Source organism: Medicago sativa, chromosome 3, assembly GCF_051527215.1.
Source record: "Medicago sativa cultivar Bolivia chromosome 3, Bolivia_mono, whole genome shotgun sequence".
In the NCBI taxonomy this organism is placed as follows: Eukaryota; Viridiplantae; Streptophyta; class Magnoliopsida; order Fabales; family Fabaceae; genus Medicago; species Medicago sativa.
In genome coordinates this window covers 45,353,110-45,425,198 of record NC_140751.1, presented here as the reverse complement: position 1 = coordinate 45,425,198, position 72,089 = coordinate 45,353,110, and the positions used below count along the sequence as shown (strand labels likewise).

The 72,089-nt window shown below is 37.0% G+C and overlaps 1 protein-coding gene and 2 pseudogenes across 1 annotated transcript; all 3 read left to right on the top strand.

Moving 5' to 3' along the window:
- The first annotated feature begins 31,405 nt into the window (after positions 1-31,405).
- Positions 31,406-34,716, top strand: LOC146937691 (uncharacterized). Its single transcript, XM_085749498.1, has 4 exons — positions 31,406-31,581; positions 31,726-31,786; positions 31,891-32,002; positions 32,093-34,716. Exons 1-4 carry the CDS (start codon positions 31,406-31,408, stop codon positions 34,714-34,716), a joined length of 2,973 nt encoding a protein of 990 aa, XP_085605624.1.
- A 5,649-nt stretch (positions 34,717-40,365) lies between these two features.
- LOC146937689 (coniferyl alcohol acyltransferase-like) lies at positions 40,366-70,227 on the top strand (annotated as a pseudogene).
- LOC146937690 (uncharacterized) lies at positions 57,935-58,977 on the top strand (annotated as a pseudogene).
- Positions 70,228-72,089: the final 1,862 nt, after the last annotated feature.

The following is a 72,089-nucleotide window of genomic DNA, read 5'->3' as shown; positions in this document are numbered from 1 at the left end:
CCCCTGGGGCATTTTGGTCTTTTCATGTGTCAAGACTCTGTTTAAACTCTTAAATTTGTCTCTGAGTCTTTTAACTTTGCTTGTATGAGTTTTGCTTTAATCCCTTGTTAAAAATCCATTTTAAAATTTGCATCTGAGTCATCTTCAGTCGTTTTAGCCCTAGGGACATTTTGGTCATTTCACACGAAATTTTGGCAGAGAGAGGTTACTTTAAAGTACCTCATTTAAGCCATTGGTTCGTTTTAGTCCGTTTTGTCAAATTTTAATCGTTTCACTTTACGTTTGGTCAAATTTATCATTTTTTAATCCAATTTTATTTTTTATTTTTATTTTCTTTTAAACCATCAAAATTCCAAAAATTGCATTTTCACCCCTTAAGTCACTCGCCGCCCTTTTGGGTCCTTTTCTTTATTCGTTTTTTTTGAAAGCAAAAAGTAGTGACGAAAAGTCATTAGCAGAGAGCAGCAGGTCTTGGAAAAGGTGGTCGAATTGCACCAATTTCCAACAATTGATGGCTGTTTGGCAAACAAAGAAAATATGAATTTGAGTTTCCGCCATTTCTTCACAGAACACACAGTGGTCAGCACAAGGGATTCCTCTTTGGATCAGCTTAAAACGTGTGTGAAGGCACTCATGAGAGATACGCCAAAGGAAGGAACGAACTTTTGGTGGTACTTGTAGTTTCCATATAGAACTCCAATTTTGATTTGTGTCATTGTCGTCGTAAGTAGCTAGCGACATGCAGTGAGAATATGCCGATTTTACCGAGTAATTACCATCAACAGTGAGTCTCCAAACATAAGAGTCCACTAGATCTCTATCACAAAGGGGAAGGGAGAGAATGGCCATCACATCATGAAAGCTGAATATGGAGTGAATAAGGTCGGAGTTCTATGATTGTAGGTCCGGTTGGAGCAAATCATAGACACAGAGATCTTCCAAATGAGGAGGTGGAGCGGTAGCCGGCTTCATAGAGGGGAGGGATCGAATCAACGGAGCTGACCAAACATTTATACAAGAACCATCTCCAATCTTCCATCTACTTCCAAGTTTGATAAGGTTTTGGGAACTCCATATACTCCTCCATGTATAGCTTGGATTATGACCGACATCGGCTTCCAAGAAACCCTTCTGGGGGAAATATTTGGCTTTGAGTATGCGAGTAAGTAAGGAGTTTGGGTCACATAAGAGTTTCCAACCTTGTTTACTAAGCATGGAAAGATTGAATGCTTCCATATCACGAAAACCCAGGCCACCGCGACATTTGGGGAGAGATAGCTTATCCCACCGCATCCAATTTATACCACGACTACCATCTTTTTTCGATCCCCAGTAAAAAGAGTTCATAATTTTTTCAATTTCATCACACAGAGAGGATGGAATAAGAAAAGCACCCATACAGTATGAAGGAATAGCTTGAGCAACAGATTTAATCAAAACTTCTTTACCTGCTCTGGATAAAGATTTTGCACTCCAAGATTGACATTTCCTCCATATTCGATCTTTGATATAATTGAAAATAGGTTTTTAATTTCTACTAATCATAGAAGGAAGACTGAGGTAAGTGCCACTTCCAATGTTTCTTGTTACACCAAGACTAGCCGAGATTGAATTGATTAGGCTAGGAATTGTATTTTTACTAAAAGAGATGGCTGACTTACCAAAATTTAAGGCTTGACCAGATGCCGCTTCATAGGATAAAAGAACTTCTTTGAGGGAGTCTGTTTCAGAAGTTGTGGCTTGACAAAAGAGGAAACTGTCATCTGCAAATAGGAGGTGACTAATACGAGGGGCTGATCTACAAACACGTACCCCATGAATTCTTCCAATTGATTCATTGTGTCGAATTAAGGCAGAGAGACCTTTAGCACAAATTATGTATAAGTATGGTGATAGGGGGCATCCTTGTCTGAGCCCTCTAGCAGGAGTAATGGGACCTATTCGGTCACCATTGAACAAAACATGATACTCCACCGAAGTGATGCACATCATCATCCATGAAATCTACTTCTCATTAAAACCCATCTTTTCCATAACCGCTTTGAGATATGACCAGCTGACACTGTCGAAAGCCTTAGAGATAGCAAGTTTTAGTGCAACTTCACCTGTTTTTACTTATTATTTTATACTCATTTCCGCATCATATTTATACTTATATGTATCATCATCATCTTTTAATTGTTTGTCTTTTAATTATCTACATAGAACTAGAATGTATATAGGCTTTTATGTAACTTACTTATTTATTTTCGTTTCTTGCACATAATTTAGAATGTAAAATAGGCCTTAATGTAATTTATTTATTTTTATCGCAGACCCTAGAATGTATTAATAGGTTTTTTTGTAATAGCTTAGGAGCATGTGTGCGTGAGTGGGTGTATGTTTACTTTTATGCTTGGTAGCTTAGGTAAAAGGTCCTTGTGGTGGTCCAACGCCACCATAAGGTCCCTACGCTTTTATTTTTTCCGCTCCGATAGTTTAATTTTATTCCAATTATTTGAAAACAACAAAAAAAATGCATATAACAAAATCAAAAATATTTTCTTAAATAAACCTTGATCCTAATTCAAGTGATCCTTTTTTTTATTATTTTTTTTATTTTTTTTCTCTTAATCAAATATCAATCAATTTAACTTTATTTTGACTCCATTTTCTTTAATATTAAAAAACACAAACAAATATTCATTTGCCACTTTGGCTTTCTTTCATTTTAAAACCTTTTCAAAAAAACGTTAAAAAACACTCAACCAATCAAACGTCAATTTCTACCCCGAACTACGAGGTTTTGATCCCTCACGGGTACGTAGGCAGAGGACACTCCTCCTTCCAGATCAATAAAAAAATGTAGATAATAGGTCCCTTTTTTTTCCTTCTTTTCATCACTTTAATTCTCTTTTTCAAAAGCAAGCAAGTTTATAGCACATTATTTAAATAAAATCAAGAGGTTCCCATAGGATGCTACGGACATAAAGGGTGCTAATACCTTCCCTTTATGTAACTAACCCCCGAACCCAAAATCTTTTCAAATATGGGGTAGTTTGAACTTTTTCCCCATTTTCCTTAAAAATTAAATGTTCAGTCGTGAAATAAAATAGTGAGTCAAAAGCTAATCAAATAGCCTTGATCTCCGAATAATGACGCGCCAGAAATGACGACTTCACTAGGGAAATCTAAGAGGGTTAAGCCTAACTTGGCTTTATTTAAATTTTTTGCTATAACTTGCTTAAAAATAAAATCAAATAAAAGATGGAAATACGTGTATATATGTTCTCCTTCTTCTTTCTTCTTTCTAACGTGAGTGGTGAGATAAGTCCTAACCCAGACTTGAGAGAAATATAAGATAGGAGCGGTAGAATCATAGTGACATTCCGAGAGTATTCTCGTGTTTTGCCACATGTGATATGGCCACACTTAGCGGAGGATCTTGAAGTGATATATGTCGGCTTGTGTTCTCACGTTTAGACCCCATTACTTTTAAGTTTCGTCGAAGTTAAGGACCTTTAGTTACCTTTAACCCATCTTGGCCTTTTAGGACGTAGTGCGGTGGCTAACCGGGTGTTGTCTCGAAATTAGTCAACACGCGATGCTACACTCAAACTTGACTTTCCAACAAACGTTGTTGGACCGGGTGTTGTCCCGGTACCCAATAAAATTCGGAAGTGGTTGTAGACTTTGGCAACTTAGTAGAACCCGTGATACAGGTACATATGAAACCATAGTCCTTACCAAATGGCGTTATTACCCTTGACTCCATCATTATGGACCTCATTTCACCATGTTTTCATCGTTTGTGTAGCATAATCATGCATACATACATTCATCCATAAAAAAAATCATTAAAATCGAAGGACCTTGATAAGTCCTTGTAAACATCAGAGGTGTGGACCTTTTAAAGAGGGACACCAAGGAATACAATTTCAAAAGTCTTAAACCAGACCTTAGCTTTATAGGGGGCTTTGTCTTCGGCTTAGCTTTTATGGAAACTGTTTTTAATATTTCAAATTATCAAATGAAACAATGTTCCTTATGATGTTTACAATTACTTTGACAAATCCTTCGATAAATAAAAATCTGTCTATTTTTGCATAAGCATCATGCATCATTTTTCATTTCATAGTCTCAATTGCGAGTCTCACAAATTATTTCTTTTACATAAAAGGTCAACCCGTTTCAAAAGTGGTCCAACTGTCCTCGTCCAAAGCCAACTCGCACCTACAACACTCGTGCAAACAGAATGTATCAGTTTGAACAAGAAATCCACGAGCATTCATGAAGAGGTAAGAAACACTCCAGGCCGAGTTAGAGAGACTGAGTACCCTGGTGGTTTCACTAGGTAGCTTCGCAGGATCAGCCGCAGTTCCAGCAAGGGCCTGAACGCCAACATCAACAGCAGCCTCGACAACAGGCTCCAAGGATGCAATTTGACCCAATCCCAATGACATATGCGGAGCTGCCTCCCATCTTGCTCAAGGAGAACCTTGTCCAAACTAGAGCGCCTCCTCGGGTGCCTAACGAATTGCCGGTTTGGTATCTATCTGACCTCTCATGTGCCTTCCATCAAGGGGCATCCGACCATGACATCGAGCACTGTTTCTCTTTGAAGATTGAAGTCCAGAAGCTGATTGAACCCAATATCTTACTTTTCTTAGATTCGGACGGGCAAATTTAATCCACGGCCGGATTATATTACCTAGTGTGTGACACAAGGAGTGGATAGCCGCAATTGGGTCGCTTTTGATGTTCTTTCTACTACTCATCTATTCAAATAATGCCTTTGTTTGTTGTTTACTGCTTTTGAAAAAATCCTTCTGTCCCGCCCGAGACGAAAGCGAACTTGTGTAGGGCTTTTTGCTTCGTGTATTTTCCATCATTAATAAAATGGTCGTTTGATCCCGGCTTTTGTTTTATTTTATTTTATTGTTTTTTTCTGGAAAAATGGTAACACAAAAAACCAAAAAAAAAATCTTTTCCTTTTTCTTTGATCATTTTCAAATGTCTGCATAATCATAATTTATACTTGTCAAAATCAATAATCAAATCATGCATTAATAAACCCGTTGAACACATTAACCATGTACTCTCTTCCAACTTTGAGTTCCTTATATCCAAAGCTGAAGAAAAGGAGAATGAAGAGGCTCCCGACAAGATCTCTCGCCTACTGGGGCATCTTAGCCATCAAAGCCGTCAAAGCTAGAAACAAAAATCAATAAGTTTGTCCAGAATAGGACATCCGCTTACAAAGACTAGCATGAGATGTTATCATTGCCTAGCATGGGCATTGTACTTCAGTACACACTTCAACAGGGGCAAGCCCCCCTCCATCCCTCAGTATGCAACATGGAGGTCGTGCTTCCCGTGGAGGTCAAAGTCACGTCAATAGGAGTTCTGCTGAAATCTCAGTTTGATTGAACTTTAAATGCATGACGACCTTGTACAACTACATCAAAAGAGGTTGAAACAAACTTCCAACAAGAAGGTTCGTCCCCATGAAATTCAAGAAGGAGACTTTGTGCTCAAAGAGGTACTATCTTTTCAACCAGACTCCAGGGGCAAGTGGATGCCAAACTATGAAGGCCCATGTGCAATGACTTTTATGACTACGGATGGTGACAAACACACACATCCTATGAATGCCGGTGAAGTCAAGAAATACTCTGTCAAAAAAAAAAACTCGATAAGTTGCAAACCTGAAAAGGCGGCTTAGGCAAAAATGAGCGTCTTGGTGGACTGAAAACCCGAAAGGGCGGTCGAGGCAAAAATTAGAGACAAAAAAATATAATTATCCTGATAGGTTGAAACCCGAAAGGTCGATCTATGCAAAAGTTAAGGACCACGGAAAAGTAACTGCATCAATCAGGAACACAATCCACTTGGGGCATACCTGCTATCAAAGAACCTCCAATTCGAAGCATCTGCATATCAAAGACTCAGAACAGGGGCATTCAAAGTTGTTAGGGAGAATAACGATTATTGTGTTCAATGTACCTTCCCATATATTTACCATTTTCAAAATTTTTCAAAGATCTGTGGAGCCATACCATTGGCAGGCCACCACTCAATTCATCAAATTTGAGTCTGTGCCCATTTATTTGGAACTCTCATTTATTCTATTTGCAAAATTTCTTCTATTTTTGATGGCAATACTGAAAGCAAAAAATTTCAAAATACAAAACTTTTTTTTAAAATCTTATGAAAAAGTGTGAACAACAAACATACTCTCTTTGAACTCGTGAGTAGGTGAAGTTTACATCAACATCCACCTCGAGAACGGTTACACTCAGGAAGAGAAACATGGTTAAGCACTATAGGAAGGACCTCTGCTTCGAGCAAGATGCAGTCATAATAAAAAAAAATACAAAAAAAAAGAAAATACAAAAAAAAATCAAAAAAAGGAAAGCTCACTAAGTTGAAAACCTGAAAGGGTAACTTAGGCAATAGAGAGCGCTCCGGTGGACTGAAAACCCGAAAGGGCGGTCCAGACAAAAATTAGGGGCACAAAAAAGGAACATATTCCCGGTGGATTGAAAACCCGAAAGGGCGGTCCAGGCAAAAGTTAGGGATTTAAAAAAAACAAAAAAAAAATGACTGCTGGGGCATACCAGTGGAAGAACACTCTGCGCCGGTTTATACATGACGACTTCTTCCAGACTTTTGGTTAAACACCGGGCTTCCACCCCTAGAGGCCTCAGTTGCTACCTTGCGCCGAGTTTTACCCCATCAACGACTCGATTTGTTTACAATGATATCATCTTCAAGGAAGTTTTCCGAATGTTTATACTGTGATGTCAGTCCGCTTCCTAGCTTACTCGTCTTGTCTCGTTCCATCGAGTCACCTGTCATATACAGTTCATTCAAATCATACAAGTTACATTCATACATTCATACAATCACACATTCATACATCAATACTTTCACGTATTCATACATTCATATATACACAACATATACACAATATCAATTCATACATGGTTGCATCAGTCACCCAAAGTCTTGTTTGGTCGTATCCTTTCGTTTCAGTCCTCAATTTTTTTCAAGCTGTCAGTCCTAAACAACGGACCCCTTGAGTTTACCTTATTATCTTGTTTCAAGCTGCCAGTCCTAAACAACGGACCGCTTGAGTTTACCTTTTATCTTGTTTCTAGCTGTCAGTCCTAAACAACGGACCGCTTGAGTTTACCTTTTTATCTTGTTTCAAGCTGCCAGTCCCAAACAACGGACCGCTTGAATTTACCTTTTTGTCTTGTTTCAATCCGCCAGTCCCAAACAACGGACCGCTTGAATTTACCTTTTTGTCTTGTTTCAAGCCGACAGTCCTAAACAACGGACCGCTTGAGTTTACCTTTTATTTGAAGTCGCCAGTCCTAAACAACAGACCACTTGAGTTTACCTTATTATCTTGTTTCAAGTCGCCAGTCCTAAGCAACGGACCGCTTGAGTGTACCTTTTTATCTTGTTTCAAGCTGCTAGTCCTAAACAACGGACCGCTTGAGTTTACCTTTTTATCTTGTGTCAAACTGCCAGTCCTAAACAACGGACCGTTTGAGTTTACCTTTTGTCTTCTCTAAAACAACAGACCTTTTGAGTTTATCTTTTGTCTTGTTTCAAGCTGTCAGTCCTAAACAACAGACCTTTTAAGTTTACCTTTTGTCTTGTTTCAAGCTGCCTGTCCTAAACAACAGACCGCTTGAGTTTATCTTTTGTCTTGTTTCAAGCTGTCAGTCCTAAACAACAGACAGCTTGAGTTTATCTTCTGTCTTATTTTAAGATGCCAGTCCAAAACAACAGACCGCTTGAGTTTACCTTTTTATCTTGTTCCAAGCTACCAGTCCTAGACAATGGACCGCTTGAGTTTACCTTTCATCATGTTTCAAATGGTCAATCCCAATCAATGAACAGTTCGAAATCACATTTTATTTTCTCGAAAGTGTCATCCCCAGTGTGTCTGGTCGAGAGGTGTCACTTAAAAAGTTTGTCTCCATTAAGATATCGTTCTGAATCAATACGATAGTGGACATTCATCTTCCCCAGTGAAACTATAACATCCCCTAGCGGAGTCGAATCCCTTTTCTTTAACGAACTTGGGTATCCCGTTGTTGTTCCTCATTCGAGTCAAATCATCTTCGCCATCATGCATTCATAATTACATCACAAGCATTCATAGCGGCTTAGGTCAAAATTGGTGTAATTTTGTATTTAAGTCTCTTCGGCCCATCGAATCGAAGATTTCATCTTCAAATCTTCGGACGAAGAAACTTAAATAGGGGCATCTGTCATACCCCAATTTTTGACCTAAGGTCCCACTGACACGTGTCACATGACCCTAATTAATCTGACGTTTCAGTGAAAATTTCGGCAGAGAGGTATTTTAAAATACCTCATTTTAGGTTCCGAGTCTGGCCCTCTTCTCTCTTTATTTTTTTATTATTAGTTATTTTTCTTTTAACCTTATCTTTTTTATTATTATTTTTAGTCGTTATCTTATTTTTATTTCATTTTATTATTTTTGTCCAATGATAAGTCCAAAAAAAAATTAGTCCCAATCCACAATACACAGGCTGTCACGCGTTCCTCCCATCCAATTCCAGTCCAGGTGCGTCAGTTTTTTCCAGCAAAGGGATAACTGCATTTTTTACTCCTTCTCATCTCAACTCAAGCACAAGTTTCGGATTATTCAAACAAACCCTAAGTCCAAATCCTTCACTATAAATAAGAACCTGCAGCACAACACAGAGGCACGCACAAACAGCCAAAGTCCCACTGAAAGCACGCAATTCTTCAACGCCCAATTCACATGCAAAACACAGATACAACCAAACATACAACACGCATAACCTGCATCAAAGAAAAACAACACATAACCGATCCCAAACCAGAAGCAAAGACAATCGCACAAAACCGACACAAATCCGACACCAAAACCAGGAATCGACGCAAATCGAACCTGACGTTCGCGAATCCATCGAGTCCAATAACACAGCCAACATCACGACGGTAAGGCCAACAACAAACACGGTTTCAAGAGGATCAGAAACGGATTCATGAACCAGTCCCTGTCACAGATCGGATCCAAGAGGTATACTTTTTTTCTTTTCTTTCCCTTTTTTAAAATCTAGGTTGTTTGAACTTATTTTTGTTTTAAATTAAAAAAAATCAAAAAAAGAAGAAGAGAGAGTAGAAGAGAACAGGACGAAAAAAAAAATGAAATCATAGGGTTCCGGCGGCGGCGCTGCCACCCTCGGCCGGCCAACAGCCGCCGAGAACCCTACTTATCGTAGGAGAAGACGAATGTAGGATGAGAGAGGAGATAGCTTATCTCTCTAGAAATAAGATAAAGAGAGTGGAAGAAGAAAAATGAATTAAAAAACCGGCACTGCTTACTTATACTGTCTGGCCGAAGCGGTTCAGCCTTTGAACCGGTCTGAACCGGCCTGAACCTAACCCTGTTATACCCTAATTTTGGACCTAAAAATACTGATTCAATTCTTTTTGCATTACATGTCATTTGAACTGTCTCTGATCAATTGCATCTTTCCCTGCATTTTATTTCAATTTTATTTGCAAAATTCACATGGAAGGGTATTTCAGTCATTTCCTATGTCAAAATTTCTTCCAGTCTTCTAAAATTTTGTTTGAGTCCTTTCAAGGAGTTTGAATAAGCCTCTGTTTCATTCTATGTCAAAGTCCATTTCAAAAACTGCATTTTAGTCATTTTGAGTCAATTTTGCCCCTGGGGCATTTTGGTCTTTTCATGTGTCAAGACTCTGTTTAAACTCTTAAATTTGTCTCTGAGTCTTTTAACTTTGCTTGTATGAGTTTTGCTTTAATCCCTTGTTAAAAATCCATTTTAAAATTTGCATCTGAGTCATCTTCAGTCGTTTTAGCCCTAGGGACATTTTGGTCATTTCACACGAAATTTTGGCAGAGAGAGGTTACTTTAAAGTACCTCATTTAAGCCATTGGTTCGTTTTAGTCCGTTTTGTCAAATTTTAATCGTTTCACTTTACGTTTGGTCAAATTTATCATTTTTTAATCCAATTTTATTTTTTATTTTTATTTTCTTTTAAACCATCAAAATTCCAAAAATTGCATTTTCACCCCTTAAGTCACTTTATTTTCTTTTGGGTCCTTTTCTTTATTCGTTTTTTTTAAAGTCAAACTTTTTAAATCTTTTGGTCAATTACACTTTAGTCCAGAATCTTAACAATTTTGCAGGTTAGTCCCTCAAAGTCCAGAAATTGCACAAAGGTCCTCAGGCAAATTTTCAGTCCAGTTTCGAATTAGTTACAAGTCCAGAACAGGTGGCAAGCTTTCATTGGCCACCAAGGCCACTTGGCAGCCTATAAAAGGAGCCAATTCATCAATGCAGTATCAGAATCCATACACAACGTGCCAAATCAGCAAAAACACTTTCTCATTTCTCTCTCTTCTCCCAAACAGATCAAAATCATAACCGTTTCTCAAAAACACGAAGAACACAATGAAGAACCCTAGAATTCCAGAACAAAGGATTGAATCGAATTGAAGTGAATTCACTGCAATTCTCAGAGATTCACATTCGAATCTTCATCATCGAATTGAAAAACTGCAATTCAAGCACAATTTCAAAGAAATTGTGCGATCACAGTTCGAAGAAGAGAGTGAAAAGAAGAGGAATTGAAGCCAGATCACAGTTCGAAGAAGAAGAAGATCAAAACACCGATTTATTTTCGGTCTCGAAGCTCACCAGAAGAAGCCGAAGCTTGTTCAAGGATCCTTCGTTCGAACCTCAAAAATCCAGGTATATTCAAGAAAAACCTTCTCGTTTTTTGCTTATAATCATCATCGAAGGTTTGAAATCAAGAATAAACGGTGAATCGAAGAATGATTTGAAAAAGATTCGAAGAAATTTGAACGAAACCCTAGAAATGTGAATCGTCCAAGAATTCACCGTTTATTTCATCAATTGAGGTTCAAATCCATAAGCAGTGAAGAAAGTAGTTCGAATTAGGGTTTTGCTTCAGAAAAATTCGAAAAGAAAAGTTGAAACCCTAAAAAACCGTAAAGATCCAAAATCAAACCTGTGTAAAACACGTAGATCGAAACGTTTTGAGCATCCTTCTTCAAAGAACACATAGATCGAAACGTTTCGAACTCTTTCTCTTCAAAAATGTCAAGATCGAACGGTTAGAACCACTTTCTTCAGAAAGATAGCAAGATCGAAGTGATTCATGTTCATTCAGTGTTAATTTGAGTGTTGATTCATAGTTTATAGTCCAAAAATCATGTTTGATGTGTGAAAACCATGAACGGCGCCGTTAGGGTTAGGGTGAGAAGAAGAGAGAACGAGAGAAACCTGAGAGAAGAGAGAGAAACGAATGGTGATAATGAATTGGACCGGTCCACCAGCCTTTGTATAGGTGACTGAACCGGTCTGGTTCAGTCTTGGTTCACTGGCTTTACGTCCTGGCCATTAGATCTAGGGGTTGATCCAGTTGGATCAATCCAACGGCCTTCTTTGATTCCTGAAGGATCCAGGATCCATTTCCTCCATGGGCTTGGGTTTGGGCTTGGTTTTCCTGCGAATTTCCCCTGTTTTTTGCTATTTTTGTCACTACTTCTTGCTATTTGCACACCTTCATGCTCAAAAACTTTGTTAAAAATTCCAATTAATTTTTCATGTGTTTTTGACTAGTTTCTTGACTTTCTTGTGATGCTGTTATGTGTTGAATTTGGATAAAAAATAAGTAGCATTTTTTTTCAATTGTTTATTACATTTGTTAAAACTTGTGAAAATTTTACATGTTCTTGTGATAAAAAAAAACCTTTAAAAAATTCCTAAAAAATTTCATGAGTGCTTCTTGATAATTTTGTGACCTTTTAGTGTTAATTTTACATAATAAATTGGTAAAAAAATAATGTGGCTAATTTTCTTACTATTTTTGTGATATTTTGTGCTAAAAATGAATGAAAATTTGCTTGATTTTAATCCCAATTGCTTGATGAATATTTGCGACCTATACCACTTGATTTCATGGGGTCTTAGCCACTGTTTGTGTTTGATATTGCTGCATTAGTGTGAATCTTGATAGGTTGCTTAGTTTACAAGTTACTTGTGTAAATAATTAATGCAAATATGCTTAAGTTTGTTTCCAAAATGTCAAGATTGTCCATATTGCCTTAATTCCCATTCCAAGATTTGATTCTAAACCTTTAAAAATGTATTGGAATGTGAGGATTATAGGTCATATGGCTCTTGCATTCTACGGACAAATTTTAGTCATGTTTGCATTCATTTTGCCTTTATTGTGATTGGTTTTCTATCCTTTATGTTATAATGTTTCTCTTGCTTTATTTCTTTTGATATTGCCATGCGTTACTAACCATTCCATTTCATGTCTCATATTCATCATAAGCATTCACACTTCATCTTCCTCTCCACCTTATTTCTTGCATTTTAAGTTTCAATTTCATGCAAAAATTAGAATGTAAAAATTTAGGAGTTCTTGTAATATTTTACTTTCATGCAATTTAAATTTCTTGGCAAAGAGGCCATAGAATGTATCTAGGGTATGATGTAATAAGGACAATGGACTCTAATGATGTACACCGACACAAGCACCGACACATGCACACACTTCACTTTAGATATATAGTTAGAATATGCATGTTTAGATGTATGTTTAGGATTGTATGTTTAGATGAATGCCTAGGATTCATACTTAGAAAAAATCATTTTCCAAAAAACTTGAACAAACTTCACTCAAATTTCTTTCTTAATAAACCATGGGATCAAAATCCCATTGTAATTTTCTCTTTTATTTTCTTAATCAAATTTCAATGAAAAATAATCATACTTAGACCCTTTTTGCAAATGACTAATTCCACCTCACTCTTTTCATATTCTCATGCCTTTAAGGCCTCTCAATCTCCATTTCTTAAAAATTCCAATTTTCAAACTTAAAATCAACCAACGAAAACAAAAACATTTTTGGAAGAGAACTACGGTGGATTTGATCCCTTAATCGGGTACGTAGGCAAGGAACAAAATTCCTTCAATTCAACTAAAATAAACACCCAAAAACATTCTTCTCCCTCCAATTCTTCACTTAGAATACTTTTAGGTTTAAATAAACACTTTCAAAATAGCATTTAAAAATAGAGCGTGCGCGTAAAAATTAAAGACGGTTCCTATAGGATACTATAGTCGTTATGGGTGCCTAACACCTTCCCGTAGCGAAAACAACTCCCGGACCTTGATTCTCAAGGGTTTTGCTTACTTTTTCCCTTCCCAAGAAAAAATAAGATATCACCGGTTAAAAAGGTTCAGACGTAATCAATGTTTGACACCCGAAAACCAAGATAAAACAGCTGGCGACTTCACTGGGGAAATTCGAGAGTTACGCCTAGTCTTTATTTCCACGCTTGCGCTTGTATTTTTTGCTTGCTTCTTTTACTTGCTTTCCTATGTGAATAAATGTTTAATTTCTTGCTAACGTGTGGGGTGAGAATATCAAAAGTCCTGCACCCGGGCTGAGTGAACTTAGGATTTAGGAGGGATATAATCGACAATTCATTCCGGGGGTTGCCTCGTGTTTTGGATTATGCGATCAATCCCACATAGCTGAGGCATTTTGGGGGTGATGTTGTCGGCGCGTGTTGTCGCGTTTAGGCACTTTACTTCTAATTGCTCTATGACGCTATGAACCGTAGATAACCGAACCCATCCATGGCCATTTTCTAGGATGTAGTGCGGAGGCTAAACCGAGTGTTGTCTCGAATTTTAGTCGTCACGCGATACTACACTCAAGTTAGACCTTCCACGGATAATCATGGAGCGAGTGTTGTCTCGTGACACCGTGATATACGTCGGAGAGGTTGCAACTTGGGAACCCTTTTAGAACCCGGTTACTATTATCCTAAAGCCCTAGTTTCACCGGACGCCGTGTCCACCCATGACTCCTCGACTTTGAACTTCAAACCCACCATGTTTTCTCCGAACTTGAACATAATCATGCACTCATGCATACATGCATACATGCATAAACTTTTTCCCATGCATTTATCGGAGGACTTAGACAAGTCATCTTTTGAACATCACGGATGTGAACGCCAAGTGATACCATCTCAACTAAACTTTTAGTTTTGCTCAAGATTTTCAAATAAAACCGTATTTCTCCGTGATGTTCACAACCACTTTGACAAAGTCCTCTGACAAAAAAGAGTCTTTTCGCATTTGCATATCATGCATCATATGCATCATTCATCGGTCACAAATGGCTTCCCGTGCTCATTGTCTCCTGGTTCTTCTGCCGCAGTCTGAAAGGTGGCTCGTGCTCGCAAGATTTATCAACCAGATAGAGTTTATCAGACAAGATTGTACAAGAGAAGAAACATGGCTAACCTTGAGGAAGAGAATGCCAGCCCCTCGGGCCAGCCCATTGAAGAGTCTAATCTGGACGAGATTTTGAGGCTTATTAAAAAGAGCGATTATAAAATTGTTGACCAGCTGCTGCAAACTCCGTCAAAAATATCCATCTTGTCTCTGCTCTTGAGCTCAGAAGCTCACAGGAAAGTGTTAATGAAAGTACTTGAGCAAGCTTATGTTGACCACGAAGTCTCTGTGGATCAGTTTGATGGGATAGTGAGTAATATTACTGCCTGTAACAACTTGGGATTTGGTGACGAAGAACTCCCCGAAGCAGGGAAACACCACAACTTGGCTCTGCATATCTCAGTACATTGTGGATCTGACATGATATCCAACGTGTTGGTGGACACTGGGTCGTCTCTGAATGTAATGCCTGAATCTACACTAAGGCAATTGAGTCATCACGGAATTTCTCTGAGGGGTAGCAGCTATCTGGTTAAAGCTTTTGATGGATCCCGCAAGGATGTCCTCGGAGAAGTAGACTTGCCAATTACCATTGGTCCTGAGACATTTCAGGTTACCTTCTAAGTCATGGACATCAATGCTTCCTACAGTTGTCTTCTCGGTAGACCGTGGATCCACGACGCTGGAGCAGTAACTTCTACTTTGTACCAGAAGCTCAAGTTCACGAGGAATGGTAAGATTGTCACTGTGCATGGTGAGGAAGCATATCTGGTTAGCCAAGTGTCATCTTTCTCTTGTGTTGAAGCAGGGTCCGCTGAAGGGACATCGTTTCAAGGCTTGACCGTTGAGGGTGCAGAACCCCGGAGGGCTGGTACTGCTATGGCTTCACTGAAAGACGCCCAGAAGGCTGTTCAAGCAGGGCAAGCTGCTGGCTGGGGCAAGGTAATTCAGATCTTGGAAAACAAGCGCAAAGAAGGCCTTGGATTCTCCCCAACCTCTGGTGTTTCAAAAGGAACTTTCTACAGTGCTGTGTTCATCAATGCTATTGCTGAAGAGGCTGCTGAGAGTAGTTATGTGCCTACATTTGTTGTACCAGGAGGCACTGTGAGAAATTGGGAGGCCATTGATGTTCCTTTAGTCATGCATGCTTCTATGTAATGTGTCTTGTTGCTCATGTTTTTTTGTTTTCAAAATAACAATCCTTTCGCTCTGCCCAAGGCGAAAGTGATATCATTGTAAGGGCGTGTTTGTTTCGGCATTGCCGTTATCAATAAAAGTTGTCGTTTTTTTCACGACTCCTTGTTTTTTACTTTTTAGTGCCTTTTTCTTGGAAGTAATGGTAATGCCAGAAAAAACCAAAACATCTGTATTTTCTTATTAATTTTAAAAATCTGCATAAAAAAAAACATTTTTTCTAAAATCATCCCAATCATATTATGCAGATTGAACCATAATAAATCCGTTGAACACAGTGACCCTATGGTTCCTCCAAATTTTGAATTCCCTGTATATGAAGCTGAAGATGAGGAAGATGATGAAGAGATACCGTATGAGATCACTCGACTGCTTGAGCAAGAAAGAAGAGCCATCCAGCCTCACCAGGAAGAGATTGAGCTCATCAACCTGGGTACTGAAGAAAACAAGCGTGAGATCAAGATTGGTGCTGCACTTGAGCCAGAAGTGAAAAAGAAGATCATTCAGCTTCTCCATGATTATCCAGATGTCTTTGCATGGTCCTATGAAGATATGCCGGGTCTAGATCCCAAGATTGTGGAACATCGGATACCGACAAGGCCTGAATGCCCTCCTGTCAAACAGAAATTGAGAAGGTCTCGTCCAGACATGGCTCTTAAGATCAAGGCTGAAGTACAAAAGCAAATTGATGTGGGTTTCCTCATGACAGCTGAATATCCTGAGTGGATTGCCAACATCGTACCAGTACCAAAGAAAGATGGGAAAGTTCGAATGTGTGTTGATTACAGGGATCTGAACAAAGCCAGTCCGAAAGATAACTTCCCATTACCTCATATTGACGTGCTTGTTGATAGTACTGCTCAATCCAAAGTGTTCTCTTTTATGGATGGTTTCTCTGGTTATAATCAGATACGAATGTCTCCTGAAGATAGAGAAAAGACGTCTTTCATCACTCCGTGGGGAACGTTCTGTTATAAAGTGATGCCGTTTGGCTTGATAAATGCTGGTGCTACCTATCAAAGAGGTATGACAACTCTATTTCATGATATGATTCACAAAGAGATTGAAGTATATGTTGATGATATGATTGTGAAGTCAAGTGATGAAGAGCGGCATGTTGTGTATTTGAAAAAGATGTTTGAAAGATTGAGAAAGTACAAGCTGCGGTTGAATCCTAACAAGTGCACATTCGGTGTAAGATCTGCAAAGTTACTAGGCTTCATTGTCAGCCAAAGAGGCATTGAAGTTGATCCAGACAAAGTCCGAGCCATCAGAGAGATGCCGGCCCCTCAAACTGAGAAGCAAGTCAGAGGTTTCCTCGGACGTCTGAATTATATTTCAAGGTTCATATCTCATATGACTACTACTTGTGGTCCAATTTTCAAATTGCTCAGAAAGAATCAGCCCGTTGTATGGAATGATGAATGTCAGGAAGCTTTTGATAGCATTAAAGAATACCTGTTGGAACCACCTATCCTTGTCCCACCAGTGGAAGGAAGGCCTTTGATTATGTATCTGTCAGTGTTAGATGATTCAGTGGGTTGTGTCCTCGGTCAACAGGATGAGACTGGTAAGAAAGAACATGCTATCTACTATCTGAGCAAGAAGTTCACCGACTGTGAGACTCGGTATACAATGCTTGAAAAGACCTGTTGTGCTTTAGCTTGGGCTGCCAAACGCCTGCGTCATTATATGGTGAATCATACAACTTGGTTGATATCCCGAATGGATCCAATCAAGTACATCTTCGAAAAGCCTGCTGTTACTGGAAAGATTGCACGTTGGCAAATGTTGTTGTCTGAATATGATATTGTGTACAAAGCTTAGAAAGCAATCAAAGGAAGTGTCCTCGCTGAGCATCTTGCTTGTCAACCTCTTGACGATTACCAGCCAATTAAGTTTGATTTCCCTGATGAAGAGATAATGTATTTGAATGCGAAAGACTGTGAAGAACCACTGATCAATGAAGGGCCGGACCCCAATAGCAAGTGGGGATTGGTGTTTGATGGTGCTGTTAATGCCTATGGTAAAGGAATTGGGGCCATCATTGTAACTCCACAGGGGCACCACATTCCTTTCACCGCTCGAATAACTTTTGAATGCACAAACAATATAGCTGAATATGAAGCATGTATCCTGGGCATTGAAGAAGCCCTTGATCTGAGAATTAAGCACCTTGACATCTATGGAGATTCTGCACTTGTTATTAATCAGATAAAGGGTGAATGGGAGACTCATCATGAGAAGCTGATCCCGTACCGTGACTATGCCAGACGTCTGTTGACATACTTTACCAAGGTTGAGCTGCACCATATCCCTCGGGATGAAAATCAGATGGCTGATGCTCTTGCTACTTTGTCTTCCATGTTTCGTGTCAATCACTGGAACGATGTGCCTGTGATCAAAGTACAGCGTCTTGATAGACCCGCTCATGTGTTTACTATTGAAAATGTACCAGATCGGGCTGATAAAGATATGAATGATAAAAAGCCTTGGTATTACAACATCAAACAATTCTTGCAGAATCGTGAATATCCACCTGGTGCTTCCAACAGGGATAAAAAGACTTTGAGACGATGGGCTAGCAAATTCCTTCTGGACGGAGAAATCCTATACAAGAGGAACTATGACATGGTCTTGTTGAGATGTGTTGACAAACAAGAAGCTGAGAAGTTGATGCATGATGTACATGACGGTACCTTTGGGACCCATGCTTCGGGCCACACCATGTCTAGGAAACTGTTAAGAGCCGGCTATTACTGGATAACTATGGAACGTGACTGCCACAAACATGCTAAAAGATGCCACAAATGCCAAATTTATGCTGACAAGATCCATGTGCCTCCACACGCTCTCAATGTTATATCTTCCCCATGGCCTTTCTCTATGTGGGGCATTGACATGATCGGAAGAATTGAACCAAAAGCTTCCAATGGGCATCGTTTCATTCTAGTGGCAATTGACTACTTCACCAAGTGGGTTGAAGCTGCTTCCTATGCTAATGTGACCAAGCAAGTGGTTGTCAAATTTATCAAGAATAACATCATCTGTCGATATGGTGTTCCCAACAAGATCATCACTGACAATGGTTCCAATCTGAACAATAGTATGATACAAGCTTTATGTGAAGAATTCAAAATCGAACATCACAACTCTTCTCCTTACAGACCTCAGATGAATGGTGCAGTTGAGGCCGCTAACAACAACATCAAGAAGATTGTTCAGAAGATGGTCACTACTTACAAAGACTGGCATGAAATGCTACCGTTTGCCTTGCATGGTTACCGTACTACGGTGCACAGTTCAACCGGGGCAACTCCTTTCTCTCTTGTGTATGGTATGGAAGCAGTTCTCCCTCTGGAAGTGGAGATTCCATCTCTTCGAGTGATCATGGAAGCAAAGTTGACTGAAGCTGAATGGTGTCGAAGTCGGTACGACCAGTTGAATCTGATTGAAGAGAAGCGAATGAATGCTATGACTCATGGACAGTTGTATCAAGTGCGAATGAAGAATGCTTTTGACAAGAAAGTCCGACCTAGAGAATTCAAGGAAGGCGAACTTGTATTGAAAAGAAGGATAAGTCAGCAACCCGACCCAAGGGGCAAGTGGACACCTAACTATGAAGGTCCTTATGTTGTCAAGAAGGCTTTCTCTGGTGGTGCCTTGATTCTTACACACATGGATGGTGTTGAACTCCCAAATCCTGTTAATGCCGATATAGTTAAGAAATACTTTGTCTAAAAAGAAAAGAACAGCGTGGTAGGTCGAAAACCCGAAAGGGCGGCCTAGGCAAAAATGCGCTTCCCGGTGGATCGAAAACCCGAAAGGGCGATCCAGGCAAAAGTTAGGGACAAAAAAAAATGAATATGAAAGAGCTCGCTGAGATTGACAATAAAAGAGGTTGACAATAAAAGACGCCTCGATGCAAGAGCGCCTCGATGAGCGCCTCGATGAGCCGAAAACCCGAAAGGGCGGTTCATGCAAAAATGAGGTTGACAATAAAAGACAAGTAACTATATCTGGCAAATCACCATCACCCCTTGGGGCATCTGCAACCGTCAATGATCGTCTTCATCAGGAGCTTCTGTACTTGTGAATTCAAAATTTCTATGAAATGTAGCGGTCATCGTGTTCAATGTATCACCAACCAATAAAATTACCATGTTCCAAGCTTTGTAAATCTGTGGAGTTATGCCTTTGGCTGATTCTCACTCTTCTACATCAATTTGAGCCTGTGCTATTTGTTTGAAACTCTATTTTTCTTTCTACTTTCAATGCTATATACAAAATATTTCCTTTCTATTTGATAATGTCAATGTCTGAAACAAACATTTTTGAAAATTGAAAAATCTTTTCCTGTCTATTTTGAAAGCAAACCTGAGCAATAGGGTACATTTCGATGAAACATGCATGAATAAATGAATGTCAATGTCTATTTCAATACATGTTACAAGCAGGTTACTCCCCCAAGATGATCTGTGGTCAATGGCAAGAATGAAAAAACAGAATGAAAATGAAAAAAATGAAAATGAAAAGCTCGCTAAGTTGAAAACCCAAAAGGGCGGCTTAGGCAAAAATGAGCACCCTGCTGATTGACAACCTATGAAGGCAATTCAGGCAAAAATGGGGCAATGAAAAGAATCTTATTCCCCGGTGAATCGAAAACCCGAAAGGGCGGTTCAGGCAAAAATGGGATTGAAAAATGAAAAATGAAAAGAATATAAAAGCATTGACCACAGATGCGAATATCCAATGTTTACCCAGCACTGACGCGCCTAGCAACGGCGACCTGTGTCCAAGAATCTTCCAAGGTTCCATTCTCTACAAGTTTTATTGCCCTCAGCCATGGTTTCGATACGTCTCTCAACGACGGTCTCCCCAAAAGAGGTTTTCCCCTGTAAATATGTTGCAGCACGAGCCACTACGTGCCCAATCTTCCAATGTTTCGTCTGCCTTTGTGAAGTTTCTCTGCCCAACTGCCAATCAATCATGCATTTCAAGCATTCATACATGCATAATCATGCATTTTATGTGCTCATGCATCCAATAATCTTGCTATACCATACATACATGTTGCATATCCAACTGTCAACTGTCAAATTCAATTTCAATCTCAACTCTCAAACTCCAATGCCAAATTCGAAGCAATCTCAATTTCAATTCAATGTCAATTCGAAGCAATCTCAATGTCAATGTCAATATCCAATCTCAATGTCAATGTCAATTTCAATTTTCAATTCAATTCCAATCCAATTTCAATGTCAAATGCAACTCTCCAATCCAATGTCAATGTCTATGTCTCAATTCAATTCCAATTTCCAATGTCTCTTTCAATTTCAACTCTCAATCCAATGTCTATGCCTATGTCTCTGCTCAATCTCAATTCTCAATCTCTCTTTGTCAACTTTCAATTCGAATCAATGTCAATCCACTCTCAATCTACTCTTGGGCCAACAAAAATGGTCATGTCTATTTTCAAATCAAGTCAATGACAATTTACCCTCAATTGGTATCTTGTTAAACCAGACTTTCAATTTGTATCTTGTTACTGGTCAAGTGCCAGGTTCGATCCAAAAAGAACCACTTGTACCAGCTTATATACCTATGCTTCCGGACAAACGACAAGTTCGACACGAAGGACAGTTTGTACCCAGCTTATGCTTTATTATCAGTCAAACGGCAAGTTCGATCTAAAAGAACAGTTTGCACCTCCCCACATGACGTGGTGATAATCCAACAAGCGAGTTCGATCCAAAGAACCGTTTGTATCTACCCTTTTGTCTAGATCTCCAGCCAAACAGCCAGTTCAATCCAAAAAGAACAGTTTGTGTCTGTCTATCTGTTGGTATTTCCAATCAAGCGTCAAGTTCGATCCAAAGAACAGCTCGTACCTGCCTATATGTCTATGTTTCCGGTCAAGTGCCAAGTTCAATCCCAAGAACAGCTTGCACCTATCTCTTGTTTTGTATTCCTTGGTCAAGTGGCTAGTTCGACCCAAAGAACAACTTGTACCCTATTTTCTACTCCCTGGTTCGTCTACCCTGTCAATGTCCACCTGAACCCCCAGTGACAAGACAGGTTCCATAGACTCCAGTTGTTTGTCTCGCATTCATAATCAAAGTATTGCATAACATTCATGTCTTTGAAAATTTGAAAACGTATTTTTATGTCCAAAAGCAGTGCAAATGTTAATATTTAAGTATCTTCGTCCCGTCAACTCTAGGACTTCGTCTCTTGACTCTCCGGACAAAGAAACTTAAATAGGGGCAGCTGTTATACCCTAATTTTGGACCTAAAAATACTGATTCAATTCTTTTTGCATTACATGTCATTTGAACTGTCTCTGATCAATTGCATCTTTCCCTGCATTTTATTTCAATTTTATTTGCAAAATTCACATGGAAGGGTATTTCAGTCATTTCCTATGTCAAAATTTCTTCCAGTCTTCTAAAATTTTGTTTGAGTCCTTTCAAGGAGTTTGAATAAGCCTCTGTTTCATTCTATGTCAAAGTCCATTTCAAAAACTGCATTTTAGTCATTTTGAGTCAATTTTGCCCCTGGGGGCATTTTGGTCTTTTCATGTGTCAAGACTCTGTTTAAACTCTTAAATTTGTCTCTGAGTCTTTTAACTTTGCTTGTATGAGTTTTGCTTTAATCCCTTGTTAAAAATCCATTTTAAAATTTGCATCTGAGTCATCTTCAGTCGTTTTAGCCCCAGGGGCATTTTGGTCATTTCACACGAAATTTTGGCAGAGAGAGGTTACTTTAAAGTACCTCATTTAAGCCATTGGTTCGTTTTAGTCCGTTTTGTCAAATTTTAATCGTTTCACTTTACGTTTGGTCAAATTTATCATTTTTTAATCCAATTTTATTTTTTATTTTTATTTTCTTTTAAACCATCAAAATTCCAAAAATTGCATTTTCACCCCTTAAGTCACTTTATTTTCTTTTGGGTCCTTTTCTTTATTCGTTTTTTTTAAAGTCAAACTTTTTAAATCTTTTGGTCAATTACACTTTAGTCCAGAATCTTAACAATTTTGCAGGTTAGTCCCTCAAAGTCCAGAAATTGCACAAAGGTCCTCAGGCAAATTTTCAGTCCAGTTTCGAATTAGTTACAAGTCCAGAACAGGTGGCAAGCTTTCATTGGCCACCAAGGCCACTTGGCAGCCTATAAAAGGAGCCAATTCATCAATGCAGTATCAGAATCCATACACAACGTGCCAAATCAGCAAAAACACTTTCTCATTTCTCTCTCTTCTCCCAAACAGATCAAAATCATAACCGTTTCTCAAAAACACGAAGAACACAATGAAGAACCCTAGAATTCCAGAACAAAGGATTGAATCGAATTGAAGTGAATTCACTGCAATTCTCAGAGATTCACATTCGAATCTTCATCATCGAATTGAAAAACTGCAATTCAAGCACAATTTCAAAGAAATTGTGCGATCACAGTTCGAAGAAGAGAGTGAAAAGAAGAGGAATTGAAGCCAGATCACAGTTCGAAGAAGAAGAAGATCAAAACACCGATTTATTTTCGGTCTCGAAGCTCACCAGAAGAAGCCGAAGCTTGTTCAAGGATCCTTCGTTCGAACCTCAAAAATCCAGGTATATTCAAGAAAAACCTTCTCGTTTTTTGCTTATAATCATCATCGAAGGTTTGAAATCAAGAATAAACGGTGAATCGAAGAATGATTTGAAAAAGATTCGAAGAAATTCGAACGAAACCCTAGAAATGTGAATCGTCCAAGAATTCACCGTTTATTTCATCAATTGAGGTTCAAATCCATAAGCAGTGAAGAAAGTAGTTCGAATTAGGGTTTTGCTTCAGAAAAATTCGAAAAGAAAAGTTGAAACCCTAAAAAACCGTAAAGATCCAAAATCAAACCTGTGTAAAACACGTAGATCGAAACGTTTTGAGCATCCTTCTTCAAAGAACACATAGATCGAAACGTTTCGAACTCTTTCTCTTCAAAAATGTCAAGATCGAACGGTTAGAACCACTTTCTTCAGAAAGATAGCAAGATCGAAGTGATTCATGTTCATTCAGTGTTAATTTGAGTGTTGATTCATAGTTTATAGTCCAAAAATCATGTTTGATGTGTGAAAACCATGAACGGCGCCGTTAGGGTTAGGGTGAGAAGAAGAGAGAACGAGAGAAACCTGAGAGAAGAGAGAGAAACGAATGGTGATAATGAATTGGACCGGTCCACCAGCCTTTGTATAGGTGACTGAACCGGTCTGGTTCAGTCTTGGTTCACTGGCTTTACGTCCTGGCCATTAGATCTAGGGGTTGATCCAGTTGGATCAATCCAACGGCCTTCTTTGATTCCTGAAGGATCCAGGATCCATTTCCTCCATGGGCTTGGGTTTGGGCTTGGTTTTCCTGCGAATTTCCCCTGTTTTTTGCTATTTTTGTCACTACTTCTTGCTATTTGCACACCTTCATGCTCAAAAACTTTGTTAAAAATTCCAATTAATTTTTCATGTGTTTTTGACTAGTTTCTTGACTTTCTTGTGATGCTGTTATGTGTTGAATTTGGATAAAAAATAAGTAGCATTTTTTTCAATTGTTTATTACATTTGTTAAAACTTGTGAAAATTTTACATGTTCTTGTGATAAAAAAAAACCTTTAAAAAATTCCTAAAAAATTTCATGAGTGCTTCTTGATAATTTTGTGACCTTTTAGTGTTAATTTTACATAATAAATTGGTAAAAAAATAATGTGGCTAATTTTCTTACTATTTTTGTGATATTTTGTGCTAAAAATGAATGAAAATTTGCTTGATTTTAATCCCAATTGCTTGATGAATATTTGCGACCTATACCACTTGATTTCATGGGGTCTTAGCCACTGTTTGTGTTTGATATTGCTGCATTAGTGTGAATCTTGATAGGTTGCTTAGTTTACAAGTTACTTGTGTAAATAATTAATGCAAATATGCTTAAGTTTGTTTCCAAAATGTCAAGATTGTCCATATTGCCTTAATTCCCATTCCAAGATTTGATTCTAAACCTTTAAAAATGTATTGGAATGTGAGGATTATAGGTCATATGGCTCTTGCATTCTACGGACAAATTTTAGTCATGTTTGCATTCATTTTGCCTTTATTGTGATTGGTTTTCTATCCTTTATGTTATAATGTTTCTCTTGCTTTATTTCTTTTGATATTGCCATGCGTTACTAACCATTCCATTTCATGTCTCATATTCATCATAAGCATTCACACTTCATCTTCCTCTCCACCTTATTTCTTGCATTTTAAGTTTCAATTTCATGCAAAAATTAGAATGTAAAAATTTAGGAGTTCTTGTAATATTTTACTTTCATGCAATTTAAATTTCTTGGCAAAGAGGCCATAGAATGTATCTAGGGTATGATGTAATAAGGACAATGGACTCTAATGATGTACACCGACACAAGCACCGACACATGCACACACTTCACTTTAGATATATAGTTAGAATATGCATGTTTAGATGTATGTTTAGGATTGTATGTTTAGATGAATGCCTAGGATTCATACTTAGAAAAAATCATTTTCCAAAAAACTTGAACAAACTTCACTCAAATTTCTTTCTTAATAAACCATGGGATCAAAATCCCATTGTAATTTTCTCTTTTATTTTCTTAATCAAATTTCAATGAAAAATAATCATACTTAGACCCTTTTTGCAAATGACTAATTCCACCTCACTCTTTTCATATTCTCATGCCTTTAAGGCCTCTCAATCTCCATTTCTTAAAAATTCCAATTTTCAAACTTAAAATCAACCAACGAAAACAAAAACATTTTTGGAAGAGAACTACGGTGGATTTGATCCCTTAATCGGGTACGTAGGCAAGGAACAAAATTCCTTCAATTCAACTAAAATAAAAACCCAAAAACATTCTTCTCCCTCCAATTCTTCACTTAGAATACTTTTAGGTTTAAATAAACACTTTCAAAATAGCATTTAAAAATAGAGCGCGCGCGTAAAAATTAAAGACGGTTCCTATAGGATACTATAGTCGTTATGGGTGCCTAACACCTTCCCGTAGCGAAAACAACTCCCGGACCTCGATTCTCAAGGGTTTTCCTTACTTTTTTCCTTCCCAAGAAAAAATAAGATATCACCGGTTAAAAAGGTTCAGACGTAATCAATGTTTGACACCCGAAAACCAAGATAAAACAAACCATGTGTCCCATCTGCGCGCCCCATACCCACAACCCAATTTCCCTTCCTTTTTTTTATTCTGCCTGCTAACTGCACCCCATTACTGCTTGCTGCATCCCCCTGGATTTATTTTTTTTATTTCTATTATATCATGTTTAAATTTTCTCATGCATTTTTTTTACTTATTATTTTATACTCATTTCCGGCGGCGGCGCTGTCACCCTCGGCCGGCCAACAGCCGCCGGGAACCCTACTTACCGTAGGAGAAGACGAATGTAGGATGAGAGAGAAGAGAGCTTATCTCTCTAGAAATAAGATAAAGAGAGTGGAAGTAGAAAAATGATTTAAAAAACCGGCACTGCTTACTTATACTGTCTGGCCGAAGCGGTTCAGCCTTTGAACCGGTCTGAATCGGCCTGAACCTAACCCTGTGTCCCATCTGCGCGCCCCATACCCACAACCCAATTTCCCTTCCTTTTTTTTTATTCTGCCTGCTAACTGCACCCCATTACTGCTTGCTGCATCCCCCTGGATTTATTTTTTTTATTTTTATTATATCATGTTTAAATTTTCTCATGCATTTTTTTTACTTATTATTTTATACTCATTGCCGCATCATATTTTTACTTATATGTATCATCGTCATCTTTTAATTGTTTGTCTTTTAATTATCTACATAGAACTAGAATGTATATAGGCTTTTATGTAACTTATTTATTTATTTTCGTTTCTTGCACATTATTTAGAATGTAAAATAGGCCATAATGTAATTTATTTATTTTTATCGCAGACCCTAGAATGTATTAATAGGTTTTTTTTTGTAATAGCTTAAGAGCATGTGTGCGTGAGTGGGTGTATGTTTACTTTTATGCTTGGTAGCTTAGGTAAAAGGTCCTTGTGGTGGTCCAATGCCACCATAAGGTCCCTACGCTTTTATTTTTTCCGCTCTAATAGTTTAACTTTATTCCAATCATTTGAAAACAAAAAAGAAATGCATATAACAAAATCAAAAATATTTTCTTAAATAAACCTTGATCCTAAATCAAGTGATCCTTTTTATATATTTTTTTCTTTCTCTTAATCAAATATCAATCAATTTAACTTTATTTTGACTCCATTTTCTTTAATATTAAAAAATACAAACAAATACTCATTTGCCACTTTGGCTTTCTTTCATTTTAAAACCTTTTAAAAAAAACCTTAAAAAATACTCAACCAATCAAACATCAATTTCTACCCCGAACTACGAGGTTTTGATCCTTCACGGGTACGTAGGCAGAGGACACTCGTCCTTCCAAATCAATAAAAAAATGTAGATAATAGGTCCCTTTTTTTTCCTTCTTTTCATCACTTTAATTCTCTTTTACATAAAGGGTGCTAATACCTTCCCTTTATGTAACTAACCCCCGAACCCAAAATCTTTTCAAATATGGGGTAGTTTGAACTTTTTTCCCCTTTTTCTTAAAAATTAAATGTTCAGTCGTGAAATAAAATAGTGAGTCAAAAGCTAATCAAATAACCTTGATCTCCGAATAATGACGCGACAATAATAATAATAATAATAATAATAATAATAATAATAATAATAATAATAATAATAATAATAATAATAATAATAATAATATACGATGTGACAATTTATATAACTAAATCTTTTTTTTTTGTGATGAAACTAAATCTCTTTCTCTATAGGGTTTTGATTTTTGTGTTTAAAAGAAGATTTGAGGTGAACATAACATTAATTCAAGATATTTGGAGATATATTTGTGTAGAATTTTTTTTGATTCAATGAAGATGATGAAGATTCAATGGAAGAAGATGAAGATGCTGAACATCTTCATCATATTTTTGGATTTTATTTTATTTTTAATAAAAATATATTTAAAAAAATAAAATTATGTATTTTTTTAATAAAAAAAATGAGAAAAAGGATGTATATATGCTTTTATGAGAGATTAAAAGACCTAAACGGAAAAAATAAAGATAAAGGATCAAAGTGTTACAAATAAATAATATAAAGGACCTCTAATGTAATCTTGTCTATAATTAAATAAAAATTAAAAGTATTAAAAGTTACCTTATGATTAAAATTGATTTTTTTTATAGAAAAAATTGACTTATTTATTTGACATTTAATGTTGCCAATGTATATTACATTTTGATTGGTTGATATCATGAGGGGATAAATACCCCCTAAACGAGAAAGGGTAATCTAGAAAAAACCTTTTTTAAATAGCAAAAGAAGTTCTTATTATGCCAAACCTTGTTGAATGCATATAAAACTAATGAATTTAACCTTAATTTTCTTATTATTCAAAAGAATCCAACTTTTTATTTTTATCAAGTAGGTTAGTGTCTAAAAACTCACGTTTTTTAAGACCTCAACCATGTATATATTGTTGGAACATGTATGGAAATTGAGAGTTAAAAGCCTAATCACAATGTCCCACATTAGATAGATGACACACACCAGTAATGTTTATATAGTGAAGGGTGTACCTTTAAGGGGATACATAATTATGTGAACGGAATAAACACTATAGAATACTAGCGAAAAGACGGGCAAGTGTCCGTCTTTCCGCTCTTTTTATTGCGATAACGTTTGAAAATTATTAACGGCGTTTTTTTCATGACATTTTGATTTTGATTAAAACTAAAAATATAAATGTTTGTTGCTTTCAAGTTATAACAAACCAAACTAATCATGGTTATCTATTTCAATGACAACAACAACATAACAAAAAAATATAATCTAAATTCTTTTATTTTTTAATGACACCAACAACAGTCTTTATTATAGAAAAAAATGTTGTTTAAGGGTATAATTGGAATAATGAAAATGTAAGTATAGATAAACTTGTCTAGTTTGTTACACTTTTTAAATGATAAAGAGAAAAAAAACTAAAGATTTGTGTTTGTTACACTTTTATTTTAATATTTAAATTTATTCTTATCTTTTTAATTTGTTGCATGTGTTATTTGTATTGAAGATTGAGGGTATTTTTGGAAGGAAAAATCCAGCCCAAAAGTGTTGAAAGGAGTAGTTTTTTTTATATATACTAGCGGAAAGACGGGCACGACACTTTTTCTACTGCTCTAACGCATGTGATTATTTTATTATGTTTGTATAATTTTGATTAAAATTTTTAAATTTTTAAATATTAATGAAAATTATATATATTGATTTATAAACAAAATATTGTCAAGACATATAACGAAATTATTCATGAACTCAACATATTTTAGTTTGCCTGGGTATAAAATAATGATCATTTATTGTTTATTCTAATAGTAATTAGTAACATCATAACATAAATGTATAAATGACATGTTATGTAAATGAAACATTGTTATGATTTCGAGGACAACCATTGCTGACTAAACTAACCACAAAAAAACTTGAGTGGGGAAACAAAGATCACATAGAAAGCATAAAGGAGTTGAGTGATAGGGGGTTCAATGTCATCATCGGCACCGACGTTACATACGTTGCTGAAGCTATATTGCCTTTATTAAACAAATAATGATTTATTTAATAATTAAAGAAAACCGCTCTGCCGCTTTCCTAGGGTTACGATTGCAATTGCGAACACTCTGTTCTTATCCGAGTCGTCGTTGTGGGTTGCCGCCGCCCTTGTGGGAGGAGTCTGTTGCGTCTAGCTAGGGTTCCCCCAGTCTAGATGAGATTAGTTACGGTTGGCTGCTATATATGGCACCTGATACTCACTTGATCGTCACAATCTCCACTTACTTCTCACCTTATTCTTCAGAAACCTTTTCTGCGAAAGCTACACAATTCACTGTCAATCTCTTTCCCCCATTCAATTCAATCCCTACCATGTCTGCGGATCCCAAATCTCCAATGAATCTCAACATTGAATGGCTCACTTTGGAAGAAGGGGGCATGACTCTCAACCTGGAGAACACTGATGCTGCTGTTACAATTCTCGACCACTGTCTGATTGGACGGGTTCTCACTGACAAGGAGGTGCATTTTGCTTATCTGAGCGAAAGGCTGGGCAATCTTTGGCAACCAGTGAAAGGGGTTACAATTCTGCCTGCTGCTAAAAGGCGCTTCTTGTTCCAATTTAACCATCGTCTCGATGCCGCCAACGTGATGAAGGATGGGCCCTGGCTGTATGATAATTGTAACCTGGTGGTTGACAGAATCACTCCTGGTATGGTCCCTAATGACGTAGCACTTAACCATCTGGACATATGGGTGCAGGTTCACAATCTTCCATTTGGGTTCATTCAACCCCGTGTTGCTCAAGCTATTGGGGCATATCTTGGCGAGTTCAAAGAGTATGATGAGAAGAACACTCTGCACAGTTCCTTTATGATGCTGAAAGTTCACATTGATGTCACACAACCGCTCAAACAGGACTGGAAGGTGAGGGCTCGTAATAGTGAATGGGTCTCAGTTGTCTTTAAGTACGAAAGGCTCTGGACTTTTTGTTTTGCTTGTGGTGTGCTGGGTCATACCGACCGTACATGTGAAAAATTGTTTGAGAAGGACTCTGATGATGGTGTAAGAGGATGGGATGCGAGTCTGAAACCATCTTCTCGGAAACTAGGTACTGCTGCAACCAATAGGTGGCTGCGTGATCCTGTGAAGAGTGAACCGGTGATTCCTGAACAACATAGTGCTCCGTTTACACGAGCTGCTGTCAATCCAAATGCAATGTCTGGTGGTACTACTACTGAGATGGTTATCCTTGGTGGACGTATCAGTGCAGTTCATTCTGAAATCAAGGATCTTAAGACCCGGCTTATGGAGGCTGATCCTGAAGGCTGGGCTAATTGGATGCATAAGGGTATTGCTGGACAGGCTACACAGAGTGAGGATCCGTTGTTTGCTGGGGCGGAATCATCTGCTGGAAAACATCTGGTGTTGGGAATGAGTGCGCAGGGCAGTGATCTGCAAGCTCTTGAATATGCTGCTGCTGGTCATGGCTTTGAGGACATGACAACAAAGTTTAAGAAAAGGAAACGCAACATGAAAGACGCTTCTCCAATTGCTGAAGAGGGTGTGCCTGTGGCTGAATTAATGGATATTGGGGAAGGGAACTTAGGTACTGCTGATGTTAGTGGGGGGACTCAAATTGTGTCTGTTTTTAATAATCTTGTATTTGCTGAAAATGATGTAACGGCAGGTCCTGTTGGTCAGGCCTGTCGAGGGGAATGAGTCTAGTATGCTGGAACTGCCGAGGCTTAGGTAACCTGCGTGTAGTTCCAAAATTGAAGTACCTAGTGCGGTATTTTAGGCCAGATGTTTTATTTCTTTCCGAGACTCTCGTCTCCTCTAATAATAGTGAAGCTTTTCGTTATATGCTTGGTTATGTTTCTTGTCTTGCTGTTAATAGTACTGGTCGGAGTGGTGGTTTAGCCCTCTACTGGAATACCTCTTTCAATTGTACTATAATTAATTACTCAAATAATCATATATCTGTTCGTATTGATGATCATGCTAAGGGTCCTTGGCAATTTACCGGGTATTATGGATTCCCAGAAGGGGGAAGACGACGTAATGCATGGGATTATTTGCATGGGTTGGCAAGAGATGTGAGTTTACCGTGGTGTATTGGTGGGGATTTTAACGACATCTTGTTTGAGCATGAGAAATCTGGCATGACAGATAGAGCATACTGGTTAATTAATGGGTTCCGACAAGCGGTGACAGACTCTGGATTGACAGATGTGTGCCGATGGTAGGGAACCCATTCACATGGTTTAAAAGTATGGGCACACCGAGAGCTATAGAGGAGAGATTAGATCGTGCCTTGGCAACTGATGGGTGGCATGTTATGTTCCCTACGACAGAGCTGGAAAATTTGGTTTCTCATTCGTCGGATCATTACCCTATTCTGCTCAGACTAGTGCCGAAAGTTATACGTGGTGTACGACGAACATTTAAGTATGAAAATGTTTAGCAAACAGAACCTAGATTTAGAGATGTGGTTGAAACTAGCTGGCAGCAAAGTGCATACTGTGATGTCATACCTAGACTAGAGGCATGTGCAGGTGATTTAACCAATTGGAGTCGACATAATTGTAACAGGTTGAAGGCTGAAATTGAAACATGTCGTAAGGCGTTGACTGAATGTCGTAACCGAGGTCAAGCTTGTGACCCCGAACAGCTAGCGTCGTTACGTAACCAGATGAATCAATTGTTAATACAGGATGATAATTATTGGAGCAACGTGCAAAAGTTCATTGGTATTAGGATGGTGATCTTAATACGAAGTTTTTTCATGCCTCCGCAAAGGCGCGTAAAAAAGTGAACCGTATTATAGCCTTTGAAGCGCCAGATGTTACTCGAGTTACGGATGAGACAGGTATGTGCCACTTGGCCCGGGAATATTTTGAGGAGTTGTTCCAAGGACAGCTGAGCATATATTCACCCCTAATTAATGCTTTACATCCAGTTGTTACTGACACCGATAATTTGGAACTCACGACACCTTTTCAAATAGATGAATTTAAAGAAGCCATGTTTGCTATGCATTCGGATAAGTGTCCGGGACCTGATGGTTTCAGCCCCGAGTTCTACAATCATTTCTGGAACACGTGTAGCACTGATATCTTCCAGGAGTGTTGCAGGTGGTTAAATGAAAATCAGTTTCCCCCATCCTTAAACTCCACTAATATTTCACTCATTCCGAAGGGACATCAGCAACGGACAATGAAGGATTGGAGGCCAATTGCCTTGTGCAACGTGTTGTATAAATTAGTTTCTAAGGTTCTTGCCAACAGGTTGAAAAAGGTTCTTAATAAATGCATTTCTGAGAGTCAATCTGCCTTTGTACCTGGCAGATCAATTCTGGATAATGCGATGGTTGCTGGTGAAGTGGTTCATTATATGAAAACAAATAGGAGGCGGCTCAATACAAATGTTGCTCTGAAGCTTGATATAAGCAAGGTGTGCGATCGAATTGATTGGGTATATTTGAAAGAAGTAATGTTGAGGCTTGGTTTTGCAACCGAATGGGTGCGGTGGATCCTTATGTGTGTCGAGATTGTGGATTACTCAGTGTTGGTTAATAATAACTTGGTCGGGCCGATTATTCCAGGGCGAGGGCTGCGCCAGGGGAATCCGTTATCCCCATACCTTTTTATTCTCTGTGCAGAAGGATTGATTGCGCTTATTAGGCAAGCAGAGAGGAGTGGGGATTTGCATGTAGTGCGGATATGTACTAATGCTCCAGTGGTATCCCATCTTTTGTTCGCTAATGATTGTTTTCTATTTTTTAGGGCAGCTGAAGCTGAGGCACACACCATTAAACATATTCTATCGGTGTACGAGGCTGCATCTGGTCAAGCCATCAGTCTCCCCAAATCTGAAGTATATTACATTAGTCCGGTTGATGCAGCAATGCTCACCACGCTTACACAAATTCTCGGCGTGCAAGCAGTCCTCGGGACAGGCAAATACTTGGGGCTACCCTCCATGATTGGTAGAAACAAACAGGCAACTTTTGGATATATTAAGGATCGAATCTGGCAGCGCATTCATTCTTGGAGCAGTAAGTGTCTATTGAAGGCGGGGCGTGAGGTAATGATTAAATCGGTGCTGCAAGCTATTCCGACATATGTGATGAGCATTTTTCTTTTGCCAAACACTTTCACAGTTGACATAGAAAGAATAATAAACGCATTCAGGTGGGGGCATAGAGGAGCAACTAACCGGGGACTTCATTGGCTGTCATGGGAAAAGTTGTCGGTCCATAAGAGTTACGGTGGCATGGGATTCAAGGATCTCACCTCTTTTAACGCTGCTATGCTTGGTAAACAAGCTTGGAAATTTGTGACAGAGGCGACTAGCTTGGTGTCGCGTCTTTTCAAGGCAAGGTATTATTCGCATTCAGACTTTTTTGACGCAAATATTGGTACCAACCCGAGCTATGTCTGGCGTAGTATTCTAAGTACGAAGGACTTGGTGAAACGCGGCGCACGATGGAGTATTGGAACAGGTACTGACATTCCTCTCATGAATCAACCTTGGCTTGCTTCTGGTGGTTGTATATCAGTCCATAATACAGGTAACACACAATTTCGGTCTATATCTGTCAGTGATTTAATAGAGCCATCAACGAAATCATGGAGACAATCTATGCTGCACTATTTGTTCAATCAAGCTACGGTAGCACAAATCATTAATACACCGTTGTTTCCACAAGTTACGGAGGATAGGCTGGTATGGCTGGAGGAAAGGAATGGGAGGTATTCCGTCCGGAGAGCCTACAGAATTTATTGTGATGAGTTTCGTGATATATCCCATCTACGACGGCCGGGTCAATGGAATTATATTTGGAACCTCAAGACACCGCCGAAGGTGAGGAACCTAGTATGGAGGGTGTGTCGTGACTGCTTCCTAACAAGAGTGCATTTGAATGGTAGAGGTATCTCATGTCCAGCTGATTGTGCATTGTGTAGTGCTGCTCCTGAAGATTCCTATCATATTTTATTCACTTGCTCTACAGCAGTTCAGGTATGGCAACTATCTAGTCTCAAGAGCACCGTGGCACAGGCTGTACAGGATTGTGATACAGCGACAGAAACTGTGTTTTATGTAATGGCGCGACTATCTCAGGACCAAAGTGCAATGTTTGCATCGATTTTATGGAGTATATGGAAATGCCGTAATTTGAGAATTTTGCAGCAGGTGATAGAGATGGTACAACAGGTGTATGAGCGCGCTACTAACATGCTAGCTGACTGGAAACTCGCACAAGAATACCGTAAATGCACTACAGGTAATGACAGCAATGTAGTCTCAAGGCAAAGAAACATGGCTCCGGATCAGTGGACAAAACCTGCCCCTGGCAGATTCAAGTGTAATGTTGATGCTTCGTTCTCGACTGAGCTTAACAGAGTTGGAATCGGGATGTGTATTCGAGATGTGGCAGGGGTCTATGTGCTCGCACGTACAACTTGTTTTACACCACTATGTGCGGTAGAGATTGGCGAAGCAATGGGGCTGAGTGAAGCACTGCAGTGGGTGATGACTTTAGGTCTCAATAACATGGATTTTCCTTGGATTCAAAAATAGTTGCGGATGCTGTCAATAGTCAGGCCAGTAGTCATTCTGATTTTGGGGCTATTGTTAGTCATTGTAGACAATTACTCAATATTAATCTTCACAACTCTAAGGTAGAGTTTAGCCGGAGGCAAGCAAATGGGGTGGCTCATGAATTGGCACGGGCAGCCCTGTTAGACGCTAGCTCCCAAACTTTTATTGAGATTCCACCTTGTATTTATGATTTGTTCTCGAATGAAATGAGATGAATTTATTCCCTTCAAAAAAAATTAAAAAAAATCACGGTTCTCTTTATATAAAAAAAAGCCACGCTATCATAGTTTGTATAAGCAATTATAAACCAGCAAAGTCAAATAATCCATAAAATTAATCGTAAATAATTTGAATCATAATCACTTATAAACCAGCAAAGTCAAATAATCCATAAAATTAATTGACTTTGATTAGTTGTAACATGAAAGAAAAAGAAAAAAAACTTAGAGGTTAATTTTGAATTCTGATGCAGAGGGCCGAGAGAGGTTGAGAAAAACTACACAATGCCGGAACGAATTATGAACTGTGAGAACCCTACTTATTAATATTTAATACTTAATATAGTGCTAACAAATATTTTTCTAAAATATTTTGAGTCCCAATCTTTTTTCTTAAATGATTTAAATTCCAATCTTTAACATTATTTTTTGCTCACATTTGTTACTAATCTTTTTTTTAGAGGATTTCAAGTTCAATCTTTAACATTAATTTTTTCTCACGTTTGTTACTAATCTTTTTTTTAGAGGATTTAAAGTCCAATCTTTAACAATATATTTTGCTCACGTTTGTCACTAATTTTTTTAGAGGATTTCAAGTCAAATCTTTAACATTATTTTTTGTTCAAGTTTGTTACTAATCTTTTTTTTAGAAGATTTAAAGTCCAATCTTTAACATTATTTTTTGCTCAAGTTTGTTACTAATCTTTTTTAGTGGATTTAAAGTCCAAATCTTTAACATTATTTTTTGCTCACGTTTGTTACATTTGTTTTAATATTTAAATTAAATTTATTATAATATATTTGTTACATGTGTTACTTGTATTTAAAATTAAGGGTTTTTTTGGAAAGAAAAGTCCAACCCCTAAGTGTTGAAAGGGATAGTTTTCTTTATATATAGTATAGATATAGATATAGATAGTATAGATGTGTGTGTGTTAGTAAGCTTACTCCCACTTGTTTTTTTTTTTTTTTTTACCAAAAAACCATTTTATATTAATTTTAACTAATATTAATTAAAGGTTAATTTTGTAAATTTGACGTTAGACTTTGTAACTGTTTTCTTGTACTGTTTGAGCTAGTTTTATCCTATGTCATTTTCAGTGAAGGTACAAAGAAGGACAACAGTGTACGACCACTACTCTACTACCTCAAACATTTCCATGTGCATTGTACGAAGATGAAGACTTGAAGATATTACAAAACTTTGCAATATTTTTACAAGTGCCAAAACTCTGTCAAATTCATTACGCATCAAACACTTAGAATTTCTTATAAACTTTCATATCTTAGAAATTCTTAAATCTAGAGTCTGAACTGTTTCGTATTTGTGAACTCCATTGATTGTATATCAAGTGTTCAACCAAACAATTTTTATTTGTAATCTTTATTTGTTAGAAGTCTCTTGCTTGTGTGCTTGAGCATAGAAAGTCTCTTGCTTGTGTGCTTGAGCAATTGTAATCTTGTGTAATAATAGTGAAAAATCTCTTGTAAGTGACAAGGGGACTGAGATACTTCCGGATTGTGGAAGGAACTAAGATAAATTGTATGTGTCTCTTTCTTCTCTCACTTTAGCTCTTTTATATCCGCTGCACTTAACTCTGAACATTGCTTCAGGTTCTGAACTCTATCAGAAGCTGAACATTGGGCTTAGTTAAAATCAAGAAAAAGCTAACACAATTCAACTCCCTTGTGTTTTTCTCACATTCAATTTCCACTTCTAAACTAACCCTAAACACTATCATTCTACAAAAATTAACAAAAAAAAAAAAAACACCCTATACAAACTACATTGTAAATTAAAAGGATTAAAAATACTTACTTGTGATTTTGTTGAAAGGATTTAGTTGATTTTTCGTGAAAGTGAGATTGAAGGGAGTTTGGAAGTTTTTGTTTCTAAAAATGCAACGCAGAACTGCAGTTAACTGATATGGTTTTTTGAAGTGAGATTGAATGGAGTTTGGATATGGTTTATGTTCAGATCACAACGATAATTAACTGTCGTTGAGAAAAAACGAGCTAATTATCACTGCACAAAATGAACGACAGTTAGCTGCAGTTGGAGTTATTTTGATCATTTCGTGGTGTTTCATAGCAAACTCTTAACTAGAAAAAGTAATTTTCTTTTAGTGGTCTAGGTTGGACCCATGCATTTGGTGGTCCAAACACCCTTACAATTGGCCCATGCTAAAACTCACCTTTGTCACACAAAAATTGCTCTTCTCCCAAATGTTTTTGCTCATTCCCACCTCAAACATCCTGAAATAACTCCATTGTGAGTTAAGTCACATTCTATAGATCAAGCGTGAGTTAACTCACACTGATACTGATATCCAACATATAGTCACAAAATTCGTTCACCTCCTTGGAAAACCGAGAATTGGTTCGCGCGAACCGGTTCGCGGTTCTTTTACGAATTGGTTCACGAGAATGCACACTCGAATTCGGTGAAAACAGCGAACCATGCGTACAATCTGCGTTCTAACCTCTCAAGACGTGATTTTTTGGTTCTGCAAGATGTTTTGGTTGCTCCGATGAAAAACTGTTATAACCCCAAACTCGATTCTAGATGAAGCTAAGATATGGAGGAGCAACCGTGAAAGCGGCACTGATTCTGCATTACGGTGTTACAGTAATTGGTAGGTTGAAGAAGACCCTTAATTGGGCCCTTAAGTAATTTTAACCCGGCCCATTTAAGTTGTTGTTTATCCTGGGCTGTTTTTTTTAATATGTTTATTACTATTTTGTTTGAGGGGATGTTTATTATTGTTTTTTTGTTTGGTTGCTAGGCACTATTATTATTATGATTATTTTTACTTCTCATTATTATTGCCTCTAAAAAAAAAACTTAACTTTATTATAGAATATATTTTTTTAATTAAATATTTTTTTATTAGTAATGTATCAATTATTATATTTGAGTGTACCACACGAACCCAAACAGCGTACCGGCTATACCTCCACATACCTAATTCTTTGAGAGTCGCGAACCACGTATCCGACTTTGTACCACGTATCAGAACGAATTGCGTACCATGTGACTATGATCCAACGTGAGTTAACCTATGTTGGGTTGCTTTATATACAAAAACATATCCTTTTAAGAGAAAACCAAAGAAAGAAACCATGTTTGTAAGCAAGCTCTATAGCATTAACGATTGATGTATTTGTAAGCAAGCTCTATAGCATTAACGATTGATGTATTGGCAAATAAAAAGCTTGTAGTTCCTGCTGCGTGTCACGTTCTCTTCATCCACCCATGAAAGTTAGGTGCCTACTTGACAACTGAGTCATAACTCATTATATACATTTGTAACTTATGTAAGTTAAAAGGTAAACTATGAAGTCCTGGTGATAAGGAAAACATGTCAGTTAGAATCCCTCTTACATGGTATTTTCTTTAGTTTATGAAGTTCGTATTATTTGGTAGTTTCATAATGATATATTCTAACAATTCTCCACTTTGAAACATTATATTGTCTGAAAGTATTTACCGTAAGTTCATATTGCCTTTATAATTTTATATATCATAGTTTATCTTCTAACTGACATAAGTTGCAATTGCAAATGTAGAGTTATAGTTTTAACAATGCCAAAGGTAACAAACCTTTATTAATGAATTATGTAGCTTTTAGAATGCCAAAGGTAACAAACCTTACCCATTTGGGGTTGGCCTAGTGGTTGGCTTGGAATCTTGGAGAATACTCTTCTCAAGGTCTCAGGTTCGATTCTCTCTGGTGCCAATTTCGGAGGACAAGTCCATACAGACCTTTGCTCTGGCTTAGAACGGGCCCCACAAGTGGACGGTGAGATTGGTCTCCTCGAATTAGTCGGTCCTTGGATCTGATACCGAGTTTAAAAAAAAAAAAGTAACAAACTTTTATTATTTAATTTATAAAAATGCAGGGTAACCTTATATCAACAAGAGAACGCTAAGGTTAAATATGTTACTTTAAAATTTTCTTATAAAAGATACACAAGATTACTTTAAAATTCATAAGCATGAATGAATAGCAACAATACAGAACATTAATTTATTGGAATAAATCAAAAGTATAACTCACAAAACTACATTTAAACATATTTAAACCTGATTCATAAATAAGCAAAATCAGAAAATATGTTTTTTTATTCACTTTCTCTTAGAAATTATTGTTAGGATATGAGGATTGACTTCCTTATAAACACTTTTTCAGACCATTTATCATCCAATGTGAGAATTTTTAACCTACTCTCTCACGCCAAACACAATTAAGTTTGGTGCTTGAATATAAACGATAGATGACTCGATAGGAAAAAAGTTTAGCTCTAATTAAAAGATGATCCAACAGATCTTGGAGTAGAAAAAAGTAAAAGATGTTTGTTGCAAGAAGCTTGAAGAATTCAAATAAGAATAAGATTTTATGGAACAAAACAAGACGTTTAGCTATAATTAAATTATTTTGACAGAATTATCCCTAACTTTGCTTATGTGTAGTTAATTAAGTTTGGCTAGTTTGATAATTTACGTCGAATGTTAGTATTTTCTTAAATAATATCGTTACCAACGGGTTTTGAATCTTGTCGAAAAGGTTGGACTTCCACAATATGATGATTCAATATTCAATTTTCGGTTGAAAGAAGTATTCATATTTAGTGTTCGACATATCAATAAAATTGCTTCAAATAGTGGGAACCTATGGAAAAAAGAGTTAGGTATATTAAATTTTTTGTTATTAAAATAGGGACATTTAAAAAAATAAATTATGACATCTATTAGAAAAAAGTTTTGATCTGTCCGGTGAGAACGGACGGATGAGTGGCAACTGCAGCAGATAATGCTCCAGTGTGACGGTAACGGTTTCCGGTACGGCGGTGTTGAGCCTTTGCGGTGGAACGAAAGGTGTCTGCAGGCACGTTAGCACTTCGACGCTCAAGTCAGTAATGGATCTGAGAAGGAGTACGTAGAAAGTGTTGTGTAAAATGAATTGTGCCTTGAGGATGAAGCAAGTTCACCCTTATATAGGCGCGCGTTGGTCATATTTGTCTTCGGGTTATGCGGCGTGTGATTAGGGACGGAGGAGGACACATGTAGGTGATCCTCGCGCGGGGGACGCGCTTGTGTGTGTCACGGTGCATTTAAGTTGGCGTGCTCCTTCAGGCGCGGAGCTTTAAGGCGACTTAAGTTATGCCACGTGTTGTCGTGTGATTGTTCTTCTGACCGGTCCAGAACAAGTTTGGATAATTTGCTGGCATTTGTACGATGTGATTTTTGTAACCACCAGTACTATTATCAACATTGACCAAAATCAAACATCTTCATCACGCTCCATTTCTACTATATGTCTATATATATACACAGCAAAACTACTTCGCCAAACTACAATCAACTTAACAAAACCCTTCAATATCCTTAGTTATATATCTAAAAACAATGGGTATTGGAAATGGAGATAATTTCATTGTAAGTGTAACAAATGAAGAGGTAGTGGCAGCAGTGTTACCAATAAAAGAACATTGGCTACCACTCTCTAATCTTGACTTACTTCTACCTGCCTTGGATGTTGGTGTGTTCTTTTGTTACAAGAATCCCATGATATTGTCCAATTCAACAACGTTATTAACCTTTGAATCTATGGTTGTGTCTCTCAAGAAGGCATTGGCTAAGGTTTTGGTCTCATACTATGCCTTTGCAGGTGAAGTTGTGTCCAATTCTGTGGGTGAACCTGAGCTTCTTTGTAATAACCGTGGAGTTGATTTTGTTGAAGCTGTTGCTGATGTTGAACTTCAATGCCTCAATTTTTATAACCCTGATGAATCTGTTGAAGGAAAGTTTGTTCCTAAGAAGAAGCATGGCGTGCTCGCAGTCCAGGTAAAAACTAGGGGTGACAAAATGAATTGATTGAATACATTTTATTTGGACAGTAATAGATTGATCAAAATAATTCATTAATTCATTTTTAATTTTCGAAAGCTCAAATATAAAATTAAATTCAATGGGTAACCCACTTGAGTTGCCCTATATTAGCTTGAGACCTGGGAGTGTGCTCCTCCTTGAGGTCTCATGTTCGATTCTCTCCGGTGTTAACTTGGGTGGGTCGATTCTCTCCGGTGTTAACTTGGGTGGGCTAATTTAGCTTCTTAAAAAAAAACACAATTTTCAATGGATGGATACGAATCTTTATAAATAAAAAATCATGTAAATTCGGTGTTAACTTGGGTGGGCTAATTTAGCTTCTTAAAAAAAAAACACAATTTTCAATGGATGGATCGGAATCTTTATAAATAAAAAATCATGTAAATTCGAAATATATATTAATTAATCTATACTATATATAAAGAAAATTACCCATTTCAGCACTTTTGGGCTGGATTTTTTTTCCAAAAATACCCTCAATTTTCAATACACGTAACACATGTAACAAATAGATAAGAATTAATTTAAATATTAAAACAAATGTAACAAACACGATATGAATATATTTTTTTTTGTTTTTTTTCCTTTATCATTTAAAAAGTGTTACAAACTACTTTTTCTATAATAAAATATATTGTATTACATTTGTTGTTGGTGAAAAAAAAAAATTGTTACATTGGAATGATGAAATATATCTACTTTTTCTATAATCATGATTATTTACTTTTTCATCATTCCAATTATACCCTCAAACAACTTTTTCTATAATAAAATTGTTGTTGGTGTCATTAAAAAAAGAATTTAGATTATATTTTTTTGTTATATTGTATTCTTGTCGGTGTCGTTGAAATAAATAATCATGATTAGTTTTATTTTATAACTTTAAAGTAACAAACATTTATATTTTTTTTAGTTTTAATCAAAATCAAAATTTAATAAAAAAAACATCATTCATAATTTTCAAACGTTAACGCAATAGCGTGTCCGTCTTTTCACTAGTAAGTTATAAAGTGACCTCTAAAATAAAGTTACATAATGATAATGGTGGCCATCGGCTGAGTTTTGTTTTTCTATTTTAGTAAAATATGATTAATATTAACTAGGCTTAATAGCAGTTTTAGTCCCCTAACTTTTCCAAAGTTACGATTTTGACCCCCCAAGAAAAAAACTACAAAACCGCCCTCTAAGTTTTGCACATGTGGCAGTTTTGAACCCCAAGGCCAATTTTGACTCGGTCTACGCTGACATGACACCCTAAGTGAGGTGCCACATGTTATTTTTTTTATTTTATTTTTTTGCCTTAGGGGGCTAAAACTGCTACAGTTGCAAAACTTAAGGGACAGTTTTGTAGTTTTTTTTTAGGGGGTAAAAATTGCAACTTCGTAAAAGTTAGGGGGAGAAAGCTGCTATTAAACCTATTAACTAATAATAAAACATTACAAGTAGTATTTTTTTTTAAATCCTTTATCTGCTTATAAAAAAATGCTTTTATCTAATATGTTGAGTAAATACTATTATTTAATGTATTTTATTGGTAAATGTTCTGGACCGGTCAAAAGGACCTTTGACCCATTTATTTAGGCCCAATACAATCCAAAGCCCAGACTCCACGTTTGGCAACATTACTTGCGACACACCCCTTCTTCGGGAGGGGGGTGCACGGAGCGAGCGAGACCAGTTCAAATGAGCCACAACGTCTCTCTGCACGTTCCCGCAATAAACTCTCTGGCAGTTACACTTCCCACAATTTCGTAACCGCTAGAGCCAGGCATGTCACTACAACGGCTCTGCAGCCCTCCACCTCTATAAATAGGGGACTCACTGCAGTCCCCAAGGTAGAATCTATCTCTTCCTTCTAAACCCTCACTCTCTGATCTCTACTGACTTGAGCGTCGGAGTGCCTGCAGGTACACACCCCCCATCCGCTCCAAGACGCATTCTGACACATTTCACCACCGTCTCAACCACCGCATTCAAAGCACCGACAGTCACCTTCTGATCAAGTACGATCAGTGGCGCCGTCTGTGGGAAAATATAAGCTCTCCTAGTTTTTATATTCCTAAAAACCAAAGCTTTCCAAAAAATAACCATGGCTGCCAACGGTGTCAGCTCTCAGATACGAAGCGAGATACGCATCCCTCAACAGGCTGGTATGGCATCCTCACCTTCACCTGTGGGCACACCCAGAGAGGAACCAGCACAGATAGTTTCTCTCCAGCAAAGACCTCTGCAGGGTCCTCTATAACCTACAGAGACGCCTGAAGATACCACGCCAACTGGTGCCCTCGTCAACAACCTGCTCCGCACGGTTCAACGATAAACGTCGTTAATCGAGGAACTGAATCGACGCCTGATGGATCTGGAGCAAGCGTGCCAACTAGTCCGAAACAAACGGACTCCTTCCCCAATACGTAGCAGAAGAGGAAGGAGCCCTCGCCAATCACATTCCAAATCCCCGCGGTACTCAGTAAGCGTCAGATCTCCGAGTTACACCAGGAGATCGACGAGAAGGAGCTCACCCAGACGATCTCCACCCAGGCGATCTCCTCCCAGGCGATCTCCCCTTAGGAGATCCCCTCCTCACCGGTCTCCTCGTAGGGGATCTCCACCAAAACGTAACGGGCGCTCTTGGTCATCCTTTAGCTCTGAAGACACTTATGATGCCCAGAATGACCGTAACGCTTACTGCTCATTCACACGGCGCATCTGAGAAGCTCCTATCCCCTGCGGGCTGGAGAAGCCTCCACAGATTGACTCATACGACGGGACAACCGATCCAGACGAGCACATCGAGAACATTGAGGCAGTTCTCACTTATAGATCAGTGCAAGGCGCCGTAAAATGCAAGCTTTTCGTCACTACACTGAGACGAGGAGATGTCACCTGCTTCAAGAATTTAAGGAGAAACTCCATTGATTCATGGCGCGACCTCTGTTACGAGTTCACAACTCACTTCACCGCTTCAAGGACGCAACCAAAAACGGTGGCATCCCTTGAAGCCATTGTTCAAGGAAAGAGCGAACCCCTCCAAGACTACATCGAGAGGTTCAACAAAGAAGTTGTTCAGGTACGAGGTGCCGATGAAACAACGAAGCGGTACCTCATCGCCAAAGGTCTGCGCGAAGGCACATATGTAAAGAAAGATGTTCGCCTAGATCACCCAAGGACTCTCAACGAGTTCTTAGCGATCGCAAAGATCTACATAGCCTATGACGAGGAGCTGTACGCAGACAACCTCAACAAATCCAGGAAGGAGGAGCCTGCTGCTGAATCCTCCAAAAAGCCCTTCCACGAGAAAAAGAAGGAAGGCAAAGCTGCTTGTGAAGGCAAGAGACCCAACGGTCACTTCACTGAGTACACTCCTTTGGCCATGTCAAGGGAGAAAATCCTTGCTGAGATCGCTGTAGCCGATCTGAAAGAAGCTGACGTCAAGCCACCAAAGGCTTCATCTCAGGAGAGGAAAGGGGTCGACAAAACAAAGTACTGTCAATTCCACAAATGCCACGGACACACCACCGATGAATGCGTCCATCTGAAGGATGCTATCGAGCTCCTCACCCAAAGAGGTCAGCTCAAACAGTTTGTAAAGAAACCGAAACCAGAAAGAAAGACCGACGAGCTCATTGGCGATGGCTCCGAACCTGGCAAAACAATTGCCATGTCCGTGGAACATCTCGGTGATTTCCCTGACAACGTGGAGATCACCCCCTACTCATGCACCTGGGAACAGTTCCCCTCTGCCAACGTCATCACGGGAGGAACACTGGACATCTCCATTGGATGCATGAAGAGAAAGTTCGAAGAGCTCATGAACGTCAACTTGCTGGTCCCCTCCAACCACGGAGGAAGACCACCTTTGGCGTTCTACAACTCATAACTGCCTAGTGGAGCTTTAAATTCTGCCATCCCTTTGCTCATGCGAGCATCGATGGCCAACGCAGAGTCAATCGAGTCCTGATTGACACAGGGGCCTCATGCTACATCATGTACACCAGCCTGTTCAAAACTCTTCAACTAACGGAGAAAAACCTTTCTCCTTACGTTGGAAAAGAACTCTACGGCTTCAACGGCTCGTCTACTCAGCCATGGGGCTACGTGGAACTACTGATCACCTTCGGCGAAAAGGAGGCCAAGAAAACAATAAAGATCCCATTCCTAGTGATCGACTGTCCTTCTGTCTATAATTGCATCATAGGGAGAACCGGGCTCGCCCAGCTGGGTGCTGCATGTTCAACTGCTCATCTGAAGTTGAAATACCATGCAAAAGAGGGCGTCATCGCCTCTCTCAACGGAGATATCGAAGCTGCAAGGAGATGTTTCCTCTAGGCTAATAAAACCCAGAACTCGGTTTCCCGATCCAGCAAACCTGCTGAAGACAAAGGGAAAGCTGTTGCAAGCACTCTGGATGCCAACTTGGTCGAACTTGATCCCAGGTTCACCAAGGAAGACCTTAAGGAACAAAAGAGGGAAAAGAAGGATCCGCTCAACGCGAAACTTCTTAGACCCATTCCTGACGGTGAATTTGAGCTGGTCCCTTTCGGGAACGACCCCTCGAAAAACTTCAAGATCGGCGAGGATCTTCCTGAACTTGTCAAAGCATAGCTAGTCGCCTGCCTCAGGGAGAACGCCGACCTATTCGCATGGAGTGCGGCCGATATGCCCGAAATCGACCCTAGCGTTGCTTGTCACCAGCTGATAGTAGATCTTGGAGTTAGCGATGTAGCCCAGCGACGTAGAAAGCAGTCTCCTGGAAAATCAGAGGCTGCCGAAAAAGCTGTAAAAGACCTCCTAGAAGCGAATTTTATTTCTGAGGCCAAATACACTACCTGGCTCTCCAATGTTGTACTTGTCAAGAAATCTAATGGAAAATAGCGTATGTGTGTTGACTATACCGATCTTAATAGGGCCTGCCCTAAAGACGCATATCCTCTTCCTAACATCGATAAACTCGTGGATAATTCCTCCGGCTATAAATTTTACCTGTCATGGACGCCTACTCCGGGTACAACCAGATACCCATGGCCGAAGAAGATAAAATGAAAACAGCCTTCATGACCGAGTCAGGGAACTTTTATTACAACGTAATGCCCTTTGGTCTGCAAAATGCGGGGCTACTTATCAACGTATGATGAATAGAGTCTATGACAAGGCATATCTGGGCGACATTCTTGAGATCTACATGGACGACATGATTGTAAAATCCCAAGAAGAGGTGGATCATGCCGCTCATCTCAAGAGAGTGTTCGAACAAACTCGGAAGTACAACATGCAGCTCAACCCAGAAAAGTGCACTATTGGAGTTCAAGCGGGTAAATTCCTTGGTTTCTACCTAACAGAAAGAGGAATTGAGGCGAACCCAGATAAATGCCGAGCATTTACTGAGCTTCCAACACCCCACTCGAAGAAGTGCATTCAAACACTTAACGGGATGCTAACTGCCCTCTCAAGATTCGTGGCTAAGTCCGCTCAACAAGCTCTTCCTTTCTTCAAACTCTTACATCTCAAGGAAACCCTCTCTGCACCACCAGTGCGCTCGCGACCCCACCAAGGTGAAGTACTGTATCTATACCTTTTTGTTTCCTCTGACGCGGTAAGTGTCGTCCTCATCAAAGAAACGGCGGAGGGACAGAAACCAGTCTACCTCACCAGCAAGGCGTTGCTAGGGCCTGAAACTAGGTACCAGAGAATCTAAAAGGTAGCTCTCGCCCTCCTCACAGAGGCCCAAAGATTGAGGCAGTACTTTTTAGCTCATACGGTAATAGTCCGAACAGACCAACCAATCAGACAAATCTTGGGTCGCCCCGACGTGGCCGGTCGGATGATGAAGTGGTCACTCGAGCTATCCAAGTTCGACATACACTACGAATCCAGAAAGGCACTAAAGGCGCAGGTGTTCGCTGACTTCCTCGCCAAAATGACTTTCCCGACCGAGGATAATGCAGAAGAATGGACCATCTTCGTAGACGGGTCATCCAATTCCAAAGGAAGCGGGGCCAGGATAATCATAGAAAACAACAAAGGTGTCATTGTTGAAATCTCTCTTGGTTTGTCTTTTCTTGTTACCAATAACACTGCAGATTACGAAGCCTTCTTAGCTGGCTTGAGAACCGCTCAAGACCTGGGAGCCAAAAAGGTAAAAATCTTCACCGATTCACAATTGGTAGCTTCCCAGGTCACAGGCGAATTCCAGGTCAAAGAGGAGCAGACATTCTTTCAAAACTCGCCAGCACACGGACTGCCGGTGAAAACAAAACCGTCATACAAGAAGTTCTCGATGAACCAAGCATTCGTAGAGGAGACGTTCAGGGTCACGAAGTCAACTCAATCATCAGGATGGAGGATTGGAGAGGACCCATTTCTCGTTACATAGGGAATGGGGAACTTCCTTCCGATCCACACGAGAAGACAAGGCTAAAACGAAGGGCCTGCTCATTCACTTTAGTGGAGGGAACCTTATACAAAAGGGGTTTCATCACACCACTTATCAAGTGTTTGGGACCTAACGAGACCCAAGAAGTCCTCGCAGACGTTCACGATGGCATCTGCGGAGAACACCTTGGCGCCAAAGCTCTCGCAAAAAAAGGTCCTACGAGCAGGGTACTACTGGCCTACCATGTTGAAAGATGCCCAAAATTACGTAAACCTTTACGACAAATGCCAGCGATACGGGGACATGCACCTCGCACCCCCCGCTGAGCTAACATCACTGGTTTCCCCTGGCCCTTCGCATGGTGGGGCATTGACCATCTGGGACCATTCCCTAAAGCCACTGGACAGCTCAAATATCTCGTGGTAGCCATCGACTACTCAACAAAATGGATCGAGGCTGAACCATTAGCGAAGATCACTGCCAAAAACGTACTTCGTTTCTTCAAAAGGAACATCCTAGCAAGGTTCGGAGTACCGACCCTAGTGATATCCTACATTGGAACTCAGTTTACAGACCAATGATTCCAGGAATACTTAAGGACGATTAGAATCAAACAAAGCTTTACCTCCGTTGAGCACCCTCAAGCTAACGGCCTCGCCGAAGCAGCAAATAGGGTCATTCTACGAGGAATACATAGGAGACTGGACACAACCAAAACTAAGTGGGCTGAAGAGTTGCATACGGTCCTCTGGGCCTACAGAACTACTCACCACTCCACTACTGGCGAGTCACCTTTTCGACTCACGTATGGGAAAGAGGCGGTCATACCCATTGAGCTAACCGAACTCACATGGCGGACTGACGCCGACACTGACTTCCCAGCCAACACGGCCAATCTACGTGAAGAGCTCGAATTTGTCGACGAAGTCAGAGACCAAGCGGCCTTGCGAGAAACAGCGCTAAAGCAAAAAATAGCCGCTTGCCACAACAAAAAGGTCGTAAAGAGAGAATTCGAAGTAGGCGACCTCGTCCTCCGGCGAAACCATAAGGACTCTAAAGAAGGGAAACTCGCCGCCAACTAGGAGGGACCTTACAGAGTCCGAATGAAAACCGGAACAGGGGCTTACTGGCTCGAAGATCTCTACAAAGGCACAATTCCAAGATCTTGGAACGCCGAAAAACACAAAAAGTATTACACTTAGATGGAAAACGACGCCAAACTACTCTAATTAACATACTCAATTAAGCACAACGAACTTCTCGAACAATTTAATGGAAGAGGAAAGTCGTGCCACTCCGAATCCAAAAAATAAAAGGATAATAGAAGTCTACACAATAGATTTTCTTACTCCTCAGTATGTACGCTTACTGCTGCGACATCACTGCTCGGCATGTTAGGTAGAACCCCAACTCGCGATGTGTGATTCACGCCTCAGTGCGTTGAACTTAGATTGATTTCTTCGTTCATCTACTGTTCTACGTCCGAAACACAACTTTGGACACACATTCAGATAAACGATCTATTGGATATGAAATACTTCTGACAAATACTCCGCGTAACAGTCAGAACTCTCGTGCCCGGACTCTTCCTTGCAAAACAACGAAAAAGGTAAATCATTACAAACAGAGTAACTAAATACCTAGGAAGAGAAAGGAAAAACTTTGATTTAAAATAACAAGTCAATGTAACAAGGTCAAAAGCGGGAATGCGAAACTCTCCAGCCATTAATTCGCTCCGTCGAAATAATGACTGTCGGGGGGTAGGCCATCCCACCTCAGCAGACTTACATCACTTCAAGCCTCGTTTCCCAAAAAGCGAGCAACACTAAAAGCACACGAATTGTCGCATTTTGTAAAACATACAAGATAAACAGTTAGCTCTCGACAAATACTTCAAACAGTATAAAAAAGCCTCACGCGACGAGTATTCAGATTCAACACATTATACTCGAAAATAAAGCATACATTTTCAGACAAGTATAATTGACAACAAACTAACTATATTGCAAAAGTGCTAAAACCACGAAGGGCGCACAATGTCATTACAAGCATGGTTGTTAAAGAAAGATTAATTACGATGCCCCAATCTGGTATCATCCTTCGCATACGACTCTCCACTCAAATGGCCTGTCTACGTCCCTGATCAAATCCAATCATCAATCCAACGACTCTGATCACTCGTAGCAGTTGTCTAAACGTCGGGATTAAATCAACGGTACTGATGACACCTTGGAAACATAAACCAAGAACACTCTACAGACTATAGGTACTTAAGTACTACAATAGCCTTTACACGTGTCATACAGAAACCAAAGGTCATGTCTCCTCAATTTTTCCCTCGAGACGTGGGCATTAATTACGGAATGACATTCGACCAAACTTCCTGGCGAGGGAATATTTCTATCTGGTCCTACTCCGTCGGACACTCGAAGACCGAACATAACTCATCTCGGAGGCGAACTTACTCGGCTAGAGGACAAAGGGGGTTCTGAGAATAGCAAGCGCATTCACACACTTCCCCGCCCAGTCCTCATGACACTCTCAACCATCCCTACAAACAGTTCCCTAATTCGGTGACACCTTCATATCTAGCGAGCAAGACTCATCTCACTTTCAAATAGGAGAGCACATCAGAACGAATCTCCTTCCATGACCGACCACGAACGATTAAAACGCCCGCACTTAAGTCATCACTCTTCGTCAAGAGCAACGACTTGGGGGGCTACTGTTCTGGACCGGCAAAAAGGATCTTTGGCCCATTTAATTAGGCCCAATACAATCCAAAGCCCAGACTCCACGTTTGGCAACATTACTTGCGACGCACCCCTTCTTCGCGAGGGGGGTGTACGGAGCGAGCGAGACCGGTTCAAACGAGCCACAACGTCTCTCTGCACGTTCCCACAATAAACTCTCTCTGGAGGTTACACTTCCCACGATTTCGTAACCGCCAGATCCAGGTGTGCCACTACAACGGCTCTGCAGCCCTCCACCTCTATAAATACGGGACTCACTGCAGTCCCCAAGGTAGAATCTATCTCTTCCTTCTAAACCCTCATCTCTACTGGCTTGAGCGTCGGAGTGCCTGCAAGTACACACCCCCCATCCGCTCCAAGACGCATTCTGACGCATTCCACCACCGTCTCAACCACCGCATTCAAAGCACTGGCAGTCACCTTCTGATCAGGAACGATCAGTTAATATTGTTTTAATGAATATTAGGATTTTATTTGGGGTTAGGGGCCAGGTGGTGGTTAGGAGTTGGGTTACGCATTCAAAGTTGGGTTACTATTATATGTTGATTTAAAAGCATTTTAATCCTCTATACATACAAAACAGAATGGTTAAAATGACTAATCCACTTGGCAAACCATAATCCTTTATGCATTTGTCTGCCACGTGTCCTAATTTGGAGTAAAACATCACATGAACGATTTGGTTGTAGGAAAAAAATGAAATATTGACTCTGGCTAATAAATTGACATTAAAATGGAATGACAATTGACATTAAAATCGAATGACATTTTAAGACAAAAAAAAACCCGATCTTTCTATATCTGATCTTTCTATTAGGAAAATTAGCAAAATAAAATATTGACTCTGCCTATTATTAATTGACATTAAAATGGAACGGAAAAAAAAAATCCTCTGATCTTTCTATATCTGATCTTTCTATTACTAAATTTAAAATGGAACATAAGCTTTCAAACCGTTGACAAAGTTTATAAAAATCTGATCTTTCTATTGATACCATGTAAATGCCACACTAAAATATCATTCAATGCATTTTACAAAACAGTAACTTTAGAATTTGCAGGGTCAACGAAAATATGATTGGCACTTGCGGTTTAAATATTTTTCATGCTCAATGATGCTTTGCCATTCACAAAATCGTTTTGTGCCACTCAATCATTCTTATCAAAATTCTTTCTTTTCTAAATTTCTAAATGGCCCCTAACTATGACTCTCTTATTAACATTACCGACAATAAGAGTGAGTGGTGCTTTTTTGCAAGAATCGTTAGACTGTGGTCAACTACTGATTCAAATAGCTCTGAAAATTCAACTACAATCCATTTGATTTTATGAGTAATTTTTTAAACTATTTCGCTTGCAGGGTCACAAGATACATGCAATGGTTGGTAGTGAACTTTTTAGCAAGTTCAAATTTTCTTTGAAAGAAGAAGTTGTTTTTATCATGTATAATTTTAGAGTCGTTGTCAATGAAATACAAGAAGTCATGACAACATCACATAAATTTTGTCTGAACTTTACAGATAAGACTAAGATCAGACCTGTTGATCATGGAATTGTGCCTTATTATTCCTATTTTTTTACCCATCCTTCAATTTTTCTTTCAAATAGTTACAAATCTGAAGTTATGGTTGGTGAGTTTCGATTACATTTTTTAAATATTTTAAAACAAAATAATATGATATAAAATATTTTTAAAAATTAAATTTAACTACATAAGTTTGTATCGATTTGAAGATATAATCGGGATGATGGCTAAAGTTGAGGTTGAAGATGAATATATTTTTGATGGTTTGATGACGAAGATTATTTCTATGGATTTAGAAAATAATGGGTTTGTTTACAAATAACTCTTTTGTCTGATTTTTAACTTATAAAATCTATGTTTCATGTAATAGCGACGTGAAAATGTTTTCGGTATATTTAGTTATCGATTCAAGTGTATTCTCCATGGTCATTTTGTGGATGAGTTGACCGATTTTATACTATCAGGATCTTCTGACAATGCATGTGTGGTGGTTTTTATTGGAAAGATCAAGTTATGGAAAAGTGATTAACAAATTTCACAATTTCACTAAAAAAAAGTTAAAACTCATAGCTAATGTCTTTAATTAAATCCTGGGATACCTACTGTTCAGAATCACGGTAATTATACCAAGATTAGGCATGGCAATGGGGCGGGGTGGGGACGGGTTTTACCTTCCCCGTCCCCATACCCGATTTGAATATACTTACCCGTTACCCTACCCATACCCAACGGGATGAAAAATTGAATCCCATCCCCGTCCCCGATGGGTTCGGGTATCCCCAACCCTTCCCCGTCCCCGCATTGAATATTTTTTTAATAAAAAATAGAAGTTTTTTTTTCATCCCCAAAAGCAATGTTGTAATACAATATCCAACAATACGCTCACTTTAACATTTGTTAGACGGATTGATTTAGTTGATCCTTTAAATATCAATGGTAGTTTTTATTAAAATGACAATTATCAAACAAAATATAATGACATATCATCATAAAGTAATTTTTTACATTTGGGACGGGTTTGGGTACGGGTTCGGGGTGGGTACCTATATACCCGTTACCCGTCTCATACCCGTGTTTTGAAATCGGGGAAAACCCATACCCATACCTGAACCCAGTCAAAACGGGGAAAACCCGTCAAATTGGGTTTGGTTCGGGCGCGTAACCGCGGGTATGGGTTTTGTTGCCTTGCCTAACTAAGATGTTATCCTCTATACATACATTTCAGAATGTTTAAAATGAACAATACACATGACATATCAAAAGCAAATTTAAAAGAAAAGTTACATGTGGCAATTTTGTCAAAAAAGAAAAGTTACATGTGGCAATGTAAGGTTGAATCATAAAAGTCATAGTCCAATTACACCATTTAAGACAAACTTTTTTTAATGACATCATTGATGACATAGTAAAGTAACAAAGTATAACCAACAATCAAATAAAAATTTTCAACAACAAAATTTTGAAAAATAATCTAAATAAATAATTATATAATTAAATGACATAATTTCAAAATTAAAAAACTGGAATTATAATTTATTAAATTTGCAAAAAATATAATTTTTTTATTTATAAGATATATTTTGCATTGATAGAAAAATTACAATCTCAGACGACTACATTTCTTCTTGCGTATGAATCTTTTTTGTCGAAATAAAAAACTAAAAAATACGAGATAATATCATCACTGATAAATATAAAAAAATCGAGGAAAATCTTTTTTCAATAATAATAAATATCTTTGAAATAAACAAGACACTATTATTTTTCAATAAAATTAAATGTTTGTCATCGATAAATAGAAAAATATACGGGACAAGTTTCTATCAAGAGAATGAAATACAAGACTTGGGTTGGGGGCCAACGACCTGACCCAGTAAACCACTAAAGCAAAACCCAACAATTTTGTACAAAAATGGTAATAAAAGAGAATAGTCCTAAAGAACCACGTAAAATCGAGCGAACACACGTAGGGGTGCGACAATTGAGCGAACGTAGTGGCACGAAACCTCATCCTCTATACATACATTTGAGAATCTTCATCCTCATCCTCAATCCTCATCCTCAATACATGCATTTGAGAATGTTTAAAATGAACAATACACATGACATATCAAAATCAAATTTAAAAGAAAAGTTACTTGTGACAATGTAAGGTTGAATCATAAAAGTCATAGTCTAATTACACCATTTAAGACAAACTTTTTTTTTAATGACACAGTTTATGACATACTAAAGTAACAAAGTATAACCAACAATCAAATAAAAATCTTCAACAATAAAATTTTAAAAAATAATATAAATAAATAATTATATAAAATGACATAATTTCAAAATTAAAAAACTAGAATTATAATTTATTAAATTTGCAAAAATAGATTTTTTTTATTTATAAGATATATTTTGCATTGATTGAAAAATTACAATCTCAAACGACTACATTGCTTCTTGCATATGAATCTTTTTTGTCAAAATAAAAAACTAAAAAATACGAGATAAATATCATCACTGATAAATATAAAAAAATCGAGGAAAATCATTTTTCAATAATAATAAATATCTTTGAAATAAACAAGACACTATTATTTTTCAATAAAACTAAATGTTTGTCATTGATAAATAGAAAAATATACAGGACAAGTTTTTATCAAGAGAATGAAATACAAGACTTGGGTTGGGGGCCAACGACCTGACCCAATAAACCAATAAAACAAAATCCAACAATTCAGTACAAAAATGTTAATAAAAGAGAACAGTCCTAAACAACCATTACCACGTACAATCGAGCGAACACACGTAGGGGCGCGACAATCGAGCGAACGTAGTGGCACGAAACCTCGTCCTCTATACATACATTTGAGAATCCTCTATACATACATTTGAGAATGTTGCAAAATCAAATTTAAAAGAAAAGTTACATGTGGTAATGTAAGGTTGAATCATAAAAGTCATAGTCCAATTACACCATTTAAGACAAACTTTTTTTTAATGACACCATTTATGACATACTAAAGTAACAAAGTATAACCAACAATCAAATAAAAATCTTCAACAATAAAATTTTGAAAAATAATCTAAATAAATAATTATATAATGACATAATTTCAAAATTAAAAAACTAGAATTATAATTTATTAAATTTGCAAAAATAGATTTTTTTTATTTATAAGATATATTTTGTATTGATTGAAAAATTACAATCTCAAACTAGTACATTGCTTCTTGCATATGAATCTTTTTTGTTGAAATAAAAAACTAAAAAATACGAGATAAATATCATCACCGATAAATATAAAAAAAAACCGAGGGAAATCATTTTTCAATAATAATAAATATCTTTGAAATAAAAAAGAAACAATTATTTTTCAATAAAACTATATGTTTGTCATTGATAAATAGAAAAATATACGGGACAAGTTTTTATCAAGAGAAGGAAATACAAGACTTGGGTTGGGGGCCAACGACCTGACCCAGTAAACCACTAAATCAAAACCCAATAATTTAGTACAAATGGTAATAAAAGATAACAGTCCTAAACAACCATTATCACATACAATCCAGCGAGGCCACGTAGGGGCTCGACAATCCAACGATTGTCTGCCAACACAGAAACGACCCAAGTTCAAACAACTATCTTCAAAGTATTAGAAGACCATAAACACCCTTTTGAGTCAAAACAATCAATTACGAACCGAATCCACAAAGTCGCAGTGGTCTTGAAACTTCAGTCGCAGTCCAGATCAAGGGATGAACAAACGACATAAATCTACCACTGTCCATCAATGATGCAAGAAGCAACCACGACGGATACAATATTTTAGGTATGATGAACGACTACTACCGTCAACACGGAGCATCTACGCACCTAGCCATTTCGAGCAACATCAGGATAAAAGCAGTCATGTTGATTCGAGATATGCATCCAACAGAACAACGCTAGAACTAAAGAACCTATACCTTCAATTCAGAAAATCAGATTCAAAATTTTCAGATAAAATCACAAAGCCAAAACAAAGTCACCACCCATCTTCATTTCCACGAAACAAAATGAAAAAAACACAAATAAACAAAAATGAAAAAAATAGCAAAAATCAGACTGAGACTAACTCATAATCGAGTCAACACCATAGCTCTACAAGACAACGATGGCGTTGAACGAAACCAGTGACCACAATAGAATCAACACACACCAAGACTCTGAAAGGACAGCTGCAGCGGCGCTTCATCGACGACGATCTGAAACCTATAAATATAGTTTTCTTTTATACGTAAAAACACGGGACATATATTTACCACTGATAAACATAAAAACATGTGACACATATTTGTCATCATTGCGGCAAAAAAAATACTATTATTTTTAACAAAAAAATACGGGCATATTTAAAAATTCGCAGGAAAAATAATTTTCATTGATAATTAAAAAAAAATAAAACAATTTAGGATTGAGAAAAAATAGTCTATCACCCGTGCATTGCACGGTTTAACACACTAGTTTAATACAAATGTTAAAATTTTAAACAAATAATTTAGTTCAAATGAAAAATAATGGCATTTAATTATATTGGGGATTTTTTTAAAAAGTTATTTCTCATGGATCTAATAACCTGACCCAAACCAATATTTTCATCATCGGATTGGGTTGTTTCGAGCTTGATGTAAAATATTAGTTTTTTTAACTCAACCAATGTCAATGAAATTTGATTGGGTTGGATAATGGAGTTGGCCAAAATCGGCCCAACCAAAACACCTCTAGTTGAGTGGTTAGAATCTTCTCCATTTTTTGGTCTCTATTTTGCCTATTTATTTCTCTAGTTTTGAAGTGTATGTTTAATAATTGGACACACCAAATGTTATGCTATTGTCCTTTCAGAAAAATGTTACTTTATTGTATTTGTTATAATAAATTATATAAACATAATGATTATAGTTTTTACTATTTAGGTTGAAATATCTATCCAAATTGTCAACTTACAATAGTAAGTGATAATTACGTATTACCTAGGTAAAAGCCAAAGTAGAATAGTAAAACAAATAATTTCATACATGCAATAGTGGTAAATTTAGTAGTATAAATACCACACTTTGGTTCATGTAAAATACACACCATTTTGAGAAATCAAAACATATCATCCTACTTCTTTCTCTCTTGATTTCCTTAGTTTGATAAATCCTAGTACTATATATATTATTTGAAATATTATAATTAAAGTAGTAATTATATCATCTTATTAGTTCACTAATATCATAAAATAAGTATTTAAATATCTAAATCTTTAACATGTTATCAGCACGATCGTTTCTACCGGAAGTTTACACTACTGCTAGGTATGTTATCTATACTCATCACTTTAATATCATTACTTAATATTGTTATGTATATCATTTGTCTTTATCATCTTAATATTATTATTATCTGCCCCGGTTATAGAAAACTGGCAATCCGTCAAGTGAATTATGACTAGAGTGGCTATTATTGTTATTATTACTTTACCTCTCATTATAGAAAATTGGCAACCCATCAAGTGATCTATAATAAGTATGGATATTATTATTTTACGTGGTGGTCTAAAACCCCATATATATATATATATATATATATATATATATATATATATATATATATATATATATTATCACGAAAGATAATTTTGAGTAGTGATACTAACTTTTATTCTTAATGGAGGTTTAAAACCTCATCTAACTTGTATACTTAATGGACGTCTAAAATCCCATCTAATCTAATCTTACTTTCATGCTTAATGGAAGTCTAAGACCCCATCTAACTTTTATATTTAATGGAGGTCTAAAACCCCATCTACAATATTGATTAATGAGATATTATTAAAAATAAATAAATAAATAAATAAAATTTAATGTGATAATCATATGTATTCATTCACCGTACATGTTATCTTCTAATTTTCTCTACTACTTGTGTGTCATAATAGCTAAATGATATTTAACACTTAAAATATTTTTCTCATTATCCAACGGTAATGAATAGTAAAATCAACGGTCGTGAACAGTGAAATCAACGGCTATGAACAGTGAAATTAAAGGTAACAGTAACGGTCATTTTTACAAAATTCACTATATAAATACCTCACCTTCATTCATAATTTTCACATCTCAAAATATTTACCCATACTTTCAAAATGACTAAAATCTTTCTTCTATGCATCACCCTACTTATCGTTCTTTTGTTCTTTATCAGTTTCACCCATATTGAAGAATTAGGAAGAGATTATGTAGGATTAATTGTAATTAGTGTTTTACCATTATTCGGCTTAGCTTGTGTCGTTACTTTTTGCTTTGGTAGAGACTTAGATTAAAATATTATCATGTTTTTGTAATCATTGCTATTAAATAAAATGATATTTTTATTTTCGTCATAGTATATATATTAAATGTTGATTATGCTCTTCTGTATTCTAGATATAATCATGTCGAATGTTAAGCACCAATTCAAAATTTTAAACATAACTGGAGACAACTACATAACTTGGAACAACAACTTAATTGAGTATCTTGCATGCGAGGGACGCGACAAAATTCTTGAAGGAGACGATTTGGGAGATGTCCGAGAGGAATTGGCAAAGAAAAAGTCGAAAATAAATCGGATAATCAAGCACCACCTTGATGATGGATTACAAACAGAGTACTCGAATGAAGAGGATCCCAAGATCTTGTGGGACAAGCTTAAGGTAACATTTGGGCATCAGAGGAAAGTCTTATTGCCCTCATTGATGGATCAATGGAACAAATTAAGGTTCCAAGATTATAAAAGTGTTGTTACATATAACTCTGCAATGCACCAAATTATAGCACAATTAGAATCTTGTGGCGTAATTATAACTGAATAGGAAAAGTTGGAGAAAACATTATCAACTTTCCATGCATCTCAGGTGTTGTTGCAACAACAATATAGACTGAGGGGATTTACTGAGTACTCTGATTTGGTTGCAGCCCTTCTAGTGGCTGAACAAAATAACGAGCTCCTCGTAAAAAACCATCAGTTGCGTCCTACAGGAACAATGATATATCCTGAAATAAATGCCACAACTTTTAATCAAGGGCGTGGTGGTTATAGTCGCCAAAAAGGGCGTGGTGGTCATGCTCGTTTTGGTGGTCGTGGTCGAGGCAGAAATCATGGTCGAAACCATTTTCGTGGTGGAGGTCGTGGACGAGGTTATATGAATTATAGGCCTCCCAAAAATGACCAAACCAACAAGAATCATCAAGGTAAGGGTAAATACATCCAAGAAGGTTCCTCTAAAAATAATGATGATCTTTGTTATAGATGCGGAAAGAAAGGTCATTGGTCTAAAGCATGTAGGACACCAGAGTATCTGTGTAAAAGATACAAGGCATCTGTAGATGGAAAGGAAAAGGAAGTAAATTTTAATGAAATTGAACCCAAGGATGATACTACCTGCCTTGAGGCTGCTGATTTCGTTAGAGGAGAAATTAATATGGATTAATTAATTACGTAATATATATATATATATATATATATATATATATATATATATATATATATATATTTGAATAATGTGTGTTGTGCTTGAATTACTTTTATATTTTTAATATGTACTTAATTAAGAATTTGCATGTTGCATGACTTGTGTAATACATAATATTTTCATGGTCTATATAAAATAATATTGTTAAATATGTTGTTTTTCTTTACTCTCTCTCTTTCTTTAATCTTATTTTTATTTTAAGAAGGTTAGAAATGGATCATGGCAAAGACATTTGCATTCCAGACAGTGGAACTACCCATACGATCCTCAAAAGTAAGAAATATTTCACCAAAATATTTCCTACTAAAGGTGTAATAAACACAATCTCAGGTCCTGCAGATTTAATTGAAGGAACAGGTAATGCTATGTTCATGTTACCAAATGAGACAAAGTTTGTCATTAATAATGCTCTATACTCTCCGAAATCAAAGAGATATTTGTTGAGTTTTAATGACATATATAGTCAAGGATATGATACTGAAACTACAACCAAAGGTAATATGAAATACATTAATATTACTACTAATATTTTGGGAAAGAATAAAATTTTAGAAAAACTACCAAAATTACCTTCTGGATTACATTATACATATATACATGAAATTGAATGTAATTTAGTGGGAAAAGAAGATCGCAAAACTATGACTTTATGGCATGACCGCTTAGGTCACCCTGGTTCAACAATGATGCGTAAAATAATTGAAAGTACTCAAGGTCATTCATTGCAAGGTTTAAAGCTTACAAGAGAAGATAGACCATGTGAAGCTTATTCTCTTGGCAAATTAATAACAAAACATTTACCAGGCAAGATTCAGACAGAATCACCTGCTTTTCTTGAAAGAATCCAATGAGATATATGTGGACCAATCCATCCACCGTCAGGACCATTCAGGTACTTTATGGTATTAATTGATGCATCTAGTAGATGGTCATATGTCTGTTTACTGTCAAGTCGTAGTATGACATTTGCAAAATTTCCTGCACAAATAATTAAATTAAGGGCACAATTTCCTGATTATACTATAAAGAAAATTAGACTTGACAATGCCGGTGAATTTTCATCTGAATCATTCAATAATTATTGCATGTCAATTGGAATTATTGTTGAACATCATGTTCCTCATGTACATACACAAAATGGTTTAGCTGAGTCATTAATCAAACGCCTTCAATATATTGCTAGACCTTTAATAATGAGAACTAAGCTACCAGTTACAGTTTGGGGTCATGCAATTTTACATGTTGCAGCACTCATACGTCTAAGGCCAAGTGCTGACCATAAACATACCCGTTATCAACTTGCAATTGGCAAGGAACCAAATATCTCTCATTTAAGAATTTTTGGTTGTGGAGTATATGTACCAATAGCCCCACCACAAAGAACGAAAATGGGACCTCAAAGAAGGTTAGGAATATATGTGGGGTGTGAATCACCATCAATTATTAGATATCTTGAACCTTTAACAAGTGATGTTTTTCAAGCAAGATTTGTTGATTATCATTTTGACGAAACAAAATTTCCAACACTAGGGGGAGAAAATAAACCATTAGAAAATGAAATAACATGGAATGTACCACATTTATTACATTTGGACCCATATAATAAATCATGGGAAGAAAATGTAAAGAAAATAGTACACTTGCAAGATTTAGCAAATCAATTGTCAGGTTCATTTACTGATTTGAAAAAAGTGACAAAGTCACATGTACCAGCTGTAAATGTCCCAGCTCGAATTGAGATTTCGAAACTAAATGATGTGGCAAGTACATCTAAGACACGCTTAAAGCGTGGCCGACCTATAGGTTCCAAAGACAAAAATCCCCGACAAAGAAAAGGAACAGAAAAGGTGAATATGATTGAAAATGATCTTGAAAAGACACTAGATAATGATAAATCTGAAAATAAAAAGTGTGCTCTTGAAAAAGCACAAGATGATGATAATGAGATCATTGATAATGAAACTGAAAACAAGAATGATCTCGAGATTTCAATTAATTATGTTAATACAGAAAATTTGTGGAGCCGAAAAGACATAAATATTGATGACATATGTTCATTCTCCATTGCATGTGAAATTACAAATGAAAATGATGTTCATGAACCCAGAACTGTCAATGAATGTCAAAATAGACATGATTGGAAAAATTGGAAAGATACAATAGATACTGAATTAAATTCTCTTAAAAATCGAAAAGTATTTGGACCTATTGTGGCTATACCTGAAGGTGTGAAACCTGTTGGGTATAAGTGGGTTTTTGTGAGAAAACAATATGAGAAAAACGAAATTGTAAGATACAAGGCCCGTCTTGTTGCACAAGGTTTTTCCCAACAACCAGGAATTGATTATGAGGTAACATATTCTCTTGTTATGGATACCATTACTTTTCGTTATTTAATTGGTTTGTCAGTATTTAATAATCTTGATATGTATCTTATGGATGTTGTTACTGCTTATTTATATGGCTCACTTGATAATGACATATACATGAAAATACCGGAAGGACTTAAGATGCTTGATACATCAAAACCTAGAGAAATGTATGCAATTAAGTTGCAAAGATCATTATATGGATTAAAACAATCTGGGCGATGTGGTACAATAGGTTAAGTGAATATTTGCTTAAAGAAGGCTACAAGAATAATCCAATTTGCCCTTGTCTTTTTATAAGAAAAACAATATCCGGTTTTGTAATAATTGTTGTTTATGTTGATGATTTAAATATCATTGGAACTACTAAAGAAATTAAAGAAGCAAGAGAGTACTTAAAGAAAGAATTTGAAATGAAAGATCTAGGGAAAACTAGATTCTGCATTGGTTTACAAATTGAGTATACTAAAAATGGTATATTAGTACATCAATCAAATTATACAGAAAGAGTGTTAAAAAGGTTTAACATGGACAAGGCAAACCCTTTAAGTACTCCAATGATGGAAAGAACACTTAACGTTGAAAATGATCCCTTTAGACCTAAGGAAGATAATGAAAAGGATCTTGGCTCTGAAGTGCCATATCTAAGTGCCATTGGGGCACTCATATACCTTGCTAATTGTACAAGACCTAATATAGATTTTGCAGTGAATTTACTGGCGAGATTCAGTTCAAGTCCTACAAATAGACATTGGAAAGGAATAAAACATATATTTCGATATATACGTGGTACATCTGATCTTGGTTTGTTTTATTTTAACAATACAAAACCAGTTTTGCATGGCTATGCAGATGCAGGATATTTGTCAGATCCACATAATGCTAAATCACAAACTGGATATGTATTTACATATGGTGGCACTGCAATATCATGGAGATCTCAAAAGCGAACGCTTTTAGCAACTTCCTCAAATCATGCTGAAGTAATAGCCCTTCATGAAGCAAGCAAAGAGTGTAGATGGTTACATTCGGTTTTGCGACATATCTAAGAAGCGTCTGGTTTAACAGTTGATAAGAATCCAACAATCTTGTATGAAGACAATGCTGCATGTGTTACTCAAATGAAAGAAGGTTACATCAAAAGTGATAGAACCAAACATATCCCCCCTAAATTCTTCTCACTCGCTCAAGAACTTGAAAGAAATAAAGAAGTGGATATTCAATATATTCGTTCGAGTGATAATGTGGTAGACCTCTTCACAAAGGCACTCCCTACATCAGTTTTCAAGAAACACATACAAAATATTGGAATGCGTCAGCTTTGAGATCTTTAAAGAAGAACAACATGTGCTTAGTTGAGGGGGAGCATACTGTTGTACTCTTTTTCCCTTATTAAGGTTTTTATCCCTATGGGTTTTTCCTAATAAGGTTTTTAACGAGGCAACATATGTTCCAATCAAATTATCCTCAACAAGACTTCAATGGAGCACCGTGATAGATATTTCAAAGGGGGAGTGTTATAATAAATTATATAAACATAATGATTATAGTTTTTACTATTTAGGTTGAAATATCTATACAAATTGTCAACTTACAATAGTAAGTGATAATTACATATTACCTAGGTAAATGCCAAAGTAGAATAGTAAAACAAATAATTTCACACATGCAATAGTGGTAAATTTAGTAGTATAAATACCACACTTTGGTTCATGTAAAATAAACACCATTTTGAGAAATCAAAACATACCATCCTACTTCTTTCTCTCTTGATTTCCTTAGTTTGATAAATCCTTGTACTATATATATTATTTGAAGTATTATAATTAAAGTAGTAATTATATCATCTTATTAGTTCACTAATATCATAAAATAAGTATTCAAATATCTAAATCTTTAACAGTATTTATATTATCATAACTTTGTAATGAAAAAAAAAGTGCAGGTTAAAAATAGAAGGGATCTTGACTCTTACTTAGGCATGACAATGGGGCGCGGTGGGGATGGGTCTTACCTTCCCCATCCCAGATCCTACTCCTATATACTTATCTGTTACTTTACACATACTCAACAGCGTTGAGAAATAAAATCTCATCCCCGTTCCTGACGGATTCGGGTATCCCCTCCCCAACCCCATCCCCGCAGTAAATAGTTTTCTTTAATAAAAATAAAAGTATTTTTCATCCCCGAGTGCAATGTTGTAATGCATTATTCAGTAAAGAGATGATGACGATCAATGACTATGGTGATGGAGAAGAAAGAGGCTGAAAGTGTGAGATATAGAAGGAGAAAAGAGAGAGCTATGATATGTGAGTGTCATCTAAAAAGATCGAGACTCTGACCGTGTGAGTGAAATGATTTAGAGTTCAAGTTTATATTTTATATAAAAGGATAATAAATTAATTTTCTACATTCAGGACGAGTTTGAATATGAGTTTGGGTTGGGTACCTATATCGACATATTACTCGTTCGTACACGTATTTTGAAATTGGGACAAACCCAAAATCATACCCAAACTCAGTCAAAGCGGGGAAAACCCATCAAATTGGATTTGGTTCGGGAAGGTACCCGCGATATGGGTTTTATTTCCATGCCTACTCTTACTTAAAATGATTCAATTTATTTCATAAAATAAAAGGATGGACTAGGAATAATCCTTAGTATCTAATGGATGAATTGAATTCGATCCATCATCATCATCATCATCATCATCATCATCATCATCATCATCATTTATTTTGTTTTCTTAAGAAGCAAAAATGGTATATATATTCACACAAGCAAAGACGTCTCTCTAGCACAAGACGTACTAAAGAGGACGCTCAAAATACAGAGTTTCTGTTAAGCAATTACACAATCAAGCAGTCAGCCGATACCCAAACAAGTTAACGGGTCTGACTACCACTGCTGCCAACCAAAAACAAAACGGCATTATTAGACTTCAACCACCATTATGAATGAAATTTAACCTTACAAAAAGTATATTATTATGTTCATTCCACAGTAGCCAATTTTAATCAAGAATGATCAATTTTATCACCCTTCTAACCCAACAGAAGCAGAATCAAAAAGTGTCACAGAGCTAAGTCACACCCATCTACAGCCATAAACCCAACGACAAAAATTATGCCTGCGAATAGAGATGGGAATAGGCTAGCCCAAGCTAGGCTTTGCAAGGCCTAAGCCTGGCCTGCCATTTTTTTTAAAGCCTGAGCCTGGCCTGCGGCCTGTCATAGGCCTACTTTTCAGGTCTGAGCCTGGCCTTCTGAAAGCCTGATACGGCCTGCTAAACTGTTTAAAAGCCTATATTTTATGAACATCTTTAAGTGAGCAATGTGATCTAAGTTTAAATGGACTAGCGAACTAATAGTTCAATTAGATTAAACTTTCTTTTGATAATCAACACGAGGTTTTAGAGAATTCCACTATATATTGTATCATATTTCTATTCTAGTTTATAATAATACATTTATATATGCAAAAAATTAATGTATACTAATAAAGCTTAAATTATTGAAAAATTCTACAAATTTATATTTTAATTCAAAGTACAAAATATAATATAATAATAAATAATATTATTCATATTACTTAAATAGTCCGGCCTAATAGGCTTAAGAGGTTTTTTGAGAGGCCTGTGACCCGGCCTTTTAAGCTAAATAGGCTTAAAAAAAGCCTAGGTCTTCTCTATTTAAGAAAAAGTCTGGCCTGACCCGGTCTGTCGTAAGCGAGGCCGTAGGCCCCTGTAGGCTGGCCTGGCCTATTCCCATCCCTACCTGCGAACAAATAATGTGTTATTTAGTACACCGTAGCTTACCTAAAAAATTAGTTCAAATGTACAGTGTAGTTTGGTTTTACCATAAAATTACTTCAAATATTTATTAATTATTGAGTCAATTTTTTAATTATTTCAGAATATTTTCAAAATTTAGTTTTAAAATCCTGCAAAAGTTAAAACATTTTTTGTATTATTATTAAAATGAAAAAAGTAAAAAAATAATATTATTCCAAGGTCACCAAGCATAAAAAGTCATGTGCTGATGGCCATTATGATAATTAAATGTTTGAAACTATATAGTGACTGAAATTTAGTGTTTTAATTGACTATTTTCTATGCAGGCAACTTCTTTAAAAGTGTGGTGGGATAGTGGCATGCACATTTGATCATCGCATAGCAGATGCCTACTCAACAAACATGTTCTTAGTATATTCATGGGGCGGAGATGTCCCATCCAACAAAGCCCAAAACAATAACTAATGAACCATGTTTTCGTCGCTCCCTCCTCAGCCCTCGTCATCCATGTTCCATCCACCCTTCCCTTGACGACATGTACATTCCCATTTCCAAACTCCCTCCTCCTTCGGGAGAGAAGCAATGATGACACACTATTTTGGTAATGTTCTTTCTATCCCATTTGGTGGGAAATCAGTGGAGGAGTTGGTCAATAAGCCATTAGGGTGGGTGGTTGATAAGGTTCGTGAGTTCGTCTCGGTAGCAACAACAGAGGAGCACTTCTTAAGCACCATAGTCACAAAATTCGTTTAACCTCCTAGGAACCACGTACCAATTCATACGTACCGATCGTTTGCGTATTGGTTCAGCATAATTCACTCATGAATTCTCTAAAAAGAGAGAACCGAGCGAACCATACATCCCTCACACAAGACATAAATATTTAGACTAATTTACTTCATTACATGGCTTTGAAAGTAATTACCACTTTCAAAAAATCCAAACAAAACTGGCCCACTATTAAATTTCAATGTACTACAGTACACTTGGCAGTGGATAGTTGTAGTAGAGAATGAATGTGTTGGAGACTATATTTATAAACTTTCTTACCTCTCAATGTTAGAAAACCTTCCGATATGTGGGACATGTTATTTTTCTAAGTTAGATAAAACACACGCTATTTTTCTATGTTAGATATCCATGAAACATCACAGGTCCATCTTCTTTAGGTAAGAAAAGATAAAAAATGTACGACGAACCCATAACATACCGACTATGTATACTCCCCACGTACCGAATTCTTTGAAAGTTACGAACCGCGTACCAGAACCCGTACCACGTACCGAAGCGAATTGCGAACCGTGTGACTATGGGAAGCACACCGACCTGTCCCTGAATTGACGAAGATTTATTGTGGTGGGTGTAACACCCTATTTCTAATAAGCGGTAAAACGCGCGAATACATCAGACATATTCTAGAAATAGATGCTACGTCTCCGAATAAACCACAATACAATACATGCATAAAGATCATGTTACACAACATAGCAGCGGACATACTTAAAAATCATAAAACATCTCCAAATCTCAACAAAATACAATTGTATTCTCCAAATCCCAAATAACAGAATATATCAACAACTCCAAGATACATAGTCCAAAAATAAAAACCAACATGCAAGAACTATCCTAGATCAGAGCCCTAATCTAGAAACTTGCATGAAAAAGAGGAACTCCACTCCTCGGCATCAACAAGCAAACAACTAAGCATCCTGCACGCCGTCTACCCATCCAAACAGAGAGGTAGGCGGTCCACCACAGACCACTGAGGGTTAGCATTACATCATCATAATCCATAAAAGATTTAAACAAGAACATTGGAAATGAAAGATATATTCAAGAATACAAAATAACAAATCATACATGTATTCACAGTATTCATGATTCTCATACCATTCAAACCATTCCATATCATCGTTCCAAGTTCATATCAACAAGTGTATTATACACGTATCACATATACATAACCCTCCCTCCTAGAACACTAGCATCACATGATCATTATTATCCCCCATCACTTACATTTCAAGCTATCACATTATTATCATAGCATAGCATGCATATTCAACCTCTAATCAAGTCATCAACAAAAGCTCATCATTTATCAACATCAATCAATGAAAACATTACTCACTTCATTACTCATCTAGCATGCTTATCTCAACAAGTACAATTCGTCATATCGAAGTTATAAGCAAGCCATCATCATTATCAAAGAACATCACCACATCATATATGTATATATACATATACAAATCTCACCTCATCATTATTATTAAAATAACCATCATCAATTGATTCACCAAGTGTATAAGCACAAACAATTAAGACATGCAATTAGAGCATAATACAATTATTCACAACCATCCACAAAATTCACCAATGTACATATACACCAATCCACATAATCACAACATTCACCAAATTTCACCAACACACAATTTCACCAAGTCATATATTCAATTATGACACAACTCATCAATTATTCAAATGCATGCAATGTTCTAGACTCTTCTCTAGATGCATGTGGTACCAAAACACCTCAAGGTCGTCACCTTCGATGCAACAAAAACATCGTACTCACCTCAATTGGATATAAAATCCGCCACCATCAGTCTTGGATATAAAATCCACCAGCATCAGTCTTGGATATAAAATACACCACCATCAGTCATGAATGCATGAACATATGACTCAACTACAAATGCATATGTTCACACAAACAATAATCACCTCACCATCACCGAAACTTGTATATATGCAATCATCAACAATTCACCACCAATTTAACATATATACAATCACCAAAAACATCAAAAATCATACAACATGAAGTTGTCACTTAATTGCACCACCAATCATCTTCACATAACATATAACAATTCTCCATAAAGGATTCACAATCAATTGGTTCTCAAAAGTCATCTTTAGTCAAGTTCGTCTCTCAAAATCACAACATTAAATTAATTTGAACATTTAAGTCAAAACCAAGTAAACAAGCTCAATTGCCTATGCCATGTACTTCCACAAGTCACATATATATGTAGTAGAGGTTACATAAGCATTTCATCGGCCAAATACGACGAATTCAAGAAAAACACGAAGTTCGTCTTCCTTTTTCACTTTTCACAAAATTTTCCATTTTCAAAGCAAAACAAGTTCAAACTTGATAGAACCAATCACATCCATTTTTAGAAATCATATAAACAATATACAACTCTAATCCCACTTCAATTTCCGGAGAAAACGAGTTTTTGGAAAAATTGACGTTTGGACCGTTTCGGTAAAAGTTAGATGATTTTCGTAAATTCAAGTCCAAACCAACTCAAATCTTGTTCCAGTAGGATTAAAGGTATAAAAAGATGTTAATTAAGTCCAAAGAAACATTTTAGAAGTATCGGATTGGTCCCCCAAAGCTCAAAACAATCAAAACAGAAAAACTGTCTCTGGGCAGTTTCGCTATTAGCGAAATCTGCGCTATTAGCGAAATTCTCAGACAATTTCGCTATTAGCGAAATTTTCGCCATTAGCGAAAATTGTCCAGACAGTTTCGCTATTAGCGCCGTTCTTGCGAAAATATGCAGTAGTTACGGGTTTTCACACCATTTTCACCCAAAATCCCATTTTTCGAATCCCAATTCCCAAATCAAGTTCCAGAAAGTGTTTATGGGTCAAAATAGGTTCAATACACTTAAACAAACATGAATCATGCATTAGAAACAACAATTTGGCTCATTTCATCAAAATCATGAAATTTTCTCAAAACATCAACATAACCACAAATCTCCTCATGAATCCATAAATAACGATTCCAGTTACACCAATTCGATTCTAACAGTTCAACAATCATCAACAGCAACTAATGAACACAAATTCATGCACAATTCAACATCACAACTTCATTTTTCATCAATTTGGCTCAAGAACACAAAGCACCAACAACTATGCATTTAAACATGTTAATTCACATACTAACATGCAATTATCATATAAATCATGTTCTCAAACATAACAGCAACAAGTATGCACGAATTTTACAACAATTAGGTTCAATTCATCAATTTCACAAAAATGGGTAAAGAGGAAAAGATGTGAATTATGGTTGAAGTCTAACCCTCTTACCTCTAACACCAAGATTCTCTAACCCAAGCTTCAATTTAGCTCCTAGATGATGAATCCTCTCTTTGCCTTCTAACCCTTGTTGTTGTTCTTCTCTCTAGTCTCTATCTCTTCTCTTCTCCAATGAAAATGAAATGTGAAATGTTGTAAAACCTAATTTCACCAACAACTAGAGTTTATATACATGCTCTACTCAATTGGGCTTATCTCTCAAACCTTAATGGGCCTAACCCATTTCTATTCTAACACCAAAATGTCACTACTCACTTAATGGTAAATTATAACACTAACATTCACTTAACGGTAATTAAAATAATTACTACACCTTCTCTAGTAACTTGGTAAAATAATACTCTTACTAAGCACTAAAAATAATCCTCATCCAAAATTACAAAATTACCCCTGCTCTCAAAATGATCAAAATGCCCTTAAGTCCAAAATGACTAAAATACCCTTCTACACCGAATTCTACAATTTCCAACCAAAAATACACACAGAGGCAAATAGTTACATAAGAGCACATATAACACACATAAATAAATAATAAATAAAACTAGTGAAAATCAGGCTGTTACAGTGGACCCAGTAAAGGTCCGGCTTTTGTGGTGTCTTCAGAGCAAAGATTTCCAGAAGACAAGGTGGATTTTGGATGGGGAAAAGTTGTGTTTGCATCCTACCATTTTCCTTGGGGTGGTGAAACTGGTTATGTGATGCCAATGCCAAGCACTTTAAGGAATGGTGATTGGGTTGTTTACATGCATATTACAAAAGAGCAATTGGAGATCATAGAGTCCGAGGCAGGTCATGTCTTTAAGCCTTTGACTTGGGATTATCTCAATCAATATGATGGATATGGTATTACTAATCATGCATGTTGACTTGGCATTTTAGTGGTTAAAAGGTTGGACATCATATTATTAAGTGAAAGTTTGTACATCGTATTTTAAGCATGATTTTAAGTCATTGCATCACAAGTGTGGCATCACATGTGGTTGCTAAGCTTGCAACGTGTGCAACATTGTTAAATTATAATGGTTGTGGGTTTGGTTATTCTACGTTTTACTTTAATCATATGGTTTAAGTAGAGAAATCAAAGTGTCATACATTTGAAAGTTTGATGTAATATTGCTTCAAGAGGGCACTACGCCCATACTCCTCTTCTTCCCTGTCCATCTCGAATTGAAATCCGATCGCTGTACGTTTTTTTTATGAGTGTGCTTGGATCGAGGGTTTAGGAGGGGAAGGGAGGAGAGGGCAAACTTTTTATTTTTTAAATTACGAACAATGTAAAATATATTTTTTTTAGGGTAAAATATGCTTTTCGTCCTTGTAATTATAGGCCATTTGAATTTTCGTCCCTGAGCTTACTAATCCTCCCATTTCGTCCCTGTAAAAGTTAATCACTTGAAATTTCGTCCCTCGCCCCTTTTAATCACTGCCACGTCAGCAAATTACCAAAATGGCATGGAAAATGACGAAAATACCCCTGACTTATTTTTTTCCTTAAAAAAAATTTCAAAATTTTGAAAATTCTTTTTTTAAATTAAAAAAAATCTGAAAAAATATTTAAAAATCATAAAAAATTTCGGAAAAAAATGTTAAAATTAAAACTGAAAAAACTGAAATTTTTCGGAGAAAAAATCGTAAAAAAAAATTCGGGAAAAAACTGGGAAATTTTTTTTTGTGAAAATTATTTTTTTAAATTAAAATATCTGAAAAAATAATTAAAAAACATAAAAAAATTTCGGAAAAAAAATGTTAAAATTAAAACTGAAAAAACTGAAATTTTTCGGAGAAAAAATCGTAAAAAAAAATTCGGGAAAAAGCTGGGAAAAAATTTTTGAAGGAAAAAAAACAAAAAAAAAAAATAAGCCAGGGGTATTTTCGTTATTTCCCATGCCATTTTGGTAATTTGCTGACGTGGCAGTGATTAAAAGGGGCGAGGGACGAAATTTCAAGTGATTAACTTTTACAGGGACAAAATGGGAGGATTAGTAAGCTCAGGGACGAAAATTCAAATGACCTATAATTACAGGGACGAAAAGCATATTTTACCCTTTTTTTTAAAATAAATTAAGTGTTGTTGAAATATTATATGGTTTATCATGTTGTTATTCAATTTTGGGTTAAATATGTATTTAGTCCCTATAAAATTGGGACCTTTTAAATTTAGTCCTTACTTAATTTTAATAGTTCTTTTAGTCCCTATAAAAAAATTCTGCACTCAGTATTAGTCCCTCCTCAATTCAAATTTGTTTAATATATGCTTATACTCTTGAGTTTTTGAATAATTTTTTGCAGACGTGTTAAGAACATTACTAAAAGCTCCTCTACAAAAAATTGTCGCAAAATTTGATTTCTACGTCTAGATTTTGTTAATTTAATTTATCTTTAACTTTTGTGGTTTTAAAAAATTCATATTTAATTCGTTTCATGTTAAAAAATTCTAATTTTAGTTAATGAATCATTCATAGTGTTCTAAACTTATCTCAAAAAAATCGTTCAAAAATTTAAGAGTTTAAGGATAATTAAACAAACTTTGTTGTAACAGGGACTAAAATTAGAATTAATTTTTTTTTTGTAGGGACTAAAAAACCTATTAAAATTAAGTAAGGACTAAACTTAGAAGTTCCCAATTTTATAGGGATCAAAAACATATTTAACCCTTCAATTTTCAAAAAATCATTTTATAATATCCGTAATTTAAAAAAGAAAAGTAAACTCTCCCATCTCTTTCCCTCCTAACCCTCCATCCAAACACACCTTAAGGGTATGTTTGGATGACCAA

Coding starts and splice junctions, on each gene's coding strand:
- LOC146937691 (XM_085749498.1), top strand. CDS start 31,406: ATGGGCACACCGAGAGCTATAGAGGAGAGATTAGATCGTGCCTTGGCA. Junction 31,582..31,725: donor GGTGTACGACGAACATTTAA/GTATGAAAATGT, acceptor TAATTGTAACAG/GTTGAAGGCTGAAATTGAAA. Junction 32,003..32,092: donor TCGAGTTACGGATGAGACAG/GTATGTGCCACT, acceptor CTTTACATCCAG/TTGTTACTGACACCGATAAT.